Source organism: Emydura macquarii, unplaced genomic scaffold (genome assembly GCF_026122565.2).
Source record: "Emydura macquarii macquarii isolate MOO-44397 ecotype Brisbane River unplaced genomic scaffold, CSIRO-AGI_Emac_v2 contig_1226, whole genome shotgun sequence".
Lineage (NCBI taxonomy): Eukaryota > Metazoa > Chordata > Testudines > Chelidae > Emydura > Emydura macquarii.
Window position 1 is genome coordinate 105,246 of NW_027131363.1, and position 71,492 is coordinate 176,737.

Consider the following 71,492-nt stretch of genomic DNA (forward strand, 5'->3'; position numbering starts at 1 on the left):
CTGGGGTCCTACTGCTGACTGCTCATATATTGGCAGTGGTCAGGATAGGTTATTGCCATCTGTGCCTACAAATGTGTGTCACATTCTCCTCTGTAATATGGACTGGTGAATCTCTGTGTCACCCGAATAACCAATTCTTGAAGCCCCTCTTACCCTGCTTTGCTATGAGAACCCCCACCCCAGGGCAGCTCCACTCATTGCCACCAGCAAGCAAGTTGACCAACTCAGTGGATAAGTGACAATAGACAGCCACTCATGGGATTATGCACTGGTATGACCCCAGCTATTACCCTCTGTTCCACATGGACCCTAACAACTGCCGATTTACAATGTTCAGTGTTCCCATTGAACTCTGCAAGCTCATATGTTCGTCAATTTATCAAATAAATTGATATGCACCAGCCTTGTCACTTCAAATGGATTCTCTAACACACATGAATCCAAATACATGCCTTTAGATAAAACAAATAAACAAATGTATTAAGTACAGAGAGATTTTAATGATTATAAGTCAGAGGAAAAGATTTGATGAAGATAAACAAAAAACAAATGCATTCAAAACAAAGCTTAACACTTTCAGCAACCTTACATATTCAGATTATTCTCACCACGGGCTGGCTGGTCTGCCTATAGGCAGGCCCTCCTCCTGTGATCAGCACATCAGTTGCTTGGGAGTGTTTGCAGATGGAGGTGGAAGAGAGAGAGAACTGCAAAATGTCTCTCCTTTTTAACATATTTTTTCACCCCCTCAAGAACCTCACACACTCTTTCAGGATCAGGTGACAAACAGTGTCTGTGCATGGTTCCCTCCATGCCCTGAGTCACGGTGGTCCTTTGTGGAGTCGTTTGTTGACATCTGGGCCAAAGTGGGACCTTACTTCTTCTGTCCGACGGGGTACATGACTGTGATGCACATGGCTGGGATCTGCTTATTTACACCATTCGGGGACTTCCCCCCCAAAAAAACATGCACCCGCCAATTAGGCAGAGAAAACGCCACAACAGTGCTCCAGAATTAGTCCTGACTGCCAAGTTTCTTAGTGCAGTTCACAGTGCTGCTTTTAACTTGAAAAGTTGTACTTGTACTTGTACAAGGCCTTGTACTTGGTTCTCAGAGGGTACATCTACACTGGTCACGGAAATGAGACCCTGAACCCAGATCACCAGGCTCAGGCTCAGGGGTCAAATGCCACTGCACTAAAAAAAGCTATGTAGACGTTAAAGCTAGTGCTCTAAGGCCCACCTCTATTTCTAGGCTTAAGAACTTGAGACACAACATCCACATAGCCAAGTCTGTTGATCTGGGCTTGGAGAATTGCTGCCATGGGGCGATAGCTCAGTATGTAGAGCCACCCTGAGAACTGGCCACAGATTCAGGCACTAAGATACCCATGGCGATGGCAGCAAGGCAAGAACCTAGAAGACAGACAGGTCATTGGAGATGAATGAACTGGCCTCTCCTTTAAGACGGAGGTTGCTGCCGGCAGAGTCCACTCTGTGAGAGGCAGTCGCTTTGGTATACATTTCTCCCCCTTGATCCACCCAGCTTGCATTTGTTAACCTGCCAAGTGTGCGGCAAAGCCCATCTTTTAGCCTGGGTGACTGGGCGAGTGGTGGGGGCAGATGGAGCAAGTTTAACTTCAGGGTCACTGTCCTTATCGCTTGTCATGGGCCAGCTGGTGCAGCAGGGAATACAGACCTCTCAGCACATGACGGAGTGACTTTGTGGAAATGGTTTCAGTTTTATCTCATGAGGTACCTCGTATCCAAAAAGAGGAGCTATGAAAGTGACATAAATAAAGGAACTAACCCCATATGGAGACTGAGGTGGATGACAGGATGGATATGGGGGATATCACGGGAAGGCTGTGGTGAGCGAGCAGGGCATATTGCGGGTAGGTGACCTGGAGGGGAAAAAGACCCTTGCTGTTGGGGATTATCAAGGTCGGTGCTGACCTGTGCCTGATCTTTGTTTCAGCATTTGGCCATTTGCTCTGCCAACCAGGAATCATGGGAACAAGTGTAGAACCAGGAAAGCCAGGGCTCATAAAATGGCAATCGAATATGAATTCCCAGGCATGTTCAGAGACACAGAAGAGAGATGTGTGATATGCATTAAATTAGCCAGGAGCCTTTCAGAAAAGTGCCTCCAACCACTCATCTGGCCCGCAGAACAATTCAAAGCTGTGGTGTGTTGTTCTGACGTTACCAAGTGTCAATAAAAAACCCTCGTCAGTTTTGAAATCCCTTCCCTTGTATTCAAAAAAAGAAGACTCCATCTTGTACATAATTCACCTTTCCTCAGTCTTGCAACGCTAGACACTGCCCTCTAGAGTTAAGTTGGTGTCAGTGGTTAGTGAGCAAAAATGGGGTATTTTTAAGCTGATGAGTTACAAGGGGTTTTCTCAAAGTCACTAAAGTTCACAGTAAAGAGAACCAAAGCCGTGTAGGGTGGTATCTCTTGACAAATGTTTTGGTATAATTCAGGGATGTGACAACACCCACTATTTCTAGACATGTGTGGTTCTTCTTGCATGAGTACTTTTGCCACATTTGCCTTTTGACCAACTGCTTTATACATTTATCACCTACAATTTTTAATAATGAAATTTACAAATAGAGACATTTTTCAAATACTCTACATAAGACCGAAAACAAATGTTCATCAGGAGCCTCTGCTTCTGTCAGGGATGAATCTGTCTTAGACCTAAATTATGGCTATGTTTACACTGGCGGCGGCAAATTCGCCGCCGCCAGATCAATCTTACATGATCAATTGAGCGGTCAGTGAGACCCGCTCAATCGATGAGGGAGTTAACTGAATAAGTCCACCCCCTCAACTAGCATAGCGCTGAGCCAACGGGAACTCAGCGCAGTGTGAACAGTGTGCAGAACAAAAGCTGAGCAGTCGACGTCAGTTACGCAAACTACTCTGCGTAGTTTGCATAACTCCCATTGACTGCCGCCGAATTTCTGGGTAAGTGTGAAGAAGCCCTATGTCAGTCTGACTCAAACCCCATTAGAGGCTGTGGGAATAATTCCACTGACATCAGTAGGCTTTGGATTGGGGCCTTTATCTCCAAGCATTTCCTTGAAAGACTTGATAATGGTTACATGAGAGAGAGGGCAGGAAAAGAGATGGGGTTTTCAGCATTCTCTCAAGCTCAACACATTTTGGGCAAAGGACCCCCCCAGCAGAACCTGCTTGCCACTAACCTCCTTCTCCTCTAGCCCACAGCTCAAGAACCTCTGCTGATCTCAACGGTGCTGGTATCGTTAGTGTATTGCTGGAAGGTAATAAGCATGGAGCCTGCAACGTGTAAAGGTTCTGGCAGCAGGGAGACAATAGGGACAGTTCTGGCATGCCTTTACATGCCACAGTAAAAGTACCATAATACCGTCAGTATCAGGAGCAAAGAGGGGGAAGTGTATGTTGATTCTGGACACTGTTATCAATGTGGATACCCGTGAAACACGGTATGCCCTATTTGCAGATCAATAAGGTTTAACGTGCTAGGTTTTCTATAAATATAATGGTTAGATACAAAGCCTAAAATTAACCACAATATATCACACTCACTAAGCCTGGAGAGCTAAGCAGGCAATCAGAACACTGTATACAGGAACGGCTTTCTTCAGGAGCCTCTCCAGAGAGTCAGTGGGTTATCTAGTCCAACCGGCAGTACCTCCCGTGGACTCAGGTGTTGACAGAGCACCCCCTTTTGTCTAAGTGGTGACTTCTTCTACCCTTACATAAACAAGCTTCACCTCACTATCTCTCTGTCATTATCATATATGCTAATTACCTACATTGGTTTCCACCCTTAACTACATTCCATTCTCACCATGAAAATTGGGGAAAAGTTCCAGAGGGGTAGCCGTGTTAGTTTGTATTCAGCAAAAACAACGAGGGTTCTGTGGCACTTTAAAGCCCAACAAATTTAATTTCTGCATGCATAAGCTTTCGTGGGCTGTAACCCACTTCGTCAGATGGCATCATTGGGTTACAAACCACGAAAGCTTATGCCTTCAAAAATTAAATTTATTAGTCTTTAAAGTGCTACAGGACACTAGGGTTTTTTTTTTGTTTTGTTTTGTTTTTTTAATGATAATTGGGGTCGTAAAACAATGTGTGGTGATAGGAGGGGTGAAGTAAAAGTATGCCCCTTGGCAAAGAAACAGTGCACCCCCAGACAGTCAAGGATAACTCGTTGTTCCCATCACTATTATCTATGTGCAGCTGAAAGCATACAGTATCTGTATTTTGTCTTATTATGTGACGTGCTGTGCAGAAACTGAGACATCTATAAGGTTTCAGAGTAGTCCTATTCATCTCTGCCAACCGGAAGATGTCATGCTACACCAGTCAGAACAGCCAAGCAAGCTAGACCTGTAGGACCGTGGTCAAGCAACTCAAATTGTACTGAGCCTCCAACAGTGTATACCAAACTGACCACCTCTCACGGACGGGATTCTGCCGGCACCATCCGCCCTCTGAAAGGAGAGGCCAGTCCAAGAATCTCCAATGCTCTATCTGTCTTCCAGGATCTTGCTTTGCTGTCATCAGGATGCCTGAAACAGTGGCAGTATCAGGGTGTGTCTAGACAGTGAGCTATCGCCTCATGGCAGCAAGTCTCTGAGCTCGGGTCAACATCAGGATACAGACCCTAGACTTCAGAAAAGCAGACTTTGACTCCCTCAGGGAGCTGATGGGCAGGATCCCCTGGGAGGCTAAGATGAGGGGGAAAATGAGTCCAGGAGAGCTGGCTGTAATTTAAAGAAATCTCATTGAGGGTGCAGGAACAAATCATCCTGTTATGCAGAAAAAATAGCAAATATGGCAGGCAAACAGTTTGGCTTAACAGAGAAATCTTCAGTGAGCTTAAACACAAAAAGAAAGCTTACAAGAAGTGGAAGCTAGGACACATGATTAGGGAAGGGCATAAAATACTGCTCGAGCTTGAAGGAGTGAAATCTGGAAGGCCAAAGCACAACTGGAACTGCAGCTAGCAATGGATGTGAAGGGTAACAAGAAGGGTTTCTATAGGTATGTTATCAAGAAGAAGGTCAGAGAGAGTGTGGGTCCCTTCCAGAATGGGGGAGGCCACCTAGTGACCGATGATGTGGAAAAAGCAGAAGTATGCGATGCTTTTTTTGGCTCTGTCTTTACAGAGAAGGTCAACTCCCAGACCACTGCACTGGGCAGCACAGAATGGGGAGGAGGTGAGCAGCCCTCAATGGTGGAAGAAGAGGTTCAGGACTATTTAGAAAGGCTGGACATGCACAAGTCCATGGGGCCGGATGCAATGCATCCGAAGCTACTGAGGGAGTTGGCTGATGTGACTGCAGAGCTAGTGAAAACTCATGGTGATTTGGGGGGTTCCAGATGGTTGGGAAAAGGCTAATTTAGTGCCCATCTTCAAAAAGGGAAGAAGCATGATCCAGAGAGCTACAGACTAGTCAGTCTCAACTCAATCCCTCAAAAAGTCATGGAGCAGGTCCTCATGAAATTCATTTTGAACACTTGGAGGAGAGGAAGGTGATCAGGAACAGTCAGCATGCATTCACCAAGGTCAAATCATGCCTGGCCAACCTCAGGCAGATGCAGAATTTGCCCCCCCATGTGTGGCCCCATTGGTGTGGCTGGAGCTGTCCCCCAAATCTAGAAGTCAAATTATAACCATGGGGAGGGCCTCCATTCCTAACCATAAAATAAGTGGTAGCAGCTGCAATTGTGAAGTGTTGCTGCTTATGTTCCATCCTAGAGCTCACGGCATGGCTGCAGTGGCTGAACGGGTCTGTCTGGAATGAGGTTTGGAGGATTCTTCTGGATAAAAGAAGCCATATGTATGTAAGATGCAATTATAAATCTCTTTACCAAACCAACTTCTGTTCATATTCAAGCTCAAGCAAAGCCCTAAACACACAGGGTGACGTCGTGCACATTGTGCCTGCACTTTTACACCTGCTTAATTCAGGTATGTCAATCCCCTGGGGCAGATGTCTTTTGGGGAGGATTTGCACCCTTTTTAGTGGACATGTGCAACATGGCCCACAGTTGCATGCGCTCTGTTGAGGCTTTGGCCCACACTTTTTCATGTAGATGTAGAGATTAACACCCACACAGGAGGAAAGACAAGCGTTCATTTGCCTTAATCATTGTTGTGATTCCCTAGGCTCCAAAGCAAATGTACCACTATAATGACCCAAGTCTCTGAATTCCCATCAGGGGAGTAAAGTCACCGAGGTGTTACTAGAAGTTATAAATACTCTCCCCCAGCTGATCCTGGCCGAGTGGAGAGTCGTGCAGTTTGTGGATGACTGCAACATTTGCAGAGAGTGAGGAAGACACAGAGTTCAGGTGAGCTGGGGTAGTTTGTATTCAAATTAGTCAAAGATCTTTCTAAAATAGAAATTTTTCGAGCAAATGGAAAGTTTAGGGCCAAATCTGCTCTCAGATGTACTGGTGTAAAACCAGAATGATTCTGGATTTACACTCGTATAAGTTAGAGCAGAGTGAGGTTGGTCATTTAGAAGTGAACTATTTAATCCCATCAAAACAAAAAACAAATCTGTACCAAGAAACCGTTGAGTATTCAAAAAATCAGGGTTTTAGAGTTCTCTCCCCTTGTGCAAATGCATTGTGAGAGGCTCTTTGTGCTGTATCTGTATTATCGTGAGAGATTTTGGTGTAGGGGAATATATGTTGGGGGTGTCATATTGCCACTAGTGAATCTTTCTGTTGCTGGAGCTATTCTGTGCCTGGGGCTATTCAACAATCTCATCAGTGAGTGGGAAAGAAATCTAAAATCTGTGTTGACAATCTTTGGAGATGACCCAGAGATTGGCAGATTGGCAAATAAGGATTAGGACAGGGCAGTCCTATAGAATGATCTCAATCGTTTGTTCAACTGGGCTAACTTGAACAATGTGCAGTTGATTAAAACTCAATGCAAAGTCACACATCTAGGACTCTAGGATGTAGATTTCACTTACAGGATGGGGGACAATGTTTTAGAAAGCACTGACTCAGAAAAAAACTTGGGCGCATGATGTGTAATGAAGGGTACATAAGGTCCCGGTGTAGGTAAAGAAAGCAAATGCCTTCCTGCAATGTATAAGCAGGAGACTATTGAGCTGAAATAGAGAGGTGTCTGGCTGGGAGTGACCCTTACTGCACGCTGATTCTAGGTCCAGTGTCCACATTTCAGAACGGTTGTTGAGAAACTGAAAAGTGTTGGGAAAAGAGATTCAGAAATTATTTCAGACCTGGAAAAAGTGGCTGATAGCTAGAGACTAAAGAAGTCAACCTATTAAGTTTATCTAAGGGAAGGCGAAAGATGATTTGATCACAGTGTCTAAGTCCAAAGATGGAAAGTGATTTCTGACTTTAGAAAGTTTTTTAATGTGGCAGAGATAGGCAGAATGAGATCTAATGGCTGGGAGCTGAGACTGGACTAATTCAGATGAGGAACAAGGCACACATTCCTAAAACAAGGTGAACTAACTCTTGGAACAACTTGTCTAGGGATGTAGCTGGATCGGCATAACTTGAAGTCTTTAAAAGAAGACTAGATCCCTTGCTCAGGGATGGGTTGTAGCAGAAAGTTATGGGCTTAATGCAGTAATCACTTGGTGAAATTCTGTGGCCTGTGGTATTCAGAAGGCCTGATTAGATGATCATAATGTTCCCTTCTTCCATTAAAATCTATGGATCTGTAATTATTTGATCACAATTTTTTTTCATTTAATGATATAACTAAAACGTTTTCTACAACCTTGCATAAATATAGGTTGTATCATTCTTTATTATTTCCCCTCTTTGCTGCAGTAACTGAAGCTATGTCGACCTTTACAACGGACGGTGGCATGCAGACCATGCACACGCAGGCAACATGTGTCCTGCTGCCCCCCTGCTGCCAGAACCTTTCCCCACTGCAGTGACAGGCTTCCGCCTGAATACCTGCCAGCAATGAATTAACAATACCAACCATGCTGTGAGCCCAATAAGACCAAAATATTTTGAGCTTCAGGCAACACTGCAAACATCATTTCTTTTCCAGCCATCAGCAAGTCTTTTAAAGGAAAGGGTTGGAGAAAAAGACCCCAATCCAAACATTACTGGTGTCAGTGGAATTATTTTCACAGACTTTAATAGGCTTTGAATCAGACCGACATAATTTAGGTGTAAGACAGATTCATCCCTGACATAAGCAGAGGCTCCTGATGAACTCAACGGGAGGTGCATCCTCTTCTTCCAGAGCTGACTGTCCCTTTGTATGTATCTAATTTACAGGGTCTATTCATTCCATGTGTTCTGTTTTATTGAAAGGACAGACATTGCTGTAAGACTTGGAAAAGATGCCACAACAGGACAACCTGTCAGGTTACAACAGCACAGTCTCTGATCCGTCAGTGTTCTTCCTGAGCGGCATCCCAGGGTTGGAAGCCATGCACCTCTGGATCTCCATCCCCTTCTGCTCAATGTTCACTGTGGCCCTCTTTGGGAACTGCACTCTCCTGTATATTATCAAGACTGAACCCTCCCTCCACAAGCCCATGTACTATTTCCTCGCCATGCTGGCCACCATCAACCTGCTTTTACCCACAACCACCATGCCAAAAACACTGAGCATTTTCTGGTTTAATTCCAGGGAGATCAACTTTACTGCCTGCCTGGTGCAGATGTTTTTCCTTTACTTGTTCTCCAGCTTGGAGTCTGGTGTGGTGGCAGCCATGGCCTTTGACAGGTACATGGCCATTTGCAACCCCCTGAGGTACGTCACCATCCTGACCAATTCAGTGATAGCAAAGATTGGACTGGCGGCTTTGACCCGGTCTTTTCTCTTTGTGCTCCCTGTGCCCTTCCTCCTCAGAAGGCTGCCCTTCTGCCAGTCCCATGTCATTGCCCATTGCTTCTGTGAGCACATGGCAGTGGTGAAGCTGGCCTGTGCCAGCACAAGGATCAATAACCTCTATGGGATCTTGGTAACCCTCTTCATCGACGGTCTGGATATGACATTGATCTCCCTGTCATATGTAAAGATCATAAGGACTGTCCTAAGCCTGGCATCCAAGGAAGAGCAGCTGAAGGCTTTCGGCACTTGTGTTTCTCACTTTTGCGCCATCTTAATGGCTTACACTCCAATGGTTCTAACCACAATAATTCACAGGTTTGACAACCAAGTCGTCCCTTATGTACACATCCTGCTGGCCAATTTCTACTTCCTCTTTCCTCCCATGATGAACCCCATCGTGTACGGGGTGAAAACCAAAGAGATTCGCGACAAAGTGCTTCTCCTGTTCCGTGGGAAAAATGTCTAGGTTGAACACTGTGTGGAGTCTAGTACTGGGAAACCCATCAGCAATTCCCCACCTCCCTAAACACGTTAGGAGAGTTGGTGCAGACATATCTTTCTGCAGCATCTTGCATCCTGGACAATTTTAAAGCTCTTCACATATTATGCAGTGAAGGGTCTGGGAATGCTGGAGTGTGAACTCCCTCTCCTTTCCAAGGCATGCAGATTACAGTCCCCGAGCTCTCCCTGAGCTGTGCTGACCAACATGGAAGTTGTACTTGACTGTGGTTATGTCTCATTTGTCCATCACTAGCAAGAGGGCTAGACTTGCTCACTCCTAGCATATAGGGAGATGAAGTGATTTGCCTAATGTCACCCAGCAGCCCAGTGACTGAACTAGAAACTCATCCCAGGTCTCTGGCATCCCAGTCCAGAGCTCATCCCAGTCCAGAGCTCAAGCCATGCTGCCTCTCTGACAGTGACATTATTTCCGTTTTAATGAGATGATTTCATGGGTTGCAATGAGTTTGACATGGTGTTTCTCTAGTGCGCTGTAGTTTGTCTTTCAATCCAACAGAATTTCAGTATTTCTATATATGTATTTGGTATTATATGTTTTGATGGGGGGGAGCTAATTGCTTAGGGAGCCCGGTCTATAGGGCTAAAAGAATGTGAGATCTGAGATGTGTTTTATTTCCAGAAATAAAGAGTAAAATGTGAGCTTGTCAAATAATTTGTATTTTATATTAGAGAGAAAAAACAACACAAAAAAACAACCAAGAACAGTCTCCAAAAGGAAGGGGGAGAGAGAACACTCATCAAATACTCAAAAAAGCCATGTCACCGAACCTTCTAGTATCTCTGCGTATCTGAATGTTTGAAATCTACGTTCTATTCCTTCCAAGCTGTCTGCCTAGAATACATATAAATGCTACTGTCTGTCATCTCCAGAGTTATGCATCACGCGAGCACTTGTACTTCCTTGCTTTATGAAGTGAAGATTTAAGCTAGTTAAATAAACAGTTAAGGAAACCTCTGACTTCAATCAGTGACTCAGTGTCTCTCTAACGCATGTGGCTAAGAAGACACCTCTCTAACAATAAGACGTCTCCAGAACCTGGAATATAGTTTAACAACTTCCTCTTTGGTTCTAAACATTTATACTACTTTCTTCATATTATGTTGGAAAGACTGTTATAAATATTCATATATATTTGAAAGAAGTCTCTAATTGTAAATGTAATTGTTAAAAATTGTAGGTTACAAACGTACAAGCCAGTTGGTAAAAAGGCATATATGACAAAAGTATTCATGCAAGAATGACCACACATCACATCTCTGAATTCTCCTTAAACAGATATCAAGATTTACCACCCAGCCTGGCTTTGTGTCTCTTTACTGTGAACTTCATTTAGTTTTCAAATCTCTTGTAACTCAACAGCTTAAAAATACCCCTCTTTTGCCCACTAAACACTGACACCAACTTAACTCTAGAGGGAAGCGTCTAGTGGTGCCAGTTAGATGAAAGATTGATGAATGTACAATATGGTGTCTTCTCTTTTGAAAACACAAGGAGGGATTTCAGAACTGATGAGGTTTTTTTATACAAGTTGGTAATGTCAGAACAACACAAGACAGCTTTGAATTGTTTTGTGGGCCAGGCCAGGGGTGGAGACTTTTCTGAGATGCTCCTGGCTAATGTAGTGCACTCCACACACCCCTCTTCTCCGGATTTCTCAAATCAAAATCACATACTTCAGACAGAACCGTAACTAAATTACAAGGCCTCAAGCAAAGCATGCAGTCTCAGCTTTGTATTCCGCCATGGACAGGCAAACTTCCTGTGCCACTGAAAGTGCCTGGGAATTCATATTCGATCACCATTTCCATGAGCCCTGGGGTCCTGGCTCAACTGTTGTTCTCATGTTTCCTGGTTGGCAGAGCAAATCATCAGAAGTTGAAACAAAGAGCAGCTTCAGGTCAGTGCTGCTCTGGATGATGGCTTGATGGCAGAATTGGTTTAATTTTACTCCAGGTCACCTATCCGCAATATGCCATGGCATGCTCACCACAGCCTTCCCGTGATATCTCCAGTATCCACCCTGTCATCCACTTCAGTCTGCATATGGGTTTAGTTTCTGTATTTATTTCAGTTTTATAACTCCCCTTTTTGGATTCTAGGCAACTCAAGAGATAAAACTGAAATCATTTCCACAGATTAAGCCACTGCTTCATGTGCTGAGCTGCCTGTATTCCCCCACTGCACCAGCTGGCCCTTTACAAGAGATAACGATGGCAACCCTGAATTCAAACTTGCTTCATCTGCCCCCCTTACTCCCTCAGTCACTCAGGCTAAAAGATGGGCTTTGCTGCACACGTTAGGTTAACAAATGCAGGCTGGGTGGATCATGGGGGGATGTGTATACCAAAGTGACCGCCTCTCACAAAGGGAACTCTGCCGGCAGCAGCCTCCATCTTAAAGGAGAGGCCAGTTCAAGCATCTCCAACCATCTATCTGTCTTCTAGGTTCTTGCCTTCCTCGCATCACCCTGGTATCTCAGTGTCTGAAACTTTGGCAGCATCCTCTTTGAATCCCCCCTTCTAGTAATTGAAGGCTGCTATCAAATGCCCCCTCACTCTGCTCTTCTGCAGACTATAAAAGCCCAGTTTCCTTACCCTTCCCACGTACGTCATGTGCTCCAGCCCCCTAATCATTTTCTTTGCCCTCCACTGGACTCTCTCTAAGTTTTCCTGTAGATCCTCCCCGTAGTGCGAGGCCTAAAACTGGACACAATACTCCAAATGTGACCTCACCAGTGCCGAATAGAGGGAATAATCACTTTCCTTGATCTGATGGCAAGGCTCCTATGAAGGCAGACCAATATGCCGTTAGCCCTCTTGGACTTAAAGACGTAGACTTAGACTTACAGACTTTAAGTTCAGAAGGGACCAATATGTTCATCTAGTCTGACCTCCTGCACAACCAGGCCACAGAACCTCACTCATCCACTGATGCAATAGACCCCCAACCTAGGACTGAGCTACTGAAGTCCTGAAATCATGGTTTAAAAACTTGAAGGTATAGAGAATCCACCAGAGAATGCACCAGCAGGTGACCCCTGCAACCTGCTGCAGAGGAATGAGAAAAATCCCCAGGGCCTTTGTCAATCTGCCCTGGGGGAAAATTCCTTCCCAACCCCATATATGAGAATGAAGTAAACCATGAGTATGTGGGCAAGACTCACCAGCCAGACACCCAGAAAGAATTCTCTTTAGCAACTCAGAACCCACCCCATCTAACATCCCATCACAGGCCATTGGGCACATTTACTGCTAGTAGTCAAAGAACAGTTTATTGCCAAATTAGGCTGACCCATCATACCATCCCCTCCATAAACTTATCAAGCTCAATCTTGAAGCCAGCTAGATTTTTAGCCCCACTGCTCCCCTTGGAAGGTTGGTCCAGAACTTCACTCCTCTAATGGTTAGAAAAACAGGGTTACTTACCAGTAACTGTTGTTCTTCGAGATGTGTTGCTCATATCCATTCCATTATAGGTGTGTGTGTGCCCCTTGCACAAATTCCCGGAACTTTTTTCCCCTTATCAGGCCCGTAGGGTCAGCTCAGGCGCCCCCTGGAGTACCGCTCTCATGCTGTGGTACATAGGGCGCTGCCAACCTCACGGGCCCTCAGTCCCTTCTTTCTGCCGACTCCGACAGTGGGGATGGAGGGTGGGTGTGGAATGGATATGAGCAACACATCTTGAAGAACAACAATTACTGGTAAGTAACCCTGTTTTCTCTCTTTGTGTGATTGCTCATATCCATTCCATTATAGGTGATTAAATAGCCATACCTTGGAGGTGGGTAGGAGTTAGTGTTGCGCCGCCCCCGCCAGGTTGGCTCTGCTGAACCCAGCGTCCTCTCTCGCCTGCTGGACGATGGCATAGTGGGATGTAAAGGTGTGGACCGACAATCAGGTCGCTGCTCTGCAGATGTCCTGCAGGGGCACTCTTTCCAGGAAGGCCGCCAATGAGGCCTGGGCTCTTGTTGAGTGCGCTGTCACAGCTCCTGGAAGTGGCACCTTCGCCCGCTCGTATCAGGCCTTGATGCAGGCGGTGATCCAGGTGGAGATGCACTGGGTGGAGACAGGAGAGCCTTTCATCCGGTCCACCACTGCCACGAACAGCTGCGTTGATTTCCGGAACGGCTTGGTCCTCTCGATGTAGAAGGCCAAGGCTTGTCCGACATCCAGGGAGTGCCATCTCCACTCCTCCTCCGAACCGTGTGGTTTAGGAAAAAACACGGGGAGGAAGATATCCTGGTTATAATGAAACTGGGACACCACCTTAGGCAGGAAGGCCGGGTGGGGTCTCAGTCGCACCTTGTCCCTATAAAAGACCGTGTAGGGGGCTCCGAGGTTAAAGCTCTTATCTCAGAGACCCTCATAGCCTATGTAATGGCCACTAGGAAGGACACCTTCCAAGAGAAGAAGAGCAACGGGCATGTAGCCATGGGCTCAAAGGGGGGTCCTGTCAACATGGTGAGGACCAGGTTCAAGTCCCAGGGAGGCACAGAGTCGCGGACCTGGGGATATAGCCACTCCACCCCTTTAAGGAACCTAGATGACATGGGGTGTGAAAACAAGGATCTGCCCTCCATCGGCTGGTGTAAGGCCAAGATGGCCGCCAGGTGCACCTTGAGAGAGGCCAGGGCTAAGTCCTGCAGCTTCAAGTGAAGGAGGTACTCCAAAATCGCCTGTATTGGCGAGGAGCTCAGTAGGATGTCCCAGACTGAGCCCAACAGGTAAAACGATTCCACTTGGCTCGGTATCTGGGTGGAAGGTTTCCTGCTGTACTTGCATGGAGCAGGCTCTCTCTCCCTCCGTCAGCCACAGAGTCTCCAAACTGTCAGGTGGAGGGAGTCCAGGTCCGGGTGGAGCAAGCGACCTTGGTCCTGGGAGAGCAGGTCGTAATGCCTCAGGAATGGCAGGGGCGTGGTTATGGACAGGTCCAGCAATATGCTGAACCAGTACTGTCTCGGCCAAGCTGGGGCAATCAGTATGATATCCGCCTTGTCTCTCTTGATCTTCAAGAGGACTCTGGGTAGCGAGGGAATGGGGGGAAACGCATACATGAGGGTCCCCGTCCAGTCTATAAGGAACGCGTCGGAGATGGAGCCCAGCTTGCGACCTCAGAGCGAGCAGAACCTCGGGCATTTCCTGTTCCAGGGCGACGCAAACAGGTCCAGCTGGGGAACACCCCACTTGCGGAAGATGGAAGCTACCACCTCCGGGTGCAGTGACCAATCGTGTCGGGGAAGGAACGACCTGCTGAGGGCCGAGGAGTGCGCTCCCCCCCTGCCTGTTCATATAGAACATGGCTGCTGTATTGTCCGTTAGGATCTTTACCACTCTGCCCTTGAGGAACTGGAGGAAGACCTTGCATGCCAGGCGGACTGCCCTGAGTTCCCTGACATTGATGTGGAGGGGCATCTCGCTCGGTGACCAGCGCCCTTGGGTGCTCAGGTTGCCGCTAATGTGCGCTCCCCACCTCACATCTGAGGCATCCGTGATCAAAGTCACCGACGGTATTACCTCCCTGAAGGGAACTACCTTCAACACCTCCCTAGGGTCCTTCCACCACAGTAGGGAAGCCAATATTGGGGTGCGCAATGTGACCATCCTGTTCACAGGGTGTCTGACTGGGGCGTACACTGAGGCTAGCCACATCTGGAGAGGCCTGAGTTTGAGGCGAGCTAACCGCACCACATACTTGCAGGCTGCCATGTGTCCGAACAGCTGGAGGCACTGCCTGGCTGTTGTCGTGGGGTACCTGTGGAGGTCGTCTATTATGGCAGCCATCATCTCGAAGCGAGGCCTTGGGAGGAAGGCTCTGGCCTGGGTGGCATCTAGTGTGGCCCCAATGAACTCTATGCACTGCACCGGGGTGAGAATGGACTTCTGCTCGTTGATGAGCAGCCCCAGGTTGGTGCACGCTTCGCATGTGAGTTCCAGGCTGTTCATGCCGTGGGCACGGGACCTGCCCCGGATCAGCCAGTCGTCCAGATATGGAAATATCTGAACTCCCTTGCGGCGCAGATGGGCCGCTACTACCGCCATACATTTTGTAAATACTCTGGGGGCAGATGAAAGGCCAAAGGTCAGGGCTGCAAACTGGTAGTGGCCACCAGCTACCATAAAGCGTAGGAACCTTCTGTGCCCTGGGAGGATAGAAATGTGAAAGTATGCGTCCTTTAAGTCGAGGGCAGCATACCAGTCCCCTGGATCTAGGGTGGGAATGATGGAGGCTAGGGAGACCACCTGGAACTTGAGGCGTCTGATGAACTTGTTCAGATGGCAGAGATCTAGAATGGGCCTCAGGCTGGAGGAGGGAGCAGACTTCCTGAGTGAGGAGCCACTCGTGAGAGGATCCCCAAAGAGGGATTGGGTAGGAGGGGAGTCTGGAGGGAAGGCCGTCAGCTGTAGGGCATAGCCCCTGCGGACTATACCAAGGACCCATCGGTCTGAAGTAATGTTTTGCCATTGAGCATAATATGGCCTGAGTCTGTGGGCAAAGGGCCAGTTGAGATCCAGGAGGAAAGGAAGAATGCCACCCTCGTGTGCACCATCAAAAGGATTTTTTATTATTTTGGCCCTTATTAGGGCCTTGCTGGGCTCCCGCCAAAGACCCTGAACGGTCGCAGCGGTTGGGGCCTCGGAACCGCTCCTGACCCCTCCTGGGTTGAGCGGGTCTGGGGGGTTGCCTTGTAGGCGGCTGAGGCTGCCGCTGGGCCTGAGGCTGAGACTGACGCCTCGAGGCCTGTGGGATGTAGAACCCTAGGACAGCAGCGTAGCCCTAGAATCTTTCAGGGCATGCAGCTTGTCATCGGTTTTGTCCGAAAAGAGGCCAGCACCATCGAATGGGAGGTCTTGTATGGTGTGCTGGGCCTCTTGGGACAACCCCGACGATTGGAGCCACGAGGACCATCTCATGACTATGGCCGAGGCCATAGCCCTGCTAGCGGCATCTGCCGCATCGCTGGAGGAATGCAAGGCTGCTCCTGCCACCGCAGTGCCCTCCTCGATGACCGTCGAGAAGTCCGCAGCTTTATCCTGGGGTAGGACCTGCAGGAGGATCTTGGCGAGTCTCTGCAGCGAGGAGCAGAGGTTGAGGTTTTACCTCCCGAGGAGCGCCTGATGGTTTGCGATCCTCAGCTGCAGAGATGCCGTTGTGTAGACCTCGCGGCCAAACAGGTCTAGTTTTTTGGCCTCTTTGTTCTTGGGGGTGTTACCCTGAGCCTATGCCTCTGGTTCACCGCATCCACTACCAATAAGCATGGTGCAGGGTGATTATATAAGTACTCCACCCCTTCGGTGGGTACAAAGTACTTGTTCTCGGCTGCCTTGGCAGTAGGGGGAACTGAGGCAGGGGTTTGCCAGAGGGACTTTGCAACCTTGAGCACCCTCTCATGGATGGGGAGGGCTACTCTTGATGGGCCTACCATCCCAGAAACCCCGAATAGGGGGTCCTCCTCCTCTGAGAGCTCTTTCAGTTCTAAACCCAAGTTGCTAGCCACTCTTTTCACAGCAACCGTACACCATACAAAAAGAACACTAACCCAGGAACCTATCCCTGCAACAAACCCCGTTGCCAGCTCTGCCCACACATTGACTCTAGTGACACCATCACAGGTCCTAACCACATCAGCCACACCATAAGGAGTTCATTCACCTGCACAGCTACTAATGTAATATATGCCATCATGTGCCAGCAATGGCCCTCTGCCATGTACATTGGCCAAACTGGATTGTCACTACACAAAAGAATAAATGGACACAAATCAGACATAAAAACTAGTAACATCCATAAACCAGTAGGAGAGCACTTCAATCTCCCAGGACACTCTGCAGCTGACTTGAAAGTTGCCATACTTCTACAAAAAAACTTCAAAAACAGACTTCAAAGAGAAACTGCAGAACTGGAACTCATCTGCAAACTTGACACAATCAAACTGGGTCTAAATAGGGACTTGGAATGGTTTTCGCATTACAAGAAGTAATTGTCACTGTTCACACATTCTCACCTCTAATCAATGGTTATGAATAGGCCTCAAGTACTCTAACTGAATGGACTTTTCTTATACCTACCTTCCCCATTGTTGTTCCTTATCCTTGGATGTATATATATATATATACCTCCTATCTGATTTCATTCCTTACATCTGACAAAGTGGGTTGCAGCCCACGAACGCTTATGCCTGCACAAATTAAATGTGTTAGTCTTTAAAGTGCTACAGGACTCTCGCTGTTTTGCTGTATACAGACTAACACGGCTACCCCTCTGGAACTGTTCCATACTGTATGTCCAAGGCCTTTGCACTAGACAGGCTTATCTCTATATGATGATAGAGATCCGTTCCCCCCGAACTATAGTTCTATAGGCCCACAGAACTCCCTCCTTTCCTGGCCATAGTTCCGTGCACCAACAATACTTCCTCTTCCCTTCCTTCTCTTTGGTAGCCTTAACTATACCTGTAGGACCCCCTCCCCGGTACCACCCCTTCCAATACATGGCCATGTTCTGTTTTCGGGGGTTTGAGACTGATGGCTTTAGTACAAACTTTTTTGTACTTCATGGGAGGGGTAGGGATCAGGGTTAAATTTTGGTCATAGTCACTTTAAGGCACAATAGTAATTCTTTCTCACACCGCCCTTCACCTTTGCATATCCCAGCCAGTTGCTTCACCTTGCTCTGTTGTCTGGGTTGAAGAGGCCCCACTACAACCTCAAAATGTTTTAGCTACATCCCTTATCTTTCTTACGGTAACAAGGAAAACCCAACTGGTTGTGTGTACGCAAGAGGCACACACTATGTCTTTGTTCTTTGTTTACATGTGTATCTAAAAGACCTTAACTTTCAGGCAGGCAAGCAGGCCCAAAAGCAGGCCCAGAAGACTACACTAGTTTTCCAGACTCTGATCCGTCAGTGTTCTTCCTGAGCGGCATCCCAGGGCTGGAAGCCATGCATATCTGGATCTCCATCCCCTTCTGCTCGATGTTCACTGTGGCCCTTCTAGGGAACTGCACTCTTCTGTATGTTATCAAGACATAGCCCTCCCTCCACAAGCCAATGTTCTATTTCCTTGCCATGCTGGCTGTCATCAACCTGGTTTTACCTGCAACCACCATGCCAAAAACACTGAGCATCTTCTGGTTTAATTCAAGGGAGATCAGCTTTACTGCCTGCCTGGTGCAGATGTTTTTCCTTCCTTCATTCTTCTTCATGGAGTCTGGTGTGCTGGTGGCCATGGCCTTTGACAGGTATGTGGTCATCTGCAACCCCCTGAGGTATGCCACCATCCTGACCAATTCAGTGATAGCAAAGATTGGGCTGGCAGCTTTGACCTGGGCTGTTCTCATAATGGTACCTGTGCTCTTCCTCCTCAGGAGGCTGCCCTTCTGCCTGTCCCACGTCATCGCCCATTGCTACTGCGAGCACATGGGCAGTGGTGAAGCTGGCCTGTGCCAACATCAGTTTAAATAACATCTATGGGATCTTCAGAACGCTCATCACTGTGGGGCTAGATCTGATGTTCATCACCCTGTCATATGTCAAGATCCTAAGGACTGTGTTATGCGTGGCATCCAAGAAAGAGCAGCTGAAGGCTTTCAGCACTTGTGTTTCCAACATTTGCGCCATCTTAATGGTTTACACTCCAGTGGTTTCGTCACCAAGTCTCCCCTCACATACACATCCTGATGGCCACTTTCTACTTCCTCCTTCCTCCCATGATGAACCACATCGTGTATGGGGTGAAAACGAAACAGATTGGTGATAGGGTGCATCTCTTGTTCTGAGGGAAAAAAATCTAGGCTGAAAATTGTGTGGAGTCCAGTACATGGAAACGCATTAGCAAGTTCTCTATCACCCTAAACACATCAGGAGAGTTAGCGCAGATGCACCTTTCTGCAGCATCTTGGACAATTTGAAAGCTTTTCACATAATATGGAGTGAAGGGTCTGGGCATGCTGAAGTGGGAACTCCCTCTCCTATGTATTGGGTGCAGCATACAGTCCCTGGGCTCTCCTTGACCTGTGCTGGCCAACATCGAAGTTGTACTTAGCTGCTGTCCTGCCTCATTTGTCCATTACTAGCAGTAGAGCTAGACTTGCGTAACATCGCCCAGCAGCTCAGTGACTGAACTAGAAACTCATCCCAGGTCTCTGGCATCCCAATCCAGTGTTCTGTCCATTAAACCCTGCTGCCTCCATGACAATGAGATTATTTCCATTTGAATGAGATTGATTCATGGCTTGCAATGCATATGACATGGTGTTTCTGTAGTAGCCAGTTCCCTAACCAATTCTCTTTCAATCCCACTGAACTTCACTACCATTCAGCATTTAATTTTTGGCTGAAATAGGGCCCAGCCCAATTGTTATGACAACAGTGACCTGAAGAAGAACTCTGTCTAGCTCAACAGCTCGTGTCTTTCCCCAAAAGAAACTGGGCCAATAAAAGATGTTGCCTCCAACAGCTTTCCTCTCTAGGTCAGTGGGAGTCCATTCTTTGACTGCAATGGGATCATGTCAGTGATGAGTATGAATTAGGAACATGTTTTACCACCTTTCACCTAAAAGGGTCAAAAAGCTGGGTAAGAGCGGTGGGGCTAGTCCTCAGAAGAGACCAACTCCCACAATTTTTATTGGCCGCAGTGGGAGGTCATTGGTTCCCATTTGTCAGGATTTTAGAGTGGGCTTTAGAAAGGCTTTCCCAGCATAGGTATCCTAGGAGAACCTTCGAAAGGAAATGCAGCTTATAGCAGCATAAGGAGATCTTTTGTTGGTATAGGTCAACCTACTCCCCAAACTATACAAGGTATATTGTAAAAAGGACTCTTTTGCTAATATAGTTCTGTCTACACAGGCATTTTTCCTAGCATATCTATGTGAGTCAGAAGTGTGTTTTTCACACTCCTAACTGGAATAGCTGTGCCAATAAAACTTTGTAGTGTAGAATCAGTTCATTTCACGTCTGATAACATCAGAACAACACAACACTGCTTGGAAATTTTGTGTGAGCTAGGCCAGTGGGTTAGAGACAGTCTTCTGAGAGGCCCAGGACTAATTTAGTGCATTCAACACAGTCCTCTTCACTGGATTTTTGAAATCCAAATCATAGACTTCAGGCAGAACTGTCATTAAATTACTGGGCCTCCGCCAAGGTGTAGAGATGAAAATGAAATTGTTTTAATAAGAAATTGAAAATGAAATTATTTTTATAAATGAGTTTTTAATAAACAATGAGTTGTTATGAATGAGAGATGATATTGATTGAGAATTTATTAATGAGATTTATGAATGAGAAAATTTGGGAATGAAATTTTATAAAAGAAATCTCTTTGTACCTTATATAAATGAAATTGTCTTTATATCTTATGATTGTTTGCTTTGACTCCATCTTTGTGATTGAACTCTGTGTTAGCCTGATCTTGCTTTGACTCCATCTTTGTAATTAAAATCCATGTTACCTTATCTGCCCTGAGTTCTCACTGCGCTGAGTTCTCAGCCTGTTGAGTGAATGTGGCATGAGTGGTATAAGAATAGGTAATAGAATCAGATACCAGCGTCAGATTATCCTAATAATGATTGGAAGGAGTACGGATGCCAGCCTCACCCCCGTACAAATGGCTGAAGAATATAGAGTGTATCAAAAGCACAGCAGAATCCACACTAAAAACAAGAAGGAAACACAAAGGAAATAAAGAAATCTGCAGTTGACTGGTGACTGATGAATCTGCACAGAACCTGGAGGCAGCATGACACAGCAGGATTCACAGAACTGTCTACTATAAGAGATGGGCGAGAATGGAGATGCTTTGGGAACGTCTTGCAGCAATGAGATCAGCAGAGAATCAGAACACGTCCAACAAATGCCCCGCTCCAATACACCCTCGCGCTCAGCTAAGCTGGCCATTAAGCTGACGAGGCCCCGATTACATCTTGTAACTATAGCAACTGTAGCTACAGGACACTGTGTGTATGTGTGTGAGTGGGATAATTGCTAGTATCGTTGTACTTTGATAAATGCTAATTTCTTTGTGCTTTTAATAAATGTGGCATATTGCCTTGTCCCCTGAAAAACATTCTGCATATTTTTTAAGCATAACAATTTCATGCAATTATATTGTGGGGCCTCAATCAAGGCATGCAATCTGTGGTTTGTATTCAGCCATGGCCAGGCAAACGTCTTGTGTCTTCGAATGTGCCTGGGAATTCATGCTCGGTAGCCATTGTCATGACCCCGGGTTTCCTGGTTCTACTTTTGTTCCCATGTTTCCTGGTTGGCAGAGCAAATCACCAGAAGCTGAAACAAAGAGCAGGCATGGGTCACCACAGACCTTGATGATCCATGGCAGAAATGGCTTTTTTTTCCTCCAGGTCACCTACCCACAATATGCCCATTTACTCAGACAAAGCCGCTGCTTCATGTGCTGAGCTGCCTGTATTCTGCTACTGCACCAGCTGGCCGGTTACAAGCGATGCTGACAGTGACCCTCAAGTCAAACTTGCTTCGTCAGCCCCCATCACTCCCTCAGTCACCCAGGTTAAAAGACGGGCTTTGCCACATACTTGGCAGGTTAATACATCTAAGTTGGGTGGATCAAGAGGGTGAAGTGTATGTTGATTCTGGACACTTTGTGATCAGTGTGGATACCCGTGAGACACGGTACACCCGATTTGAAGATCAATACGGTTTAATATGCTAGGTTTTCTATAATATACTGATTAGATATACTGGTTAGATACAAAGCCTAAAATTAACCACAATATATCACACTCACTAAGCCTGGAGAGCTAAGCAGGCAATCAGAATGCTGTATACAGGATCGGCTTTCTTCAAGGGCCCTGCCAGGGAGTCAGTGGATCCTCTGGTCCAACCGGCAACACCTACGGCGGAGTCAGGTGTTAATGGAGCACCCCCATTTGTCTAAGTGGTGACTTCTTACACCTTTTCATAAACAACATTCAACTAATTATATCTCTGTCATTATTATATATGCTAATTACCTACATTGGGTTTCTACCCTCGACTACATTCCATTCTCACCATGATAATTGGAGTTGTCAAAGCAACGTGTGGTGACAGGAGGGGCGGAGTAAAAGTATGCCCCTTGGCAATGAAACAGTGTACCCCCAGCCGTTCAAGGATAGTTCGTTGTTCCCATCACCATTATCTATGGGCAGCTGAAAGCATTCAGTATCTGTATTTTGCCTTATTATGTGCTATGGTATGATGAAACTGAGACATCTATAAGGTTACAGAGTAGTCCTATTAATCTCTGCCAACTGGAAGATGTCATGCTTCAGGGGTCAGAATAGCCAAGCAAGCAACTGAAGCTACGCTAGGCCTGTAGGACCGTGGTCAAGCATCTCAGATTGTGCTGAGCCTCCAACAGTGTATACCAAACTGACTACCTCTGATGGAGGGGATTCTGCCGGCACCAACCTCCCTCTGAAAGGAGAGGCCAGTTCAAGAATCTCCAATGCTCTATCTGTCTTCTAGGTTCTTGCTTTGCTGCCATCAGCATGCCTGGAACAGTGGCAGTATCAGGGTTTGTCTACACATTGAGCAATAACCCGATGGCAGCAAGTCTCCGAGCCCAGGTCAACACCAGGATATACACCCTAGACTTCAGAAAAGCAGACTTTGACTCCCTCAGGGAGCTGATGGGCAGGATCCCCTGGGAGGCTAAGATGAGGGGGAAAATGAGTCCAGGAGAGCTGGCTGTAATTTAAAGAAATCTCATTGAGGGTGCAGGAACAAATCATCCTGTTATACAGAAAAAATAGCAAATATGGCAGGCAAACAGTTTGGCTTAACAGAGAAATCTTCAGTGAGCTTAAACACAAAAAGAAAGCTTACAAGAAGTGGAAGCTAGGACACATGATTAGGGAAGGGCATAAAATACTGCTCGAGCTTGAAGGAGTGAAATCTGGAAGGCCAAAGCACAACTGGAACTGCAGCTAGCAATGGATGTGAAGGGTAACAAGAAGGGTTTCTATAGGTATGTTATCAAGAAGAAGAAGGTCAGAGAGAGTGTGGGCCCCTTCCAGAATGGGGGAGGCCACCTAGTGACCAATGATGTGGAAAAAGCAGAAGTATGCCATGCTTTTTTTGGCTCTGTCTTTACAGAGAAGGTCAACTCCCAGACCACTGCACTGGACAGCACAGAATGGGGAGGAGGTGAGCAGCCCTCAGTGGTGGAAGAAGAGGTTGAGGACTATTTAGAAAAGCTGGACATGCACAAGTCCATGGGGCCGGATGCAATGCATCCGAAGCTACTGAGGGAGTTGGCTGATGTGACTGCAGAGCCATTGAAAACTCAAGGTGATTTGGGGGGTTCCAGATGGTTGGAAAAAGGCTAATTTAGTGCCCATCTTCAAAAAGGGAAGAAGCATGATCCAGGGAGCTACAGACTAGTCAGTCTCAACTAACTCAATCCCTCAAAAAGTCATGGAGCAGGTCCTCATGAAATTCATTTTGAACACTTGGAGGAGAGGAAGGTGATCAGGAACAGTCAGCATGCATTCACCAAGGTCAAGTCATGCCTGGCCAACCTCAGGCAGATGCAGAATTTGCCCCCCAATGCGTGGCCCCACTGGTGTAGCTGGAGCTGTCCCCCAAATCTAGAAGTTAAACTATGACCGTGGGGAGGGCCTCCATTCCTAACCACAAAATAAGTGGTAGCAGCTGCAAATGTGCAGTGTTGCTGCTTACGTTCCATCCTAGAGCTGACGGCATGGCTGCAAAGGGTGAGCGGGTCTGTCTGGAATGAGGTTTGGGGGATTCTTCTGGATAAAAGAAGCCATATGTATGTAAGAGGTAATTATAAATCTCTTTACCAAACCAACTTCTGTTCATATTCAAGCTCAAGCAAAGCCCTAAACACACAGGGTGACGTCGTGCATATTGTGCCTGCACTTCTACACCTGCTTAATTCAGGTATGTCAATCCCCTGGTGCAGATGTCTTTTGGGGAGGATTTGCACCCTTTTTAGTGGACATATGCAACATGGCCCACAGTTGCATGCGTTCTGTTGAGGCTTTGGCCCACACTTTTTCATGTAGATGTAGAGTTTAACACCTACACAGGAGGAAAGACAAGCGTTCATTTGCCTTAATCATTGTTGTGATTCCCTAGGCTCCAAAACAAATGTACCACTATAATGACCCAAGTCTCTGAATTCCCATCAGGGGAGTAAAGTCACCGAGGTGTTACTAGAAGGTATAAATACTCTCCCCCAGCTGATCCTGGCCAGTGGAGAGTCGTGCAGTTTGTGGATGACTGCAACATTTGCAGAGAGTGAGGAAGACACAGAGTTCAGGTGAGCTGGGGTAGTTTGTATTCAAATTAGTCAAAGATCTTTCTAAAATAGAAATTTTTCAGGCAAATGGAAAGTTTAGGGCCAAATCTGCTCTCAGATGTACTGGTGTAAAACCAGAATGATTCTGGATTTACACTCGTATAAGTTAGAGTAGAGTGAGGTTGGTCATTTAGAAGTGAACTATTTAATCCCATCAAAACAAAAAACAAATCTGTACCAAGAAATCATTGAGTATTCAAAAAATCTGGGTTTTAGAGTTACATACCCAGCCTTAGTTCTCTCCCATTGTGCAAATGCATTGTGAGAGGCTCTTTGTGCTGTAGCTGTATTATCATGAGAGATTTTCATCTGGGGGAATATATGTTGGCGGTTTCATACTGCCACTAGTGAATCTTTCTGTTGCTGGGGCTATTCTGTGCCTGGGGCTATTCAACAATCTCGTCAGTGAGTGGGAAAGAAATCTAAAATCTGTGTTGACAGTCTTTGGAGATGACCCAGAGATTGGCAGATTGGCAAATAAGGATTAGGACAGGGCAGCCCTATAGAACAATCTCAATCGTTTGTTCAACTGGGCTAACTTGAACAATGTGCAGCTGATTAAAACTCAATGCAAAGTCACATATCTAGGACTCCAGGATGTAGATTTCACTTACAGGATGGGGGACAATGTTTACAAAGCACTGACTCAAAAAAGAACTTGGGCTCATGATGTGTAATGAAATGTACATGAGGTCTCGGTGGAGGTGAAGAGAGCAAACACCTTCCTGCAATGTATAAGCAGAAGACTATTGAGCTGAAATAGAGAGGTGTCTGGCTGGGAGAGACCCTTACTGCACGCTGATTCTAGGTCCAGTGTCCGCATTTCAGAAAGGTTGTTGAGAAACTGAAAGGTGTTGGGAAAAGAGATTCTGGAATTATTTCAGACCTGGAAAAAGTGGCTGATAGCTAGAGACTAAAGAAGTCAATCTATTTAGTTTATTCAAGGGAAGGTGAAAGGTGATTTGATCACAGTGTCTAAGTCCAAAGATGGAAAGTGATTTCTGACTTTAGAAAGTTCTTTAATGTGGCAGAGATAAGCAGAATGAGATCTAATGGCTGGGAGCTGAGACTGGACTAATTCAGACGAGAAACAAGGCGCACGTTACTAGAACAAGGAGAAATAACTCTTGGAACAACTTGTCTAGAGATGTGGCTGGATCGGCATAACTTGAAGTCTTTAAATGAAGACTAGATGCCTTGCTCAGGGATGGGTTGTAGCAGAAAGTTATGGGCTTAATGCAGTAATCACTTGGTGAAATTCTGTAGTCTGTGGTATTCAGAAGGCGTGATTAGATGATCATAATTGTTCCTTCTTCCATTAAAATCTATGGATCTGTAATTATTTGATCACAATTTTTTTTCATTTAATGATATAACTAAAGCTTTTTCTACAACCTTAGATAAACATAGGTCGTATCATTCTTTATTATTTCCCCTCTTTGCTGCATTAATTGAAGCTATGTCGACCTTTACAACGGATGGTGGCGTGCAGACCATGCACACCCAGGTGACATGTGTCCCGCTGCCCCCCTGCTGCCAGAACCTTTCCCCACTGCAGTGACAGGCTTCAGCCTGAATACCTGCCAGCAATGAATTAACGATACCAACCATGCTGTGGGCCCAATAAGACCAAAATATTTTGAGCTTCAGGCAACACTGCAAACATCATTTCTTTTCCAGCCATCAGCAAGTCTTTTAAAGGAAAGGATTGGAGAAAAAGACCCCAATCCAAACATTACTGGTGTCAGTGGAATTATTTTCACAGACTTTAATAGGCTTTGAATCAGACCGACATAAATTTAGGTGTAAGACAGATTCATCCCTGACATAAGCAGAGGCTCCTGATGAACTCAACGGGAGGTGCATCCGCTTCTTCCAGAGCTGACTGGCCCCTTGTATGTATCTAATTTATAGGGTCTGTTCATTCCATGTGTTCTGTTTTATTGGAAGGACAGACACTGCTGTAAGACTTGGAAAAGATGCCACAACAGGACAACCTGTCAGGTTACAACAGCACAGTCTCTGATCCGTCAGTGTTCTTCCTGAGCGGCATCCCAGGGTTGGAAGCCATGCACCTCTGGATCTCCATCCCCTTCTGCTCAGTGTTCACTGTGGCCCTTCTAGGGAACTGCACCCTCCTGTATGTTATCAAGACCGAACCCGCCCTCCACAAGCCCATGTACTATTTCCTCGCCATGCTGGCCACCATCAACCTGCTTTTACCCACAACCACCATGCCAAAAACACTGAGCATCTTCTGGTTTAATTCAAGGGAGATCAGCTTTACTGCCTGCCTGGTGCAGATGTTTTTCCTTTACTTTTTCTCCAGCATGGAGTCTGGTGTGCTGGTCGCCATGGCCTTTGACAGGTACATGGCGATTTGCAACCCCCTGAGGTACGTCACCATCCTGACCAATTCAGTGATAGCAAAGATTGGACTGGCGGCTTTGACCCGGTCTTTTCTCTTTGTGCTCCCTGTGCCCTTCCTCCTCGGGAGGCTACCCTTCTGCCAGTCTCATGTCATCGCCCATTGCTTCTGTGAGCACATGGCAGTGGTGACGCTGGCCTGTGCCAGCACAAGGATCAATAATCTCTATGGCATCTTGGTAACCCTCCTCAACGACGGTCTGGATATGACATTGATCTTCCTATCGTATGTAAAGATCATAAGAACTGTCTTCAGCCTGGCATCCAAGGAAGAGCAGCTGAAGGCTTTCGGCACTTGTGTTTCTCACTTTTGCGCCATCTTAATGGCTTACACTCCAATGGTTCTAACCACAATAATTCACAGGTTTGACCACCAAGTCGCCCCTTATGTACACATCCTGCTGGCCAATTTCTACTTCCTCTTTCCTCCCATGATGAACCCCATCGTGTACGGGGTGAAAACCAAAGAGATTCGCGACAAAGTGCTTCTCCTGTTCCGTGGGAAAAATGTCTAGGTTGAACATTGTGTGGAGTCTAGTACTGGGAAACCCATCAGCAATTCCCCACCCCTCTAAACACGTTAGGAGAGTTGGTGCAGACATATCTTTCTGCAGCATCTTGCATCCTGGACAATTTTAAAGCTCTTCACATATTATGCAGTGAAGGGTCTGGGAATGCTGGAGTGCGAACTCCCTCTCCTTTCCAAGGCATGCAGATTACAGTCCCCGGGGTCTCCCTGAGCTGTGCTGACCAATATGGAAGTTGTACTTGGCTGTGGTCATGCCTCATTTGTCCATCACTAGCAAGAGGGCTAGACTTGCTCACTCTTTGCATGTAGGGAGCTGAAGTGATTTGCCTAATGTCACCCAGCAGCCCAGTGACTGAACTAGAAACTCATCCCAGGTCTCTGGCATCCCAGTCCAGAGCTCATCCCAGTCCAGAGCTCAAGCCCTGCTGCCTCTATGACAGTGACATTATTTCCGTTTTAATGAGACGATTTCACGGGTTGCAATGAGTTTGACATGGTGTTTCTCTAGTGGGCTCTAATTTCTCTTTCAATCCAACAGAATTTCAGTATTTCTATATATGTATTTGTTCTTATATGTTTTGATGGGGGGGGAACTAATTGCTTAGGGAGCCCAGTGTATAGGGCTAAAAGAATGTGAGATCTGAGATGAGTTTTATTTCCAGAAATAAAGAGTAAAATGTGAGCTCGTCAAATAATTTGTATTTTATATTAGAGGGAAAAAACAACACGAAAAAAAACCAAGAACAGTCTCCAAAAGGAAGGGGGAGAGAGAACACTCATCAAATACTTAAACAAGCCATGTCACCGAACCTTCTAGTATCTCTGAGTATCTGAATGTTTGAAATCTAAGTACTATTCCTTCCAAGCTCTCTGCCTAGCATACATATAAATGCTACTGTCTGTCATCTCCAGGGTTATGCGTCACGTGAGCACTTGTACTTCCTTTCTTTATGAAGTGAAGATTTAAGCTAGTTAAATAAACTCTTTAGGAAACCTCTGACTTCAAACTGTGATTGAGTGTCTCTCTAACGCATGTGGCTAAGAAGACACCTCTCTAACAATAAGACGTCTATGATCTCCCTGTCTGTTTACACAGAACCTAGAATATAGTTTAACAACTTCCATTTTGCTTCTAAACATTTATACTACTTTCTTTCTATTATATTGGAAAGACTGTTATAAATATTCATATATATTTGAAAAAAGTCTCTAATTGTAAATGTAATTGTTAAAAATTGTAGGTTACAAATGTACAATCCAGTTGGTAAAAAGGCATATATGACAAAAGTATTCATGCAGGAATGACCACACATCAATCTCTGAATTCTCCTGAAACAGTTATCAAGATTTACCACCCAACCAGGCTTTGTGTCTCTTTACTGTGAACTCCATTCACTTTGATCAAATCTCTTGTAACTCAACAGCTTAAAAATACCCCTCTTTTGCCCACTAAACACTGACACCAACTTAACTCTAGAGGGAAGCGTCTAGTGGTGCAAGATAGATGAAAGATTGATGAATGTACAATATGGCATCTTTTCTTTTGAAAACACAAGAAGGGATTTCAGAACTGATGAGGGTTTTTTATAAAACTTGGTCATGTCAGAACAACACAACACTGCTTTGAATTGTTTTATGGGCAAGGCTGGTGTGTTTGACACTTTTCTAAGAGGTTCCTGGCTAATTTAGTGCACTCCACACACCCCTCTTCTCTGGATTTCTGAAATCAAAATCACATCCTTCAGACAGAACCATAACGAAATTACAGGGCTTCAATCAAAGCATTCAATCTCAGCTTTGTATTCCGCCATGGCCAGGCAAACTTCCTGTGTCACTGAAAGTGCCTGGGAATTCATATTCTATTGCCATTTTCACGAGCCCTGGGGTCCTGGTTCTACTGTTGTTCTCATGTTCCCTGGCTGGCAGAGCGAATCATCAGAAGCTCATATAAAGAGAAGCCACAGGTCAGCACCACCCTGGATGATGGATTAACGGCAGTAATGGCTTAATTTTACTCCAGGTCACCTACCCACAATATGCCACGGCATGCTCACCACAGCCTTTCCATGATAGCCCCTGTATCCACCCTGTCATCTACCTGCAGTCTGCGTATGGGGTTACTTTCTGTATTTATTTCAGTTTTATAGCTCCCTTTTTTGGATTCTAGGCAGCTCATGAGATAAAACGGAAACCGTTTCCACAGACTAAGCCACTGCCTCATGTCCTGAGCTGCCTGTATTCCCCCACTGCACCAGCTGACAGGTTACAAAGGATAAGGCCGGTAACCCGAAAGCCAAACTTTCTCCTTCTACCCCATTCGCTCACCCAGGCACCCAGGCTAAAAAATGGGCTTTGTTGCACACTTGGCAGGTTAACAAATGCAAGCTGGATGAATCAAGGGGGGAAAGTGTGTACCAAAGTGACCGCCTCTCACAGAGGGGACTCTGCCGGCAGCAGCCTCCATCTTAAAGGAGAGGCCAGTTCAAGCATCTCCAATGATCTATCTGTCTTCTAGGTTCTTTCCTCGCTGCCACCACCCTGGTATCTTAGTGCCTGAAACTGTGGCAGCATCTTGCAGGGAAAGAAGTCACCTCTCAGGGTTGGTCTTCACACCAAGCAGTAGCCCAGTGGCAGCAAGTCTCTGAGCCCAGGTCAACAGACTGCGTCTCACAGTACTGTACTCAGAAGAGCTATGTGGATGTCGTGGTTTGGGCTCTGAAGCCAAGGGACAGGGTGGGCCCTAGAGCCCGAGCCTGAATGTCTACACAGCTACTATTAGTGCTGTAACCTGTGTCCCCTGAGCCTGAGTCTGTCAACCCAGGCGGGAGGTCTCGTTGCCATGAGCTGTGCAGTAAGGGCCCTGGATATTCACCCAGCACGAGGAGCAGATGCTCGACCAGTGCAGATTTTGTGCCATATATAGAGTCATAGATCCCTAGAAGATGAGGATTGGAAGGGAGCTCAGGAAGTATCTAGTCCAACCCCTGCTCAAAGCAGAACCAACACCAACTAAATCATCCCAGCCAGGGCTTTGTCAAGCTGGGCCTTAAAAACCTCTAAGGATGGAAATTCCACCACCTTCCTAGGTAACCCATTCCAGTGCTTTACCACCCTCCTGGGGAACGAGATTTTCCTAATATCCAACCTAGACCCCCCACTGCAACTTGAGACCATTGCTCCTAATTCTGTCATCTGCCACCACTGAAAACAGCCTAGCTCCATCCTCCCTGGAATGCCCCCCATTCAGGTAGTTGAAGGCTGCTATCAAATCCCCCCTCACTCTTCTCTTCTGTAGATTGAATAAGTTCCCTCATCGTCTCCTTGTAAGTCACATGCTCCAGCCCCTTAATCATTTTCTTTGCCCTCCACTGGACTCTCTCCAATTTTTCCTGTAGATCCTTCCTGTAGTGTGGGCCCAAAACTGGACACAATACTCCAAATGTGACCTCACCAGTGCCGAATAGAGGGGAATAATCATTTCCCTTGATCTGATGCCAAGGCTCCTATTAAGGCAGCCCAATATGCCGTTAGCCTTCTTGGCAGGAAAGGCACACTGTTGAGTCATAGACTTATAGACTTTAAGGTCAGAAGAGACCAATATATTCATCTAGTCTGACCTTTTGCACAACCAGGCCACAGAACCTCGCTCACCCACTGATGCAATAGACCCCCAACCTATGATTGAGCTATTGAAGTCCTGAAATCATGGTTTAAAGACTTCAAGGTATAGAGAAACCACCAGAGAATGCACCAGCAGGTGACCCGTGCCCCATGCTGCAGAGGAACACGAAAAATCCTCAGGGCCTATGCCAATCTGCACTGGGGGAAAATGCCTTCCCAACCCCAAATATGAGAATGAAGAAAACCGTGAGTATGTGGGCAACTCACCAGCCAGACACCCAGAAAGATTTCTCTGTAGCAATTCACAACCCACCCCATCTAACATCCCATCACAGCCCACTGGGCACATTTACTGCTAGTAGACAAAGATCAGTTTATTGCCAAATTAAGCTGTCCCATCATACCATCCCCTCCATAAATTTATCAAGCTCAATCTTGAAGCCAGCTAGGTTTTTGCCCCCACTGCTCCCCTTGGAAGGCTGGTCCAGAACTTCACTCCTCTAATGGTTAGAAACCTTGGTCTAATTTCTAGTCAAAACTTCCTGATGGACACTTCATGTCCATTAGTTCTTGTGTCCACATTGGTGCTGAACTTAAATAACTCCTCTCCCTCCCTTGTATTTATCCCTCCGATTATTTATAGAGAGCAATCATAGCTCCCCGCAGCCTTCCTTTGGTTAGGGTAAACAAGCCAAGCTCTTTGAGTCTCCTCTCGAAAGGCAGGTTTTCCCTTCCTCAGATCATCCTAGTAGCCCTTTTCTGCACCTATTTCGGTTTGAATTCATCTTTCATAAATATGGGAGACTAAAATTCAAGCAGTAGTCCAGATGAGTTCTCACCAGTGCCTCATACAATGGTACTAACACCTCCCTATCTCTAGTGACAATACCTCATCTGATGCATCCCAGGATCACATTAGATTCTTTCATGGCCATATCACATTGGTGGCTCATAGTCATCCTGTGATCAACCAGTATGACCAGGTCCTTCTCCTCCTGTGTCATTTCCAACTGATGTGTCTCCAGTTTATAGCAATGTTTTTTGTTATTAATCCCTAAATGCATGACCTTTACTTTCCACTATTAAATTTTATCCTATTTCTATTACTCTAGTTTACAAGGTCATCCAGATCTTCTTCTATGATACCCTGGTCCTTCTCTGTATTAGCAATACCTCCCAACTCATATCCAGCTTCTTGTCCACTGTAACTCCCAGGTCCCTTTCTGCAGAACTGTTGTCTAGCCAGTGAGTCCCCAGTCTGTATCAGTGAATGGGGTTCCTCCATCCTAAGTGCAGGACTCTGCACTTGTCCTGGTTGAATCTCATCAGATTTCTTTTGGCCCAATCTTCCAATTTGCTGAATTCTCCATAGGCGTGAAACCTGATTTAAAAGGATGAAGGAAAACAGAAGAATGAGAAAAACAGGGTTACTTACCAGTAACTGTTGTTCTTCGAGATGTGTTGCTCAAATCCATTCCAATATAGGTGTGTGCGCGCCCTGTGCACTGGTTTCTGGAACTTTTTTCCCCTTAGCAAGCCCCGTAGGGGCGGTTTAGGCACCCCCTGGAGTACCATGCTCATGCTGCGGTACATAGGGTGCCGCTGACCCTGCGGGCCCTCAGTTCATTCTTTCTGCCGACTCCGACAGTGGGTACGGAGGGTGGGTGTGGAATGTATATGAGCAACACATCTCGAAGAACAGTTACTGGTAATTAACCCTGTTTTCTATCTTCGAGTGATTGCTCATATCCATTCCAATATAGGTGATTAAATAGCCATACCTTGGAGGTGGGTAGGAGTCAGCGTGGAGCTGCTCTCATGAGTACGGTCCTGCCGAAGCCTGCGTCCTCTCTCGCCTGCTGCACGATGGCGTAGTGGGATGTGAAGGTGTGTACCGAGGACCAGGTTGCTGCTCTGCAGATGTCCTGCAGGTGCACTCTCTCCAGGAAGGCTGCCGACGAGGCCTGGGCTCTGGTTGAGTGCACTGTCACAGCTCCTGGAAGCGGCACCTTCACCCGCTCATAGCGGGTCCTGATGCAGGCGGTGATCCAGGTGGAGATCCCGGACGTTGATGTGCAGGCACCTCTCGTCTGACGACCAGAGCCCCTGGGTGCTCAGGTCGTTTCTGATGTGGGCCCCCCATCCCACGTCTGAGGCGTCCGTAATCAAAGTTATGGAGGGTGTCAAGTTTCTGTAGGGAACACCCCTCAGTTCCTCCCCCGGGTCCCTCCACCAATCCAGAGAAGTCTGTACCTGCGTGGGGACTGTGACTACTCTGTTCAACGAGTGCCTGGCTAGCGCATATACGGAGGCCAACCATGCCTGAAGAGGCCTGAGTTTGAGGCGAGCCAGCCCCACCACATATATACAGGCTGCCATGTGTCCCAACAGCTGAAGGAAATGCCTGGCTGTCATCGTGGGGGACCTGTGGAAGTTGTCGATTATGGCAGCCATCACCTCAAAGTGAGGCTGTGGGAGGAAGGCTCTGGCCTGGATGGCATCCAGGGTGGCTCCAATGAACTCTATGCGCTGCACTGGGGTAAGAGTGGACTTCTGCTCGTTGATGAGCAGCCCCAGTCTGGTGCATGTTGCGCAACTGAGTTCCAGGATGCTCCTCACATGGTCCCTGGACTTGCCCCAGATCAGCCAGTCGTCCAGGTAGGGAAAGATCTGGACCCCTCTGCGATACAGGTGGGCCATCACCAGTGCCATACACTTTGTGAAGACCCTGGGAGCGGATGAGAGGACAAAGGGGAGGGCCTAGAACTGGTAGTGGCGGCCAGCTATCAGAAACCGGAGGAACCTTCTGTGACTGGGGAGGATAGAAATATGAAAATAAACGTCCTTTAAGTCGAGGGCAGCATTCCAGTCCCCTGGATCTGGGTGGAAATGATGGAGGCTAGGGAAACCATACGGAACCTGAGGCGTCTGATAAATTTGTTCAGACGGCGGAGATCTAGTATGGGCCTCAAGCCCCCCTTGGTCTTGGGAATGAAAAAATAGCATGAATAGAACCCCTTTCCCCTTTCCTGTGGAGGAACCTGTTCCACCGCCCTGAGCAGGAGGGAGTTGACCTCCTCTATAAGGAGTTGCTCGTGAGAGGGGTCCCTGAAGAGGGACGGGGTAATGGGAGAGTCCGGGGGGGAAGGCCGTAAGTTGGAGGGCATAGCCCCTGAGGACTACACCAAGGACCCAGCGGTCAGAAGTGATGTTTTGCCATTTGGTGTAGTACGGCCGGAGTCTGTGGGCAAAGGGCCGGGTGAGATCCAGGGGAACAGAAGAAGTGTCACCTCGTGCACACCGTTTTGCCCTTTGGCTGGGCCGTATTGCAGGCCCACCTATAACCCTGAGCGGTCGTGGCAATTAGGCGCCCTGTACCTATCCCGGCCCCTCCTAGGTTGAGCAGGTCTGGGAGGCAGCCTCGGGGGAGGCTGAGGCTGTTGCTTGGCTTGTGGCTGAGACTGACGCCTCGAGGCCTGAGGGATATAGAGCCCTAGGGATCTCAGTGTAGCCCTCGAATCCTTGAGGGCGTGCAGCTTGTCGTCGGTCCTATCCGAAAAGAGTCCAGCACCATCAAACGGGAGATCCTGGATGGCCTGCTGGACCTCTTGGGACAGACCCGACGACTGTAGCCAGGAGCATCGCCTCATCACAATGGCCGAAGCCATGGCCCTGCTGGCATTGTCCGCTGCGTCGCTGGCCGTTTATAAGGCCACAGTAGCGCCCTCCTGGATCACTATGGCAAAGTCCGCTGCCTGGTCCCGAGGCAATGCCTGTGCAAACCTCTGCAGTGAGGACCAGAGATTAAGGTTATATCGGCTGAGGAGCGCCTGGTGATTTGCGATCCTCAGCTGCAGGGCCGCAGTTGAATAGACCTTGCGGCCAAAAAGGTCTAGTTTTTTTACAGTCCTTGTTCTTCAGGGTATTGCCCTGGGCCCCCTGCCTATCTTGCTGGTTGGCGGCCTCAACCACGTTCCTGGGGCAGGGTGGTTGTACAAATATTCGAACCCCTCTGCGGGAACATAGTATTTTTTCTCGGCGCCCTTGAAGGTAGGGGCAACCAAGGCAGGGGTTTGCCAGAGGGCCTTGGCCAACTTCAAGCACCTATGGTGCACCAGCAGGGCAACCCTTGATGGCCCTGCCGCCCCCGACACACCAAAGAGGGGATCCTTCTCCTCCGACAGCTCTTTGAGCTGTAGATTTAAATTGCTCGCCACCCTCTTGAGCAGTTCTTGGTGAGCTCGAAAATCGGGCAGTGGTGCCCTATGGTCCCTGGCGGCCGCATCATCCGGGGACACAGAGGAGGATTGTGGGAGGGGCCCCGTGGAAGGACCCTCCTCAGGGTTCAACTCCTCCTTGAAGGGAGGGCCCTTTTCCGGCTGGCTCGGAGGGGGTGGTGCTGGTTGGGCCACGGACGAGTGTACAGACACCGTGCCCTGTCCCATCTGGGCCCTCCAAGGACCCCAGTACGGCCACTATCATAGGCCCTGTGGCCACGCTGGTGCCGGCACCAGTGCCAACAGGGATGCTTCTTGATGGTGGGCTCGGGACCCAGAGCCGCTGGATCTTCGCTTACAGTCCTTGGCTGGTGAGTGGCCCCAAGAGGACGACAGTGAGGATCGTCGGTGCCGATGCCTACGGTGCCGGCGGGGTTACGAGCTGCTGTGGGAGTTGGATGACAACTGCCTCCTCCGCCTCGACCATTTGCGGCAGTGCTTCCCACCTTAGGACTGGGAGTGGTGCCAATGGTGCCGCCACGCAAGAGCGCAACCTGCTGCGTGGTGCCGTAGCTGACGGTGCCGAGGACTGCAGTGCTGGGATCCTCGTCAGACTGCAGATCGGGGATCAGGACCGGTGCCTTCTTGTGATCTCTGGTGCCGGAATCTCCGCCGGGCTGCATGCCGGTGATCTGGACCGGTGACAAGGGCGATGGGCATCCTCGGGCGCTGGGCTGGGCGTCAGGCCGTGCACCAGGGATCTCAATCGATGCTATGAGGGACTCACTACTGGAGCTGGAGCTACAACCCGTGCGCGAGGTGGGACTGTAACGGCATCGCCTGGCACGTGGTCCTCTCGACCACCCTCGGTGCCACGGTGTCAAGGAGCTCGAAGACTCGATGTCGGAGCTGGGAGGGGAGCTTGCACTATTGACCCTCCGCGACCGTCTGGGGGGAGACCTGGACTCCTGTCTTCACCACCCATCGGGGCTACCCAGTGCGGGTTTACCCTGAGATGCCGGTCGCTGCACCCTCGGCCGAGGGGGGGACGGAGGCATGGGCATGCCCATAAGGGCGCATGCCACAGCAAATGCCTCCGGCGTTGACAGCCCTTGCAGGGGCACTCCCCCACCCCCAGGAGTCGGGGGAGGCTCCCTGCGAGGAGATGCCAGTGCCGGAGTAATCTCCACAGCATGTGGCTGGGGCATCTCCTGACTCCTCGTTGGCTGTCCTTCCCCTTCTTGCGTTTCGGCACTGGTCCCTGATGGGTCGACATCGGTGCCGGTGGAGCACTCCACACCGAGGAGACGCTCGGTGCCGCAGGGGAACGTGCCGGTTCCAAGTCTGGCCGAAGCGCGGACTCCATAAGAATGGCCTTCAAGCACGCATCTCTTTCTTTTTGGGTGCGGGCCTGGAAGGCCTTACAGATCTTACACCTGTCCATTCGGTGCTGCTCTCCGAGACAGCGGAGGCAGCGATCGTGAGGGTCACTCATGGGGAAAGCCTTTCTGTACACAGTGTAGGCTTTGAATCCGGTTGAGCCAGGCATGGCCCAACCTCAAGCCCCTGAGGGCTATCTATCTAACTAATCTCTAACTCTTAACTACTTAACAACTATACTTAACACTATACTAAACAACAATCAACAGTTCGAACAAAAGGGATGCTACTTGCTGAGGTAAGAGGCAGACGTTCCAGTAACCATCACAGGCGGAAAGAAGGAACTGAGGGCCCACAGGGTCGGCGGCGCCCTATGTACTGCAGCATGAGCGCGGTATTCCAAGGGGCGTCTAAGCCGCCCCTACGGGGCTTACTAAGGGGGAAAAAGTTCCAGAAACCAGTGCACAGGGCGCTCACTCACCTATATTGGAATGGACATGAGCAATCATTCGAAGATAGAACCACCAGTGCTGCTGCCCCATTACAACCTTCCAATGACACTTCCCAAGGACACAAGCGTAGGTGCAGGTTATTAGCGGGACTGCCAGCTTCTTGTGGTGGCCTCCTGCTGCACAGACCTCACAATAGCTTCCTTAAGAGTCACTGAAATGCTACCTCCCTACCTCAGTCTCAACTCGCTGGGACCAGCTGTCTGGAGCGGCTCACGACTAAGAGTGCCAACCTCAGGGCAGACTGCCAGAAAAAAGTGCAGACAGCCCAAACTTCTGGTGTGTCCTATAATTAGATTTCACCAACCCAGAAACAAATGTGAACTCCTTGATCACTGTAACGGTCTTACATGCAGTCACAGACAATCCCCGTGGGCTCTCCAGTCTAGCTTTCCACACAGGCAAGCTGGACTTTGTGATTGCTTGCACCCAATATCAAAAAATATTCAGGTTGCTTCCAGTCCCAAGAGACCAGCCATTTACCCCAGATCAATTGGTACCTCAGATCTCACAACAAAAACAACACTAGTAGCCAATCCTATAGTAAACTAATTAAGCTCTTGTAGGAGTCCAAACAAGAGAGGGGAAAACTCTTCATGTCAACTATTTTGATTTCCCGATTCCAGCATTCCAACCAATGGGGTGAGGCCTTCTGTATGTACTTCTTCATGGATGGGTGAGGCAATTAACAAAGATTTTGTCCTATGATGGCCCCCTTAATTTTTGATCGTCCTCCTGGAGGGCGGGGGGAAAACAAGGTTACTTAACAGTAACTGTTGTTCTTCGAGATGTGTTGCTCATATCCATTCTAATATAGGTGTGTGCGTGCCCTGTGCACAGATTCCGGAACTTTTTCCCTAGCAAGCCCCTCAGGGCCAGCTCAGGCGCCCCCTGGAGTGCCGTGCTCATATCGCGGTATAAAGGGAGTTGCTGGCCCCGCGGGTCCCCAGTCCCTTCTTTCTGCCGACTCCGACAGCGGGGACGGGGGGTGGGTTTGGAATGGATATGAGCAACACATCTCGAAGAACAACAGTTACTGGTAAGTAACCTTGTTTTCTCTCTTCGAGTGATTGCTCATATGCATTCCAATTTAGGTGATTGAGTAGCCATACCCTTGGAGGCTGGTAGGAGTCACTGACGAGCAGCTCTACTCAGCACGGCTCTGCCAACTGCTGCGTCGTCTCTTGCCTGTTGAACAATGGCGTAGTGGGTCGTGAAAGTGTGAACTGACGACCAGGTGGCTGCCCTGCAGATATCCTGCAGTGGCACTTTCTCTAGGAAGGCCGCCAATGAGGCCTGAGCCCTGGTCGAATGTGCCGTTACCGTTCCTGGCAGTGGCACTTTCGCTTGCTCGTAACATGCCTTAATACATGACATGATCCAGGAGGAGATTCGCTGGGTGGAGACGGGATAGCCCTTCATCCGGTCTGCCACTGCTACAAACAGTTGTGTTGATTTACGGAAGGGTCTGGTTCTTTCCAAGTAGTGTGCCAGGGCCCGCCTGACATCCAGTGAATGCTATTTCTGTTCCTCCTCCGAACCATGCGGTTTTGGGAAAAACACAGGGAGGAAAATATCTTGGTTACAGTGGAATTGGGACACTACCTTGGGAAGGAAGGCTGGGTAGGGCCTCATCCTGACCTTATCCTTGTAAAAAACAGTATAGGGGGGCTCCGAAGTTAGCGCTCTTAACTCAGAGACCCTCCTGGCCGAAGTAATGGCCACCAGGAATGCTACCTTCCAAGAGAGGAGGAGCAGGGAGCATGAAGCCATAGGCTAAAAGGGGGGTACTGTCAACATGGTGAGGACCAGGTTTAAATCCCAGGGGTGGATAGGGTCTCGAACCTGTGTGGGAACACCCTCTCCACCCCTTTCAGGAATCTGACCTACATGGGGTGGGAAAACAGCGACCACCCTTCCATCGGCTGGTGAAAAGCCGAGATAGCTGCCAGGTGTACCTTCAGGTAGGCCAAAGCCAGGCCTTGGAGTTTAAGATATACAAGGTATTCCAGGATCACCTTTATAAGAGAGCAGATAGGTGTGATACCCCTGGCCTCCGCCCAACCCGTAAAGCACCTCCACTTAGCCCAGTATGTAACCTGCATGGAGGGTTTTCTGCTACCAAGCAGAATCTGTTGGACCTATAAGGAACAGGCCCTTTCACCCTCTGTCAGCCAGAGAGTCTCCAAGCTGTCAGAGAGAGGGAGTCCAGGTCCGGGTGCAACAGGCGCCCCTGGTCCTGGGAGAGCAAGTCGTACTGGTTGGGAAGTGGGATCGGCGTGGCAATGGATAGGTCGAGCAGCGTACTGCACCACGCCTCGGCCACGCTGGGGCGATCAGGATGACATTCGCCCTGTCCCTCTTGATCTTGAGAAGGATTTGAGGGAGGAGTGGGATGGGGGGAAAAGCGTACATCAGGGACCCCGACCATTCTATTAAGAACGCGTCGGACAGGGAGCCCGGCTCGTGACCTCTGAGCGAGCAGTATCTCGGGCACTTCCTGTTGCATGAGGACACAAAGAAGACTGAAGTCGCTACCTCTTGGTGAAGCAACCACTCGTGCCGGGGAGAGAACGACCTGCTGAAGCAGTCTGCCTCATCGTTCCTGATACCCGGGAGGTGAGAGGCAAATACATGAAAATCGTGTCTCCCTGCGAATTCCCACAGACGCGTAGCCTCCTGGCACAGGGTTGAGGAGCGCGCTTCCCCCTGCCTGTTCATGTAGAACATGGCTGCTGTATTGTCCGTAAGGACCCTGTAAGCGTTTCGGGTTCCGTGGGAGGCCACAGTGGCTTCCTACAGGGGAATAGCTCGCTCTTGGCGAGAGATCAGTCTAGGCAATTCGCCCTCCGGCAGGGCGAGTGAGCAAGGAGTCTATCGCTCCAACCCCTAGGCAGGGTGAGCAGGCGGATCGCTCAGGCCCTCAGGCAGGGCGAGCGAGCAAGGGGTCTATCGCTCCAACCCCTAGGCGGGGTGAGCAGAGGCGGATCGCTCAGGCCCTCAGGCAGGGCGGGCGAACAAGGAGTCTATCGCTCCAACCCCTAGGCAGGGCGAGCAGGCGGATCGCTCAGGCCCTCAGCCAGGGCGAGCGAGCAAGGAGTCTATTGCTCCACCCCCTAGGCAGGGTGAGCAGGCAGATCGCTCAGGCCCTCAGGCAGGGCGAGCGAGCAAGGAGTCTATCGCTCCAACCCCTGGGCAGGGTGAGCAGGCAGATCGCTCAGGCCCTCAGGCAGGGCGAGCGAGCAAAGTGTCTATTGCTCCAACCCCTAGGCAGGGTGAGCAGGCCCTCAGGCAGGGCGAGCGAGCAAGGAGTCTATTACTCCAACCCCTAGGCAGGGCGAGCAGAGGAGGCAACAGCTTCCGGCGGGGTCAGGAGAGCAATTCTCCTGGGGTGGCTAGGGCAAAGGGGAAGGGGAGGGGGACGCAGGCCCACCTGTCTCCACTGCGTCCCAGCCCAGGGCCCTAGCAGTGGCAGAAGCGGCTGCCACTGTGCTGGCGGGGCTCCCGCCGCAACACACCGGCAATACGGCGGACTCAGCCACAGGCCGTGGCTGTCCCTGGGCTACTTCCTCCCCACTGACCCTAGTACCTGTTGCGTCCGTGTCCCAAGGATAGTCCACCTGGGGTAGCGTTGTTAGTCCTTCCTCATCGACCGGGGGTAAGGCAGGAAACTCCTCTTCAGGGGGCAGCTCCTCCAGGTCGTTGTAGGAGGGGAGCGGGTCGGCCTCGGGCAGCTCCTCCAAGTCCTGCCCTGCTGCAGGGAGGGGCTCGGCGGCCGGCAGTTCCTCCAAATCTGGCCCGGCCTCCGGGGGTGTCCGCCACTCGGGCTGCTCTGGGGTCTTGGCCCAGTCTGGTGGTCCCAGAGCACGGCCCCGGGCTCGCGGTCGGGGTAACTCGGCCCAGTCATCCTGGCCGGGTTGCCTTGTCCAGCTCCTCGAGGGCCCTATCCAATCCCCGGGCCCAGGTGGGGCCGGGGTTCGTCGGCGGCGGCTAGGCTCCGGCCTAGGCCTCTGTTGGCGGGGCAGCACGTCTGCCTCTGCCGGCAGTCTGGGCCCTACTGAGCTCAGGGGCCAGGCTTTTGTATTTCCCCTTCCTGTTGGGGCTCCGCCCCGGGGCTGCCAATTGGCCTGGCCGGGTGGCCCTATCATGGCCCGGGTCCCCTGTTGCCGGGCAGACTCTGGGGCAGGGTGTGAGTGGAGCCAATCAGAGCTCTCGGGCCCTTCCCCAGGCTCTGGCTCCGTGGGAGGCCACAGTGGCTTCCTACACACCCGAACCCCCTTGCTCCTCAGGAATTTGAGGAAGGTCTTGCAGGCCAACTGGACCGCTCTGAGCTCTTGAACGTTGATATGTAGAGCTCTCTCCGCCGGTGACCATAACCCTTAGGTGCTCAGGTCTCCGCTGATGTGGGCTCCCCATCCCACATCCGAGGCATCTGTGATAAGGGTCACGGATGGAGCCAGGTCTCTGAACGAAACTCCCTTGAGCACCTCTCTCGGGTCCCTCCACCAATTGAGGGAGGACAGCACCTGTGGGGAAACCGTGACCACCTTAGTCAGTGAGTGTCTGGAGGGTGCGTAGACTGAAGCTAGCCATGCCTGTAGGGGCCTTAGCTTGAGACGGGCCAGCCTTACCACATATGTGGAGGCTGCCATATGCCCCAACAGCTGCAGACAGCGTCTGGCTGTCATCATGGGGGACGTCTGTAAGTCTACGATAATGGATCCCATTGCCTCGAAACGCGGCAGTGGTAGGAAGGCTCTGGCCTGTATGGCATCCAGGGTGGCCCCTATAAAGTCTATGCGCTGCACCGGGGTGAGTGTGGACTTCTGCTCATAGATGAGCAGCCCCAGTCTGGTGCATGTGGCACAAACCAGCTCCAAGCTGTTCTGCACATGATCCCGTGATCTACCTTTGATGAGCCAGTCATCCAGATAGGGAAAGATTTGTACCCCTTTACGGTGCAGGTGGGCAGCCACTACCGCCATACACTTAGTGAAAACTCTCGGGGCTGAGGACAGGCCAAATGGGAGTGCCGCAAATTGGTAGTGGCCTCCCTGTATCCTGAATCTCAGGAACCTCCTATGTCGGGATAAAATGGAGATATGGAAATAGGCATCCTTTAAATCGAGGGCAGCGTATTAGTCCCTTGGGTCTACGGCAGGAATTATGGAAGCAAGGGAAACCATACGGAACCTAGCACGTCTGATATGTCTATTCAGACGACGGAGATCCAGGATCGGCCTCAGCCCCCCTTCGGCCTTGGGGATCAGGAAGTATCTAGAGTAAAAGCCCCTTCCCCTTTCCGCTTGAGGAACCTCCTCAATCGCCCCAAGCCCCAGGAGTGAGTGGACCTCCTGTAGCAGGAGCTGCTCATGCACTGGGTCACCCATATGGGACGGGGTGGGAGGTGTCTCTGGAGGAAAAGTCGTAAGCTGTAGGGCGTAGCCCTTGAGGACGACTCCCAGGACCCAACGATCCATAGTGATTGCTTCCCAAGCATGATAGAATGGCCGAAGCCTGTTCGCGAAGGGTTGGTTAGGGCCCAGGGGGAAGGAAAAAGCGCCACCCTCATAATCGCTGTCAAAAGCGTTTATTACCATTTGCGCTGCCAGCTTTTCCATCATACTGCGCCCGCGCTGAGGAGCCCTGCCGTTCACGGCGATTAGGCCCTCGAAAGCGGTCCCGCCCCCTCCTTTGCTGAGCGGGTCTAGGGGCTGGTCTTGGCAGGGGAGGTGGCTGCCGTTGTGGTTAGGGGCGAGACTGGCGTCTTGCTGCCTGAGGGGTGTACAACCCTAAGGACCTCAGGGTGGACCTCGAATCTTTAAGGGCATGCAGCTTCTCATCCGTCCTCTCCGAAAAGAGGCCAGACCCCTCAAAGGGGAGGTCCTGAATAGCCTGCTGGACCTCTACTGATAGCCCAGACGCCTGTAGCCAAGAACAGCGGCACATGACAGTGGCTAAAGCCATCGCCCTGCTGGCGGTATCGGCCGCATCACTGGCCGCCTGCAACGCTGCCTGGGCCACGGCCTCTCCCTCCTGCGCCACTGTGGCCAGGTCTGCCACCTGATCAGGGGGAAGAGTGGCGATCAAACGCTGCAGCGAGGCCCATAAATTTTGGTTATATTTACCCAAGAGGCCCTGATGGTTAGTCACCCTCAATTGTAATGCCTCCGTAGAGTAGACTTTGCGGCCAAACAAATCTAACTTCCTCCCCTCCTTATCTTTAGGGGTACTCCCCTGGCCACCTTGGCGATCCCTCTGATTCGACGCATCGACAACTAGGGTTCCTGGAGCAGGGTGACTATAGAGGAACTCGAAGTTTTCCTTGGGTACATAATATTTCCTCTCTGTTCCCTTGGATGTTGGGGGAACAGAGGAAGGAGTTTGCCAAAGGGCCTTGGCAATACTCATGACCCTGTCATGGACAAGGAGGGCCACCCGTAAAGGGCCTGAAGACCCTGAAGGGCCAAACAGGGGATCGTCCTCCTCGGACATCTTAAGTGGTAGCCCTAAATTGTTAGCTACACGCTTAAGGAGTTCTTGGTGCACCCTAAAATCGAAAAGGGGCGTCTTATGGTCCCTGGAGGTCCCTTCATCAGGGGATGAAGAGGAGGACAGGGGAAGGGGCCCTGTGGAGTGACCTTCCGCCGGGTCTGATTCCCTATCAGAGGGAATGTGCGGTGGCAGCTGTGAAGGGGGAGGTGGAGGCTGCACCACCCCAGAGTGGAGCGAATCTGCTCCCTGTCCCGGATGAGCTGCCCAAGGACCCCAGTGCGGCCAATGCCATGGCCCCTGCTGCCATCCTGCAACTGGTAACTGCAAGGCGTCCCCCTGGCAACCTTGGTGGCCTGAACCCATAGACCGTCTCTTACGACGTCTCTGCGGGGAGCGGCTCCGGGAAGAGGAGGCTGAGTGGCGTCAATGCCTGCGATGCCTCCTGGAGGAAGACTGACTAGAAGAACTAGTGGACCTCCTACATCTGCGGCCCGACCGCTTGTATCGGCGTTTCCCGCCACGTGAGCGGGAGCAGCGGCTTCTGCGGCTACGCATCGAAGACACCGACAGTGGACGTTGCACTGCTCCCAGCGCGAAGCTCAGTGCCGAAGCCGTCGGGGCAAGTGGTGCGTGCATCGTTGCCGGTGACGCAGTCATCGGTGCCGATAGACTCGGTGCCGAGTACAACAGTGCCGACAAGATCGGTACTGTCGGTGCCGATGCCGGTGCCGGCAGGGTTGGTGCCGGAAACCCTGGAGCCGTCGACATCTGGGTTGCCAGTGATCGGGACACCAGAGGAGCCGGAGGCATGGATGGCGTTGACCACATCAGGGAAGCCTGCTGCACCGTCGTGGGATCCGGCAGTGTTGACAGCCCCGGTGCCGGTGCCCTGCGGTACCCGCAACGGTCAGTGCCATTGTAGTCGGTGCAGTCGCGGGGGGGTCTCCCGAACATCACTACGGCGTTGCGACATTCCGTGCACAGGAGAGCTCGAGCCCGACCCCCGGGTGGTGCTGGAGTCAGCGCTAACACTCCTGCACCGGCTCTTCGGGCCTCTCGACCGCCCCCGGTGCCGTGGTGCCGAGGCGCTTGACGACCTAAAGTCGGAGTTCGGAGGGGATGCACTCTCCACCCTCCGTGACTGTCTGGGTGAGGGTTGAGAGCGTTGATCCCTCCACCCACCGGGGCTACCCAGCATGGGTTTGCCCCGAGACGCAAGTCCTGCACCCCTCAGCCAAGGGGGGGACGGAAGCGTGGGCAAGGCCATGAGGGCCCTTGCCGCTGCGAACGCCTCCGGCATCGACGGCCCTTGTAGGGGCGCTCCCCCAGCCTTCAGAGTTGGGGGAGGCTCCCTACGAGGAGACACCGGTGCTGGAGGGACCTCCACGGCACGTGGCTGGGGTGTCTCCTGCTCCTCTCCATGCTTCGGTGGTCGGGAGGAGTCCCCGGAGGTGGCACCGGATGTCTTTACTTTCTTTGGCACCGAAGTCTTCGGTGCTGGCGGTGCGCTCTGCACCGAGCGTACACTCGGTGCCGGTGATCGCGACGGCTCGGATGCCGGTCGGAGCGCAGCCTCCATGAGGAGCGCCTTCAGCCTCGCGTCCCATTCTTTCTGGGTGAGGGGCTTGAAGGACTTGCAGATTCTGCATTTCTCCTTTCGATGCTGCTCTCTGAGGCAACGGAGGCAGCGATCATGTGGGTCACTAACTGGAAACTGCTTAGAGCAGAGGGAACAGCTCTTGAAGCCCACGGAGCCTGGCATGGCTCCCTTAAAAGCCCCTAAGGGCCCTTGAACACAAAGTCAACAGCTTCAACTAACTGTCCTTTCTTGAATAACAATACTTCAACAACTGATCTCTAATCTGGATCTCTACTAGATGAAAAGGCTAGGGACTGCTGCTTGCAACGGCAAGTGGCAGAAGTTCCAGCAACTGTCAGAGGGGGAAAGAAGGAACTGGGGACCCGTGGGGCCAGCAGCACCCTTTATACCGCGACATGAGCGTGGCACTCCAGGGGACACCTGAGCTGGCCCTGTGGGGCTTGCTAGGGAAAAAGTTCTGGGAATTTGTGCACGGGGCGCGCACACACCTAAATTGGAATGCATATGAGCAATCACTCGAAGAGAGAACCACTCTTCCCAGCTGAGTTCCCAAGATCAGAGCAGGCATTTTTACCATTATAAAGCAACATATTTTACCTTGTAGTGTGGAATACAGACATTAGAAGTGAGATTCATGTAGGCAGCAATTTAAAGCCATTTCATAGAGTCTAAACCCAGACTTATAAGACAAATACCTGCCTTGAACAAAATCAACATTCAGGTGATCTAGTTTCGTTTCCAGCTATCGGTTTGTCAGTTCTCAGCTAATGACTATGGCCTAGGCAAGAGCTGGGCCCTGGCTTACCAGCCTCAGAACTAGTAGTGCCCTTGGGCTGGTTGCAGGTGACAGATCACAGAGCCATAGAAATGCAGGACTGAAAGGGTCCTCAAGAGGTCATCTTGTCCAGTCCCCCTGTGGACCTAGCCAGGACCAGATATACCTAGGCCAGCCCTGACAGGTGTTTGTCTTAAAAAGCTTATTCTTAAAAAGCTCCAGTGAAGGGGATTCCACAACCTCCATTGGAAGCCTATTTGAGAACTTACCTATCCTCAGAGTTAGAAAGTTTTCCCCAGTATCTAACCTAAATCTCTCTCTTGCTGCAGATTAAGCCAATTACTTTTTGTCCTACTTTCAGTGACCGTGAAGAACAGCTGATCACTGTCTTCTTGTGATGAAGTTGGAGTATTTTGTAATATTTTTTCAGTCCTGCATGTGTCTCAGTTTCCCCTGTATGCTGCATTGCACCCAGTAGGGGTGTAAAGGCACTGTTTGCAGGTTGAGGACAGGTCCTTCAATTTCCAGCTCCTGGAACCTGTTATGCCATTGTCTGCCAGACAAAGGAGCCTTCCAATAGCTGATATTTTCTCACTTTGCACTTACACCTCCGGATCCGGATATTCATGAATTTTCTTTATGATAAGCTAACTGGGTTGAGCTCCTCATTATTTACCACACAATCAACTTTTCTGTCAGCTCCAGACTTTAGCATCAATTTCCAGTGGGAGCTGCAACCCGTGAGCCAGAGCTGAGTGTGGCATCTCACATGTGTATAATTTATACTTGTGTCTAGTCACCCCATCTTACATTTTATTGGCAGGAGAGATGTTTCTGTGAAACTTGCAAAAAATGCCCCTGCAGGACAACGGTCAGATTACAAAAGCACAGGCTCTGATCCGTCACTGTACTTCCTCATTGGCATCCTGGGGCTGCTGAGAATTTGGGGAGTTTCAAAATATTCAAAGTTCATTTTCTGATAGTGTCAATAAATAGATGAAAGAGAGGCTTGTCCCTATCTCTCTGTGTACATGTGTGTCATTAAAATATTTGGGGAAAAGTCTTGCTCTGCTTTGCTATCACCTTTTTTCCTGTTGACTAGTATATATGCTGGCTAGCATATAAATATATATTTCATATTCATAATATGTATTATCTGCACCATATATATAATAATATGCATTAAGTATCAGTAACATTAACCACAACTATTGTAACAGTGATATCCTGTCACATAATACCATTCATATATGCTAAGTATCCCATATCACTTTGCATTTGCTTAACGGAGCATTTGGCACAAGGAGATAGGAAACATGACAAAATCAAGATACATTTGTTTCTATGTCTTAGCACAAGCTAGGGAAGTACTGAAGTACCTCTCAGACCAGTGCCTGGAATGCTAGTGTCCAAAACAAAGATAGGGAAGGAATGGCACAAGTTAGGGATCTGGAAAAAAAATACAGAGGGTTGGATTTAAGTGACATGTGAAGAAATGTGTAACTTCTAAAGGCATATAAATAATACCAGCTGTAATGTGTAGGTGTGGGAGTACACCTTCTGTGTAATGTGAATGTAACATCACTGCATGGAACAGCTCTTTGGAGACTTTTTCCTGTACCATATCAATAAACCTGACGCACAGTGGCTGTTTGGTCTCTTGAGTATATTTCATAACAAAATAATGAACCAAAGTGTGGTCAAACCATTGACTGTACAATTAAACAACAATTCAAAAGAGTTTGAACAACCACACACAGATATCACTGCAGCGCTGTTATGTCCCCCATCTTCCCGGGAAAGCTTTTGATTTCTGGGACCCTCTGGGGTAGCATAACAACAAACTGTCCTTCAGACTCCACAACCTAGCTCCATCATGGCTACCCAATATACCGGTGAAGGGAGGCCCTGATTCCTACCTAAAGGGAAAGTGGTAGCAGCTGCAATTGTGTCGTGTTGCTGCTTATTTTCCACCCCAGAGCGGATGGCATGGCTGCAATGGGTGAGTGGGGCTGTCTAGAATGAGGTTTGGGTGGTTCTTCTCGATAAAGGAGGCTATATATATGGAAGATGTAATTATCCATCGCTTTCCCAACCAGTCTCCACTTGACTTCATATTTAAGCTCAAGCAGAACCCTAAACATACAGGGTGACGTCCTGCACAGTGTGCGTACAATTTTGCATCAGATCAACTGAGGTGTGTAAATCCCTTGGTGCACACATCATTTACAGGGGGATTTGCATCCTTTTTAGTGGACATCTGCGCTCTGTTGAGGGTTTGGACACACAGGAGGAAAGACGTGGCTTAATCTACACTCATCACTTGCTGTGACTCCCTAGGCTCCAAAGTAAATGTACAGCTCTAATGACCCAAGTCTCTGAACTCCCATCAGGGGAGTAAACTCACCAAGGTGTCAATAGAAGGTATAAATACTTTCCCCCAGTCGATCCCAGCCGATTGGAGAGCCATGCAGTCTGTGGATGACAGCAGCATTTTCTGAGGGTGAAGAAGACACAGAGTAGAGATGAGCTGGGGTAGTTTGTATTCAGATTAATCAAGGATCTTTTTGAATATCAGATTTTTCAAACAAATGGAAAGCTTAGGGCCGTATCAGCTGTCGGCCACAGTGGTGTAGAACTGGAACGATTCTGGATTTACACCTGTATAAGTGAGAGCAGAGTGAAGCTGATCATTTAGAAGTGAAATACTTAATTCCATGAAATAATAAAAATCAATCCATGTCAAGAAACAATCGAGTATTAAAAAAATCAGGGGTGTTAGAACTACACGCCCAACTTTAGTTCTCTCGTCTTGTATAAATGCATTGAGAGAGGCTCTTTGTTTTGTAACTGTGTTATCATGAGAGATTTTCGTTTGGGGGAATAAATGTTTCGGGTCTCATACTGCTACTAGTAAATCTTTCTGTTGCTGATACGAGGCCTGGGTTATTCAACATTCTGTCAGTGATTTGCAAGTAAATCTGAAATGTGTGCTGATAATATTTAGTCATGACACAGAGTTCGGCAGAGTGGCAAATAATGATCAGGACAGAGCAGTCCTATAGAACCATCTCAATCACTTGCTAAACTGTGCTCACTTGAACAATGTTCAAGTTTTAGGAGTATTTAGAGAGGCTGGACATGCAAAAGTCTATGGGGTATCCACACTTCAAAAAGCTAGATGACAAAGTAAAAGGGGTTGGGAAAAGAGATTCAAGACTTATTTCACATCTGGTAAATGTGGCTGATAGACAGAGACTAAAGAAGCTAAATCTATTTTTTTTTATCCAGAAGAAGGTGAAAGGTGACTTGATCATGGTCTTTAAGTCCACATATGGGAAGAGATTTCTGACTGTAGAAAGTTATTTCATGTCACAGAACAGGCAGAATGAGGTGCAGTGACTGGAGCTGACTAGACAAATTCAGACTACAAACAAGGTGCCCATTCCTAGAACAAGGCAAACTAACACTTGGAACAAAATATCTAGGGATGTGACTGGATTGCCATCACATGAAGACTAGATGCCTTTCTCAGTGATAAGGTCTAGTTAGAAAAGATATGGGCTTGATGCAGAAATCACTTAGTAGAATTCCGTGGCTTGTGGTGTTCGAAAGGCCAGATCAGATGATCATTAGGGTTCTTTCTTACCTTAAAATCTATGAGTCTATAATTATTTGGTCACAATATTTTCCCAGATGATGGAATAACTAAAATATTTTCTACAGTCCTAAATAAATCTGTGTTGTAGCATTGCATAATATGTGGGATTAGTAGATGTACTTGAGCTATGGACTAAAGGAATAGGAGGCTGGTGGCAAGCTGACTCTGGAGGGGGATTTGCCTTTGAAACTTAAAGCCCCAAAATATGTTAACATTCAGGGAATGCTGAAACACCATCTCTTTTCCTGCCCTCTCTCTAGTTTAACTATTAACATGATTTTTAAAGGAAAAGCTAGTAGAAAAAGGTCCCAATCCAAAGCCTACGGATCTCAATGGAATTATTTCCACAGACTTTCATGGGCTTTGAATGAGATAGACATAATTTAGGTCTCAGACAGATTTATCCCTGAGATAAGAAGAGACTCGTGATAAACTCAACAGGAGGTGCATCCCCCTCTTCCAGAGCTGACTGGCCCCTAACATGAATCTTATTTACCCAGTCTGTTCATTATATCTGTTGTATTTTATTGAAAGGACAGACATTGCTGTAAGACTTGGAAAAGATGACACAACAAGACAACCTGTCAGGTTACAACAGCACAGGCTCTGATCCGTCAGTGTTCTTCCTGAGCGGCATCCTGGGGTTGGAAGCCATGCACCTCTGGATCTCCGTCCCCTTCTGCTCAGTGTTCACTGTGGCCCTTCTAGGGAACTGCATCCTTTTGTATGTTATCAAGACAGAGCCCTCCCTCCAGCAGCCCATGTTCTATTTCCTCGCAATGCTGGCCGTGATCGATTTGGTTTTATCCACAACCACCATGCCAAAAACACTGAGTATCTTCTGGTTTAATTCCAGGGAGATCAGCTTTACTGCCTGCTTGGTGCAGATGTTTTTCCTTCACTCGTTCTCCATCATGGAATCTGCTGTTCTGCTGGCCATGGCCTTTGACAGGTATGTGGTCATCTGCAATCCCCTGAGGTTCACCAGCATCCTGACCAATTCAGTGATAGCAAAGATTGGGCTGGTAGGTTTGGCCCGTGCCATTCTTCTAATGGTCCCTCTGCCCTTCCTCCTCAGGAGGCTGCCCTTCTGCCGGTCCCATGTCATCATCCATTGCTACTGCGAACACATGGCAGTGGTGAACCTGGCCTGTGCCAACACCAGGTTCAATAATATCTATGGGATCATTGTAACTCTCTTCATAGTGGGGCTGGATCTCATATTCATCGCCCTGTCATATGTCAAGATCCTAAGGACTGTGTTAAGCCTGGCATCCAAGGAAGAGCAGCTGAAGGCTTTCTGCACTTGCATTTCCCACCTTTGTGTTATCATAGTGGTTTATACCCCAGTGGTTCTCTCCTCAATAATTCACAGGTTCGGCCACGTCGCCACTTGCATACACATCCTGCTGGCCAATTTCTACCTCCTCTTTCCTCCCATGATAAACCCCATCGTGTATGGGGTCAAAACCAAACAGATTCGTGATCGGGTGCGTCTCCTGTTCCACAGGAAATGCTTCTAGGATGAACAAGAGGGGGCTGCTGAGACATCAGGAAGCAAAGGATCCACGAGAGGTTTTGTCATCGACTTAGACTGCAATCTTTTGGGTGCTTTGTGTATCATAGAATCATAGAAGATTAGAGTTTGAAGGGACCTCAGGAGGTATCTAGTCCAACCCCCTGCTCAAAGCAGGACTAACCTCAGCTAAATCTTCCCAGCCAGCGCTTTATCAAGCCTCAGAGTAAAAACCTCTAAAGATGGATATTCCACCACCTCCCCAGGTAACCCATTCCAGTGCTTCACCACCCTACAAGTGAAAAACGTTTTCCTAATGTCCAACCTACACTTCCCTCACTACAACTTGAGACCACTGCCCCTGGTTCTCTCATCTACTACCATTGAGAACAGCCTAGCCCCATCCTCCTTGGAACCCCCTTTCAGGTAGTTAAAGGCTGCTATCAAATCCCCACACATTCTTCTCTTCTGCAGACTAAACAAGCCCACCTCCCTCAGCCTCTCCTCGTAAGTCTTGTGCTCCAGCCCCCTCATCATTTCTGTTGCTCTCCGCTTGAATCTCTCCAATTTGTCTACATCCTTTTTGTAGTGGGGGGCCCAAAACTGGACACAATACTCTAAATGCGGCCTCACCAATGCCGAATAGAGGGGAATAATCACTTCCCGCTTCCTACTGCCAATGCCCCTCCTAATGCAACCCAATATGCTATTAGCCTTTTTGAAAACCAGGGTACACTGCTGACTCATATCCAGCTTTTTATCCATGGTTACCCCCAGGTCCTTTTCTGCAGCACTGCTGTGTAGCTCATCGGTCCCTAGTCTATAGCTGTGCATGGGATTCTTCCTTCCTAAGTGAGCACTCTGCACTTTTCTTTATTGAACCTCATTAGATTTCTTTTGGCCCAATCCTCCAGTTTCTTTAGGTCCTTCTGTATCCTATCCATACCTTTCAGGGTATCTACCACTCCCCCCAGCTTAGTGTCATCTGCAAACTTGCTGAGGGTGCAATCTACCCCATCCTCCAGATCATTAATGAAGATGTTGAACAAAACTGGCCCCAGGACCAAGCCCTGGGGAACTCTGCTTGTGACCGGCTGCCAGCTAGACATGGAGCCATTGATCACTACTCGTTGAACCCTATGCTCTAGCCAGTTCTCTATCCATTTTATAGTCCATTCATCCAACCCATACTTCTTTAACTTGCTGATAAGAATACTGTGAGAGACAGTATCAAAAGCTTTGCTAAAATCAAGGTATATCACATCCACCGCCTTCTCTAAATCCACAGAACCAGTCTCCTCATCATAGAAAGCAATCAGGTTGGTCAGGCATGACTTTCCCTTGGTGAATCCGTGTTGACTGTTCCTGATCACCTTCCTCTCTTCCAAGTGCCTTAAAATGGATTCCTTGAGGACCTGCTCCATGATTTTTCCAGGGGTTGAGGTGAGGCTGACCAGTCTGTAATTCCCTGGATCCTCTTTCCTCCCTTTTTTGAAGATGGGCACTATATTTGCTTTTTTCCAGTCCTCAGAGACCTCCCCCTGTTGCCACGAGCTTTCAAAGATAATAGCCCATGGCTCTGAAATCACCTCAGCCAATTCCCTCAGTACCCTTGGGTGCATTGCATCCGGCCCCATGGACTTGTGTATGTCCAATCCTTCTAAATAGTCTTGGACCTGTTCCTTCAGCACTGCGGGATGTTCACCTCCTTCCCATTCTGTGCCACCCAGTACAGTAGTCTGGGCGGTGACATTATCTGTGAAGACAGAGGCAAAAAAGGCATTGAGTTCCTCAGCTTTCTCCACATCCTCTGTCACTAGGTTGCCTCCCTCATTCTCTAAGGGGCCCACACTTTCCCTAATCTTCCTCTTGTTGGCAACATGCCTGTAGAAACCCTTCTTGTTCCCCTTCACGTCCTTTGCTAGCTGCAACTCCAGTTGTGCTTTGGCCTTCCTGATTTCATTCCTGCATGTTCAAGCAGCATTTTTATAATCCTCCCTTGTCATCTGACCAAGCTTCCTCTTGTTGTAAGCTTCTTTTTTGTGTTTAAGTTCACCAAAGACTTCTATGTTAAGCCAAGTTGGACACCTACCATATTTGCTATTCTTTCTGCACATCAGGATGGTTTGTTCCTGTGCCCTCAATAAGGTTTCTCTAAAATACAGCCAGCTCTCTTGGATTCCTTTCCCCCTCATATTATCCTCCCAGGGGATCCTGCCCATCAGTTCCGTGAGGGAGTCAAAGTCAGCTTTTCTGAAGTCCATGGTCTGTATCCTGCTGTTCTCCTTTCTTCCTTTTGTCAGGATCCTGAACTCGACCATCTCATGGTCACTGCTGCCTGGGTTGCCATCCACTTCTGCTTCCCCTACCAAATCTTCCCTGTTTGTGAGCAGCAGGTCAAGAGAAGCACGGCCCCTAGTTGGTTGTTCCAGCACTTGCACCAGGAAATTGTCTGCGACACTATCTAAAAACTTCCTGGATTGTTTGTGCTCTGCTGTATTGCTCTTCCAGCAGATGTCAGGGTGATTGAAGTCCCCCATAAGAATCAGGTCTTGTGAACTGGAAACTTTCCCTAGTTGAGTAAAGAAAGTCTCATCTATCTCATCCTCCTGGTCTCGTGGACTATAACAGACACCCACCACAACATCACCTTTATTGTTCTTGCTTCTAAGTTTAACCCAGAGAAACTCAACTGACTTATCTCCAATTTTATACTGGAGCTCAGAGCAATCATAGTGCTCTCTTACATACAGTGCAACTCCTCCACCCCTTCGTCCCTGCCTGTCGTTCCTGAACAGTTTATACCCATCCATGACAGTGCTTCAGTCGTGTGAGTTACTCCACCAAAACTCAGTTATTCCAATCATGTCATAGTTTCTTGACTGTGCCAGGACTTCCAGTTCTTCCTGCTTGTTTCCAAGGCTTCTTGCATTTATGTACAGGCACTTGAGATAGGTAGCCGATTGGCCTACTTTCACAGTATGAATCGGGAGGCCTCCCCTGCTGCACCCTCCTCCTTCTGCTTCCTTGTGGTGTCCCTCTTCCCCACTCACTTTCGGGCTTAGGTCTCCATCCCCGTCGAACCTAGTTTAAACCCCTCTTTACTAGGTTAGCCAGCCTGTCTGCGAAGATACTTTTCCCTGTCTTCGTTAGGTGAATCCCGACTCTTCCTAGTAATCCTTCTTCCTGGAACAACATTCCATGATCGAAGAATCCAAAGCCTTCTCTTCGACACCACCTGCGTAACCATATGGCCCTGGTTTATTCCTCCTCCTCCCCGAGTCTCTATGCAAGACCTGAAAAAACACCAGGAGAGATGCTCGGTCTAATGGTCCAGCAGTGAAGCAGTGGCAGGCCGAGCCCTGCAAGCCTGGGGCAAATGTGGAATTTGCTCCCCACGCGTGGCCCTGTTGGTGTGACAAACTGTGCTTCAAATATTGAGATGAAAGTATGCCTGTGTGACGTTTCCCTCTGCATTCTCAGCTGGTTTATAGCTGTGTCACCCTAGTTCCTCACTTCTGGAGCCCGTCCTGCACTTGCTTCACTTTGTGAACCCCACTCCTGGGATAGCCCACGCATAGCCTCCTGCAAGCAAGGGGCCCGTAATTTAGTGAGTGAGTGCTTCCAGCCAGCCACTCATGGGATTATACAATAGAATAACCCCAGGAATCACCCCAGTCCCAGATGTAACCCTAGTAACCTCCGTCTTGCAATGTTCAGTGCTGTCCACTGAACAATGCATGCTCATGATTAATTCATCAATTGATTTAAAAAGTTTATATGCACCAGCTCTGTCACTTTAAATGAAGTCTGTAATACACACTAAACCACATTCACTGCTTTTAATAAAACAAATAAACAAATTTATTAAGTACGGAAAGATTTTAAGTGATTGTAAATCAGAGGAATATAAATCAGATATGCTCAGAGTGAAAAAAAGGAAACCACATTGTAAACTAAGCTTAATACTTTCAGTAACCCTACAAAGTCAGATAATGCTCACCACAGGCTGGCTGACTCCTTTAGTCAGGCCCTCCTCCTGTGGACTGTCAATCAGTTGCTTGATGTTGTTTTGTAGAAGGAAGTGGGAGAGCTCCAGACTGCAAAACATCTCATCTTTTAACAAAACAACAAGAGTTCTCTGGCACCTTAAAGACTAACACATTTATCTGAGCATAAGCTTTTGTGGGCAGAAACCCACTTCGTCAGATGCATGAAGTGGAAACTTCAGTGAGGTAGGTATATATACACATGCAAGGATAGGTGAGTTATATCACAGTGAGGAGGGCAAGTATTAACGAGGTAATTCAATCAGGGTGAATGAGTCCCGTTCACAACAGTTGATGAGAAGCTGTGAATGCCAAAAGAGGGAACATTATCTTTTGTAGAGGGCTAGCCACTCCCAGTCTCTCTTCAGACCTAGTCTGATAGAGTCAAGTTTTCATATGAGTTCCAGCTCTGCCGTTTCACGCTGGAGTTTGTTTCTGAAGTTTTTTTGTTGAAGTATGGCAACTTTCAAGTCTGTTACTGAGTGTCCAGGGAGATTGAAGTGCTGTTTTTTAATGTTACCATTCTTGATGTCTGATTTGTGTCCATTTATTCATTTGCTTAGAGACAGTCCGAATTGGCCAATGTACATGGCAGAGGGGCATTGCTGGCACATGATGGCATATATCACATTAGTAGATGTGCAGGAGAACAAGCTCCTGATGGTTTGGTTGATGTAGTTAGGACCTATGATGGTGTCACTTGAGTAGATATGCGGGCAGAGTTGGCAACGGGGTTTGTTGCAAGGATACATTCCTGGGTTAGTGTTTCTGTTGTATGATGTGCAGCTGCTGGTGAGTATTTGCTTCAGGTTGGGGGAGCTGTCTGTAAGTGAGGTCTGCTCTGCCTCCCAAGGTTTGTGAGAGTGAGGAATAGTCTTTCAGGATAGGTTGTAGATCCTTGATGATGTGTTGGAGAAGTTTTAGCTGGGGGCTGTAGGTGATAGCTAGTGGCATTCTATTGTTTTCCTTCTTGGGTCTGTTCTGTAGTAGGTGACTTCTGGGAATGTGTCTGGCTCTGTCAATCTGTTTCTTCATTTCCCTAGGTGGGTATTGTAGTTTTAAGAATGCTTGATAGAGATCCTGTAAGAGTTTGTCTCTGTCTAAGGGATTGGAGCAAATGCAGTGATATCTTAGGTCATTAGATAATGGACTGTGTGATGTGTCCTGGGTGGAAGCTCGAGGCATGTAGGTATGTATAGCGGTCGGTGGGTTTTAGGTATAAGGTGGTGTTTATGTGGCCATCATTATTTGCACTGTAGTGTCCAGGAAGTGGATTTCATATGTGGACTGGTCCAGGCAAAGGTTAAAAATTGTTGAAATCTCAGTAGAATTCTTTGAGGGACTCTTTTCCATGGGTCCAGATGATGAAAATGTCATCAATGTAGCATAGGTAGAGGAGGGGCACTTTGGGACGAGAGTTGAGGAAGCGTTGTTCTAAGTCAGCCATGAAAAAGTTGGCATACTGCGGGACCATGCAGGTACCCATAGCTGTGCCGCTGACTTGAAGGTATAAATCATCTCCAAATTTGAAATGGTTGTGAGTGAGGACGAAGTCACAAAGATCAGCTATCAGGTGTGCTGTGGCATTATTGGGGATACAGTTCCTGATGGCTAGTAGTCCATCTTTGTGTGGAATATTGGTGTAGAGAGCTTCTACATCCATAGCGGCGAGGATGGTGTGTTCTGGAAGATCACCAATGGATTGTAGTTTCTCAGGAAGTCGATGGTATCCTGAAAAAAGCTAGGATTACTGGTAGCGTAGGGTCTGAGGAGAGAGCCCACATAGCCTGCTAACCCTGCTGTAAGAGTGCCAATGCCCGAGGTGATGGGGCGTCCAGGATTCCCAGTTTTGTGGATTTTGGGAGGCAGATAAAATATGCCTCATCGGGGCTCTAGGGGTGTAACTCTGTAGATTTGTTCCTGTGCATCTTCAGGGAGTTTCATGAGCAGATGGTGTAGTTTCTTTTGGCATTCCTCAATGGGATCAGAGGACAGTGGTCTGTAGAATGTGATGTTGGAGAGTTGTCTAGTGGCTTTCTGTTCGTAATCCGAACTATTCATGAAGACTATCGCACTTCCTTTGTCAGCATCTTTGATTATAATGTCAGAGTTGTTTTTGAGGCTCTTGATGGCATTGTGTTCTGCACAGCTGAGGTTATAGGGCAATTGATGCTGTTTGTCTACAATTTCAGCTTGTGCATGTCACTGGAAGCATCCTATGTAAAAGTCTAGTCTGTGGTTTTGATCGTCAGGAGGAGTCCATGCAGAGTTCTTCTTCTAGCGCTGATAGAAAGGTATCTGAGGGTTAATGTGCTGTTCAGTGGTGTGGTGGAAATATTTCTTGAGTCAGAGATGGCAAAAGTAGGCTTCCAGGTCACCGCAGAATTGTATCATGTGCCTGGGGGTGGTGGGGCAGAGAGTCCCCAAGATAGAACAGATTCTTCTGTCGGGTTAAGTGTGTAGCTGGATAGATTTACAATATTGTTGGGTGAGTAAAGGGTATCACTGTTGTGGTCCTTTGTGACATGTAGGAGTTTAGATAGGTTAGTGTCCGTTTTCCTCTGTAGAGAAGAAAAGTGCATGTTGTAAATGGCCTGTCTTGTCTTGGTAAAGATCAGCCATGTGGAAGTTTGTGTGGAGGTTTGGTTTTTTATGAGAGTCTCCAGTACTGAGAGCGCTTTCTTGATCTTCTTCTGTTTGCTGTACAGGATGCTGATCAGGTGGTTCCGTAGTTTTTTTTGAGAGTGTGTGACATAATATCTCACTATAATCTGTGTAGTATGTCGATCATAATGGATTTTTCACCTGCAGTCCGTTTGGTATGATGTCCATTTGTTTGCGCCTGGAAAGGAAGACGATGTCTGTTTGTACCTGTGCAAGTTTTTTCTTGAAGCTGCTAGATTTCCATTTCATTTGGCTAAATTCAGTGCCTTGCATGTTGACCAGTTCCAGAGGGGTAGCTGTGTTAGTCTGTTTTCAGCAAAACGTTTTTTTTTTCTTCTTTTAACTTGACCCTTTGCCCCTCTCTGGAGTCTGGTGATAGACAATGCCCAGGATGGCTTCCTCCACTTGAGTCAAGGAGCATCCCCTTTCCTTTGCTTAGACTAGTTCATTGTTCTTGGAAGAGCTGGTTTATTTCATACATGTCTTAGTGAGGCATGAACCACCTCACACCTTTTGATGTTTGTCTAGATCTGCCTCCAGTCATGAGACACATATTTGGGTATATTTTTAGCAGTGCTTTGTAACCATACATAAGACATTGCAAGAAACAGACTACTAGAACAATGATCTGTGTGATGAGCATTCCAAAAACATCTTACATGAGATGTTTTGCATTAAAAATAGACAATTATACTATAAGGGTGAATATGAATGATACACAATCACACCATATGGGTGTACATGGGGTGTATTGTGTCTTGGCCTGTGAAAGGGGGCCTTTATTCCTACCCAAAGAGTATGTGGTAGCAACTGCAATTGTATTGTGTTGCTGCTTATGTTCCACACCAGAATTGACAGCATGGCTGCAATGGGTGAGTGTTAGTGTCTAGAATGAGGTTTGGGAGTTTCTCCTGGATAAAAAAGGCTGTATATCTGACAGATGTAATTATCCATCACTTTCCTAAACCAATATCCAGTTGTCTTCATATTCAAGCTCAAGCAGAGCACTAAACACACAGGGTCACATTTAGCTCATTTAGCACACGTCTTTTCGAGGGGGGGGGGAAATTTATACCCTTTTTATGGACAGGTGTAACATGACCCACACTTTGTTGAAGGTTTGACCCACACCTTTTCATGTAGCTTTAGAGATTAACACCCACACAGGAGGAAAGACATGGGTTAATCTACATTCATCACTTGCTGTTACTCCCTGGGCTCCAAAGCATATTTACCACTATAATGACCCATCAGGGGAGTAGAGTCAATAAGTTGTTATTAGAAGGTATAAATACTCTCCCCCAGTCGATCCCATCTGATTGGAGAGTCATGCAGTTTGTGGATGACTGCAGCATTTGCTGAGGGTGAAGAAGACACAAAATTAAGGTGAGCCAGGGTAGTTTGTAGTCAAATGAATCAAGGATCCTTGCAAACTGGAGATTTTTTCAAGCAAATGGAAAGCTTAGGGCGAAATCTACTGTCAGCATAGTGGTGTAATACTGGAATGATTCTGGATTTACACCCCTATAAGTGAGAGCTGAGTGAGGTTGGTCATTTAGAAGTGAACTATTTAATTCCAACATAAAACAAAAACAAATCTGTGCCAAGTAATCATCGAGTAGTCAAAAAATCAGGATTGTTAGAGTTACACACCCAGACTTAGTTCTCTCCCCTTCTACAAATGCATCAGGAGAGCCTCTTTGTTGTGTATCTGTGTTATCATGGGAGATTTCGGTCTGGGGCAATATATGTTGAGTGTGTCATAGTGCCACTAGTGAAAGATAATTTTACAGATACAAGGCCTGGGCCTATTCAACAATATCATCATTGATTTGGAAGTAAATCTGAAATCTGTACTGATAATCTTTGGTGATCACAAAAAGTTCATCAGAGTGGCAAATAATGATTAGTAAAGGCCAGTCCTATACAACAATCTCAATCGCTTGCTAAACTGGGCTATCTTGAATAACACGCAGCTGAATACAGCTAAAAGCAAGACTGTACATCTAGGACCCTAGAAACCAACTCTACGTGAAGTCCTAGAGATGGTAAAGGGAGCAAATGCCAACCTTGTATATATAAGCAGGGGACTGTCGAGCTGAAATGGAGAGGTGTCCGTCTGGGAGAGATCATTATTGGATACTGTTTCTAGTGTTTATTCTTTTCCCCTCTTTCCTGCAGTAACTGAAGGTATAGCTACCTTTACGATGGATGATGGCGTGCAGACCATGCACACCCAGGATACATGGGTGAAACAGCAGTGCAGAAAATGAGACACTGGTTAGGCGAGTAGAGTACAGACATGTCAGAACTTTCAGGTATACACCCCACATAGATCTCTGCAAAAAAGCAAATCCCTTTTCTACTATTTAGCGTCCCGCTGCCTCCCTGCTGCCAGAACCTTTCCCAAGTGAAGTGAAAGACTACAGCCTGAATACCTGCCAGCAATGCATTAATGATACCAACCGTGCTGTGGGCCCAGTAAGACCAAAATATTTTGAGTTTCAGGGAACACTGCAAACATCATCTCTTTTCCAGCCATTAGCAAGTCTTTTAAAGGAAAGGGTTGAAGAAAAAGACCCCAATGTAAACATTACTGGTGTCAGTGGAATTATTTTCACAGACTTTAATAGACTTTGAATCAGACCGACATAATTTAGGTGTAAGATAGATTTATCCCTGACATAAGCAGAGGCTCCTGATGAACTCAACGGGAGGTGCACTCCCATCTTCCAGAGCTGACTGGCCCTTGTATGTATCTAATTTACAGGGTCTGTACATTCCATGTGTTCTGTTTTATTGGAAGGACAGACACTGCTGTGAGACTTGGAAAAGATGCCAAAACAGGACAACCTATCAGGTTACAACAACACAGGCTCTGATACGTCAGTGTTCTTCCTGAGCGGAATCCCAGGGTTGGAAGCCATGCACCTCTGGATCTCCATCCCCTTCTCCTCAGTGTTCACTGTGGCCCTTCTAGGAAACTGCACCCTCCTGTATGTCATCAAGACCGAACCCGCCCTCCACAAGCCCATGTACTATTTCCTCACCATGCTGGCCGTCATCAACCTGGTTTTATCCGCAACCACAGTGCCGAAATCACTGAGCATCTTCTGGTTTAATTTCAGGGAGATCAGCTTCACTGCCTGCCTGGTGCAGATGTTTTTCCTTCACACGTTCTCCAGCATGGAGTCTTGTGTGCTGGTGGCCATGGCCTTTGACAGGTATGTGGCCATTTGCAACCCCCTGAGGTACGTCACCATTCTGACCAATTCAGTGATAGCAAAGATTGGACTGGCGGCTTTGGCCCGTGCTGTTCTCTTAACAGCCCCTGTGCTCTTCCTCCTCAGGAGGCTGCCCTTCTGCCAGTCACACGTCATCGCCCATTGCTACTGTGAGCACATGGCAGTGGTGAAGCTGGCCTGTGCCAGCACCAGTTTAAATAACATCTATGGGATCTTCATAACTCTCTTCATCGGGGGTCTGGATCTGACGTTGATTTCCCTGTCGTATGTGAGGATACTAAGGACTGTCTTCAGCCTGGCATCGAAGGAAGAGCAGCTGAAGGCTTTCAGCACTTGTTTTTCTCACTTTTGCGCCATCTTAATGACTTACACTCCAATGGTTCTAACCACAATAATTCACAGATTTGGACACCAAGTCGCCCCTCACGTACACATCCTGATGGCTAATTTCTACTTCCTCCTTCCTCCCATGATGAACCCCATCGTATACGGGGTGAAAACCAAAGAGATTCGTGACAGAGTGCTTCTCCTGTCCCATGGGAAAAACTTCTAGACTGAACACTGTGGAATCTAGTACAGAAAAACCCATCAGCAATCTCCCCACCCCTCTAAACACGTTAGTAGAGTTGATGCAGACATATCTTTCTGTAGCATCTTTCATCCTGGACAATTTTAAAGCTCTTCACATACTATGCAGTGAAGGGTCTGGGAATGCTGGAGCACTCTGTAGTGCAAACTCCATCTCCTTTGCAAGGCATGCAGCATACAGTTGCCAGGTTCTCCCTGAGCTGTGCTGGCCAACATGGAAGTTGTACTTGGCTCTGGTCCTGCCTCATTTTTCCATCACTAGCAAGAGGGCTTGACTTACTCACTCCTTGCATGTAGAGAGGTGAAGTGATATGCCTAACGTCACCCAGCAGCCCAGGGACTGAACTAGAAACTCATTCCATGTCTCTGGCATCCTAGGCCAGAGCGTTATCCACTACGCTCTGCTGCTTCTATGACAGTGACATTATTTCCGGTTTAATGAGATGATTTCATGGGTTGCATGGGTGTTTCTCTAGTGGGCTCTAGTTTCTCTTTCAATCCAACAGAATTTCAGTATTTCTATATATGTATTTGTACTTTTATGTTCTTTGATGGGGGGGGCCTAATTGCTTGGGGAGCCCGGTCTATAGGGCTAAAAGAATGTCAGATCTGAGCTGTGTTTTATTTCCAGAAATAAAGAGTAAAACGTGAGCTTGTCAAATAATTTGTATTTTATATTAGAGGGAAAAACCAACTCGAAAAAAAAAACCAAGAACAGTCTCCAAAAGGAAGGGGGAGAGAGAACACTCATCAAATACTCAAACAAGCCATGTCACCGAACCTCCTAGTATCTCTGCGTATCTGAATGTTTGAAATCTACGTACTATTTCTTCCAGGATCTCTGCCTAGCATACATATAAATGCTACTGTCTGTCATCTCCAGGGTTATGCTTCACGTAAGCACTTGTACTTCCTTGCTTTATGAAGTGAAGATTTAAGCTAGTTATATAAACTGTTAAGGAAACCTCTGACTTCAACCAGTCACTGAGTGTCTCTTTAATGCACGTGGCTAAGATGACACCTCTCTAGCAATAAGACGTCTATGATCTCCCTTTCTGTTTACACAGAACCTGGAATGTAGTTTAACAACTTCTACTTTGCTTCTAAACATTTATACTACTTTCTTTCTATTATGTTGGCACGACTGTTATAAATATTCATATATATTAGAAAGAAGTCTCTAATTGTAAATGTAATTATTAAAAATTGTAGGTTAAAAATGTATAATCCAGTTGGTCAAAAGGTATATATGACAAAAGTATTCATGAAAGAATGACCACACATCCCATCTCTGAATTGCCCTGAAACAGATATCAAGATTTACCACCCAGCCAGGCTTTGTGTCTCTTTACTGTGCACTTCACTGACTTTGATCAAATCTCCTGTAACTCAACAGCTTAAAAATATCCCCTTTTTCCCCACTAAACACTGACACCAACTTGACTCTAGAGGGAAGCATCTAGTGGTGCAAGATAGATGAAAGTTTGACAAATGTACAAGGTTGCGTCTTCTCTTTTGAAAACACAAGAAGGGATTTCAGAACTGACGAGGGTTTTTTATGAAACTTGGTCATGTTAGAACAACACAAGACAGCTTTGAATTGTTTTGTGGTCCAGGCTAGTGGGTTGGAGACTCTTCTGAGATGCTCCTGGCTAATGTAGAGCACTCCACACACTCTTCTTCTCTGGATTTCTCAAATCAAAATCACATACTTCCGACAGAATCATAACTAAATTACAGGGCCTCAATCAAAGCACTCAATCTCAGCTTTGTATTCCTCCATGGCCAGGCAAACTTCCTGCTCCTCATGCTGAGTGAAGATCCAGGGCCCCTACTGCACAGCTCATGGCAACGAGACCTCCCACCCAGGTTCACAGACTCAGGCTCAGGGGACACAGGTTACAGCACTAAAAGTAGCTGTATAGACATTCCGGCTTGGGTTCTTGGGCCCATCCCTGTCCCGTGGCTTCAGAGCCTAAAACACGACATCCACACAGCTTTTCTCAGTGCAATACTGTGAACCCCAGTCTGCTGACCTGGGCTCGGAGACTTGCTGCCATGGGACTATTGCTCGGTGTGAAGACCAACCCTGAGAGGTGGCCTCTTTTACTGCAAGATGCTGAAACATGTTCAGGCACTAAGATACCACACAAATGGCAGCAAGACAAGAAACTAAAAGACAGATAGATCATGGGAGATGCTTGAACTGGCCTCTCCTTTAATACAGAGGTTACCGCCAGCAGAGTCCCCTCTGTGAGAGGCGGTCACTTTGGTACACACTTCCCCCCTTGATCCATCCAGCCTGCATTCGTTAACCTGCAAGTGTGCGGCAAAGCCCATCTTTTAGCCTGGGCACCTGCAGGAGTGATGGGGGCAGATGGAGCATATCTGGCTTGCGGGTCACTGCCCTTATCGCTTGTAACCTGTCAGCTGGTGCAGTTGGGGAATACAGGCAGCTCAGCACATGAAGCAGTGTCTTAGTCTCTGGAAATGGTTTCAGTTTTATCTCTTCTGCTGCCTAGAATCCAAAAAGAGGAGCTATTATCCTGAAATAAAGACAGAAACTAACCCCATATGGAGACTGTATGTGGATGACAGAATGGATACGGGGGATATCACGGGAAGGCTGTGGTGACCATGCCATGGCATATTGAAGATAGGTGACCTGGAGGAAAAAAAGGCCATTTCTGCTGGGGATCATCAAGGTCCATGCTGACCTGTGCCTGCTCTTTGTTTCAGCTTCTGGTGATTTGCTCTGCCAACCAGGAAACATGGGAACAACAGTAGAACCAGGAAAGCCAGGGCTCATGGAAATGGCAATTGAATACAAATGCCCTGGCATCTTCAGAGAGACAGAAAGATTGCCTGGCCATGGTGGAATAAAAAACTCAGGAACGCCTTGGTTGTGGCCCAGTAATTTAATTACGGTTCTGTTTGAAGCATATGATTTGGATTTCAGGAATCCAGAGAAGAGGGGTGTGTGGAATGCATTAAATTAGCCAGGAGCCTCTCAGAAGTCTGTCTCCAACCCACTGGACTGGCCCGCAAAACAATTCAAAGCAATGTTGAGTTGTTCTGACATTACCAAGTTTCATAAAAAATCCTCCTCAATTCTGAAATTCTTTCTTGTGTTTTCAAAGGAGAAGAGAGTTTCTTGTACATAATTCACCTTTCCTCTGCCTTGCACCACTAGGCACTGTCCTCTAGCATTAAGATGGTGTTAGTGGCTAGTGGACAAAGAAGGCATTTTTTAAGCTATTGAGATGCAAGTGATTTTCTCAAAGTCAATAAAGTTAGCAGTAAAGAGAAGCAAAGGCAAGTAGGGTGGTAACTCTTGCTAACTGCTTCAGTGCAATTCAAAGATCTGCCTCCATCCACTATTTGTAGTCACATGATTCTTCTTGCATGAATAGTTTTGTCGCATTTGCCTTTTGATCAACTGGGTCAAAAGAGATCAGAGACTTTTATTTCTAAACAAGTGTCATCCTAGCCAAACACATTAGAGAGACACTCAGTCACTGATTGAAGTCAGAGGTTCCCTAAAAAGTTTATTTAACTAGCTTAAATCATTATTTGATAAAGCAAGCAAGTACAAGTGCTCACATGAGGCAAAACCCTGGAGATCAAAGACAGTAGCTTTTATATGAATCCTAGGCAGAGAGCCTGGAAGCAAGCATACTTAGATTTCAAACATTCTGATATATGGCAATACTAGAATGGTTCGGTAATCTGTCTTGTTTAAATGTTTGATGAGTGTTCTCTCTCTCACTTTCTTCTGGAGACTTTTCTTGTGATTGTTTCCTGTTGGATCTTTTTCCTCAAGTGTAAGATATAAAATTACTTTATGAGATCACAGCCGGGATCTCACATTATTTAACACTATACACTGGGCTCCCTGAGCACTTAGGGCCCCCCCTTCAAAACATATAAGCACAAATACAGATATTTGAAATAGAAGAATAGACACTCTCCATCTCTCCTCTCCCCACATTCCTAATAAGCAAACAGACTTGAAAGGAACACATTCTCCAGACCCCGATGGCATACGCCAGATCTACGCTACAAAGTTTCATGGCCACAGTTATTCCAGTCAGGAGTCTGAAAAATATGCACTCTTGACAGAAGTAGTTAATCTAATCTGAGGACAAGCCCCACAATCCTTACTAGCTTTGTGATCCTTCTGGGAAAAAGGAGGTAAAACGTGGTCCTAATTCATACTCATCACCGACATGAGCCCATTGCAGTCAAAAGATGAATTCCCACAGATCTACACATACAAGATGTGGGAGGCAATATCTTTTATTGGCTCTATTTCTTTTGGTGAAAGACACGAGCTGTCAAGATAAACAGAGTTCTTCTTCAGGTCACTGATGTCGTAAGAATTGGCTTGGGCCATATTTCTATCAAAATTAGGTGTTGAATGGTATTGAAGTTCAGCTGGATTGAAAGAGAATGGGGAACTGACTGCTCGAGAAACACAATGTCATATGCAGTGCAAGCCATGAAATCATCTCATTAAAATGGAAATAATCTCATTGTTATGAAGACAGCAGAGTTTAGTGAACAGAGCACTGGACTGGGATGCCTGGGATCAGTTCCTAGTTTAGGCACTGGGTTGTTGGGTGATGTTAGGCAAATCATTTCCCCTTCCTACATGGAAGGAGCAAGCAAGTCTACCATCTTGCTAGTTAAGGACAAATGAGGCAGGACCACAGATAAGTACAACTTCCATGTTTGCCAGCACAGCTCAGGGAAAGCCCAGGGACTGTTTGCTACACCTTCCTGTAAATGTGAAGGAGTTCCAACTTCAGCATGCCCAGACTTTCACACCATATTGTTGATGGGTTTATAGACTCCACAAAATGTTCCATCTAGAAGTTTTTCCCTCAGAACAGGAGACGCACTTTGTCGCAAATCTGTTTGGTTTTCACAGCATACATGATGGGGTTCATCATGGGAGGAAAGAGGAGGTAGAAATTGACCATCAATATTTGTATGTGAGCAGCGACTAAGTGGCCAACCCTGTGAGTTATTGAGGTTCAAACCACTGGGGTGTAAACCACTAAGATGGCACTACGGTGGGAAACACAAATGCTGAAAGACTTCCGCTGCTCTTCTTTGGCTGCCAGCCTTAGGACAGTCCATAGGATATTCACATACGACAGGCGATGGACATCGGATCCAGCCCCACAGTGAAGAGAGTTACGAAGATCCCACAGATATTATTGAACCTAGTGTTGCCACAGGCCAGCTTCACCACTGCCATGTGCTCGCAGTAGCAATGGGAGATGATGTGCGACTGGAAGAAGGGCAGCCTCCTGAGGAGGAAGAGCACAGGTACCATTATGAGAACAGCCCGGGTCAAAACTGCCAGCCCAATCTTTGCTATCACTGAATTGGTCAGGATGATGGCGTACCTCACGGGATTGCAGATGACCACGTACCTGTCAAAGCCATGGTAACCAGCACACCAGACTCCATGCTTAACAACTAATAAAGGAAAAACATCTGCACGAGGCAGGCAGTAAAGCTGATCTCCCTGGAATTAAACCAGAAGATGCTCAATGTTTTTGGCATGGTGATTGTGGGTAAAACCAGGTTGATGACTTCCAGTTTGGTGAGGAAATAGTACATGGGCTTGTGGAGGGAGGGCTCTGTCCTGATAACTTAAAAGAGGGTGCTGTTTCCTAGATGGTCCACAGTGAACATTGAGCAGAAGAAGATGGAGATCCAGAGGTGCGTGGCTTCCAGCCCCGGGATGCCCCTCAAGAAGAACAATGACAGATCAGAGCCTACGCTGTAGACATCTTAGATTGTCTTGTTGTGGCATCTTTTGCAAGTCTCACAGCTACGTCTTTCTTTCCAATAAAACACAACACCTGGAATGAATAGACCCTGTAAATTAGATACATACTAGATGCCAGTCAGTTCTGGAAGAAGGGGATGCACCTCCTGTTGAGTTCATCAGGAGCCTCTGCATATTTCAGGGATGAATCTGTCTTAGACCTACATTAGGCCAGTCATATTCAAAGCTTGCTAAAGGCTGTGGAAATAGTTCCTTTTACATCAGTAGGATTTGGATTGGAGTATTTTTCTCCAAGCCTTTCCTTTAGAAGACGTGCTAATTCTTAAACTAATGAGAGGGCAGGGTTTGCAGCATTCCCTGAAGCTCAGCAGATTCAGGCAATTTTGGGCCTATGGGGCTGTGAGTTCCGAAAGGCAAGGACCCCCACCATAATCAGCTTGCCACCAGCCACGTTCCCCGCTAACCCATAGGTCAAGTATCTCTGCTGATCTCAGCGTTGTTGGTATTCAGTCTGAAGTCTTTCACTGCACTGGGGGAGCTGCACAATAAATGGTAGACATGGGATCTGCTTGGGTGTGCAGAGAGCTATGTAGGGTGTATACCTTAAACCTCTGGCATGACTGTACTCTACTCAGCTAAGCAGCACCTCAACGTCTGCACTGCTACTTATACGTGTGCTAGCTGAGCATACAGGGTCTGCACTCCACCTGCCACCGTAAAGGTAGACATACCTTCATTTCTGGGAGCAAAGAGGGAAAAATATGACAAGATGCTATAAGCTATATTTATCTATGATTGTAAAAAAAAAATTGTTATTTCATTAACTGAAAAAAGTTACCGTCCAATAATTATCAATTCCTAGACTTTAAGGCAAGAAATCATGATGATCATCTAATCTGGCCCTGTGAATACCACAGGCCACAGAATTACAAGTGATTTCTGCATCAAGCCTATAACTTCTCTTTGAGGTGGACCCTATCCCTGAGAAAAGAATCTAGTCTTCATTTAAAGATTTCAAGTGATGATGATCCATCCACATCTCTACCTATGTTGTTCTAAGTGTTAGTTCACTTTGTTCTAGGAACGTGAGAGTTGTTTCTACTCTGAATTTGTCTAGTCTCAGCTCTCAGATATTGGATCTCATTCTGCTTTTGTCTGTGACGTTAAAGAATTTTCAAAAGTCAGAAACCTCTTTCCATGTATGAAATGAAAGAATGATACCAAGTCACCTTTAACCTTCTCTTGGATAAGTAAACAGATTTAGTTTCCTTAGTCTATGCCTATAAGCCAGATCTGAAATAATTCTTGTATCTCTTTTCCCAAACCCTTTCAACTTGTCAACAAGCTTTTGGAAGTGTGGACACTGGCCTAGACACAGTAACCAATACTGCTCTCTCCCAGCTTGATATTCCAGCTTGATATTCTCCCGCTTATACATTACTGGAAGGAATTTGCTTCCTTCACCACCACTGGGCCCTCATCTAGAGTTGGCGACACATCATGAACCCAAGTTCTTTTTTGAGTCAGTGCTTTCTAGAACATTGTCCACCATCCTCTAAGTGGGATCTATATCCTACAGTCCCAGACTTGTGACTTTGCATTGAGTTTTAATCAGCTGCACATTGTACAAGTCAGCCCAGTTGAGCAAGCAATTGAGATTGTTCTATCAGACTGCCCTCTCCCAATCATTATTTGCCACTCTGACCAACTCTGTGTCATCACCAAAGATTATCAGCAAAAATTTAAGATTTATTTCCAAATCACTGGTGAGATTGTTGAATAGCCCCAGGCCTCGCATCAGCAACAGAAAGTTTCATTAATGGCAGTATGAGACCCCCAACATATATTCCCCCAGACTAAAATCTCCCACGATAACACAAATACACCACAAAGAGCCTCTCTCGATCCATTTATACAAGGAGAGAGAACTAAGGCTGGATGTGTTACTCTAACACTCCTGATTTTTTTAATACTCAGTGGTTTCTTGACACAGATTTTTTTTGTTTTCTGATGGAATTAAATAGTTCACTTCTAAATGACCAATCTCACCCAGCTCTCGCTTATACAGGTATAAATCCAGAATCATTCCAGTTTTACACCAGTGTGGCAGACAGCTGATTTGGCCCTAAGCTTTCCATTTGCTTGAAACATCTCCTATTTAAATGAGTGTGAATACAAACTACCCCAGCTCATCTGAACTATGTGTCTTCTTCACCCTCAGCAAATGCTGCAGTCATCCACAAACTGCATGACTCTCTGCTCGGCTGGGATCATCTGGGTCAGAGTATTTATACCTTCTAAGAACACCTTGCTGACTTTATTGCTCTGATGGGAGTTAAGAGACTTATGTCATTATAGCGGTACATTAGCTTTGGAGCCTAGGGAGTCACAGCAAGTGATAAATGCAGATTAATCCATGTCCCTCCTCATGTGTCTGTTAATCTCTACACCTACATCAAAAAAACTAGGCTAAACCATCAATAGGGTACATATAAGTGTGAGCCATTTTGCGCATGTCTACGAAAAAGGTGCAAATTCACCTCCCCCCCCCCCATGACGTGTACACCAGGGGATTTATACACCTAAATTGAGCAGGTGCAAAAGTTCACGCACACTGTTCAGGATGTGTGTGCCCTGGGCGTTTAGGGCTCTGCTTTAGCTTGAATATGAAGACTACTGGATATTGGTTTGGGAAATCGATGGATAATTACATCTTACATATATATGGCCTCCTTTATCTAGAAGAATGCCCCCAAACCTAACTCTAGACAGCACCACTAATCCATTGCAACCATGCCATCAGCTCTGGAGTGGAATATAAGCAACAACATTACACAATTGCTGCTGCTATCACTTCCTCTTTGGGTACGAATCAGGGCCCCCCTTCACAGACGTAGTTTAACTTCTATGTTTGGAGAGCAGCTCGAGCCACACCAGCCATGCATGGAAGGGCAAAATCTGCATCTGACTGAGGCTTCCACGGCTGGGGTCACTTTTGGGTGACTGGGCACCTGCCCCGCTGTTTGGTCGAGTCTTCCACAGGAACCGCTTGGGGGAAGGGGTGATTTAACCATGGTCACAAGGTAGTTCATGCACAGGGGTCCACAGCCAGGGGGGGCCTTTCAAACCACGGCTGAAAATTGCCCAGCTTACAGGAGCTCGGGGCGGGGCCACCCCATTCCTCTGTGGGGTTTCCTGTTGATTCAGTGCCTCTCTGCACTCCATCACATGGTGTTCCGGACCCATCCATGCACGGCAACTAGCCAAAGCTCAGCCAGTCCAGTGACCTCAGGGGCCAGGCGAGCTGCAAACTGCACCCCATGGGGAGAGGCAGGAGTGACATCGGGGCGGGAAAAAGGAGGAGACGATGCTTTCCAGAAGGCAACATTGAGGTAAGGGGAGCGGCCTGCCCAGGGGAGTGCCTGACTCGAGCTGTTTGGGTGCGCCCATACCTTCAAATTGTGCCCCACCACTATCAATGTACCATTTGCGGGACAATGGCCTCATGGCCACCCAAATTCCACCCACGACCCACTTGCACTATAGGGAAAGGGCCTCAGCAGGGGTTCGGAGCATCGGCTGAACTAATTAAAGGTTTTCCATGCAAAATGGGACATAGGAGCTCTCCCGTGATATCTGCATGTGGTTATTCAAACTCTCTGGAATTGTCAATAAATTATACA

General features: G+C 47.7%; 4 protein-coding genes and 2 pseudogenes across 4 annotated transcripts; 5 read left to right on the forward strand and 1 right to left on the reverse strand.

Moving 5' to 3' along the window:
* The first annotated feature begins 8,361 nt into the window (after positions 1 to 8,361).
* LOC137152440 (olfactory receptor 52K1-like) lies at positions 8,362 to 9,324 on the forward strand. Its single transcript, XM_067547023.1, has one exon. It carries the CDS (start codon positions 8,362 to 8,364, stop codon positions 9,322 to 9,324), a length of 963 nt encoding a protein of 320 aa, XP_067403124.1.
* A 6,848-nt stretch (positions 9,325 to 16,172) lies between these two features.
* LOC137152430 (olfactory receptor 52K1-like) lies at positions 16,173 to 19,157 on the forward strand (annotated as a pseudogene).
* Positions 19,158 to 26,706: 7,549 nt separating this feature from the next.
* Positions 26,707 to 27,669, forward strand: LOC137152441 (olfactory receptor 52K1-like). Its single transcript, XM_067547024.1, has one exon. It carries the CDS (start codon positions 26,707 to 26,709, stop codon positions 27,667 to 27,669), a length of 963 nt encoding a protein of 320 aa, XP_067403125.1.
* A 22,835-nt stretch (positions 27,670 to 50,504) lies between these two features.
* On the forward strand, positions 50,505 to 51,464 carry LOC137152442 (olfactory receptor 52K1-like). Its single transcript, XM_067547026.1, has one exon. The coding sequence runs from the start codon at positions 50,505 to 50,507 to the stop codon at positions 51,462 to 51,464; it is 960 nt and encodes a 319-aa protein (XP_067403127.1).
* A 9,541-nt stretch (positions 51,465 to 61,005) lies between these two features.
* On the forward strand, positions 61,006 to 61,968 carry LOC137152443 (olfactory receptor 52K1-like). The gene has a single exon (XM_067547027.1). The coding sequence runs from the start codon at positions 61,006 to 61,008 to the stop codon at positions 61,966 to 61,968; it is 963 nt and encodes a 320-aa protein (XP_067403128.1).
* Positions 61,969 to 66,889: 4,921 nt separating this feature from the next.
* LOC137152431 (olfactory receptor 52K1-like) overlaps positions 66,890 to 71,492 on the reverse strand; it is a 4,932-nt pseudogene continuing 329 nt past the window's right edge.

Coding starts and splice junctions, on each gene's coding strand:
- LOC137152440 (XM_067547023.1), top strand. CDS start 8,362: ATGCCACAACAGGACAACCTGTCAGGTTACAACAGCACAGTCTCTGAT.
- LOC137152441 (XM_067547024.1), top strand. CDS start 26,707: ATGCCACAACAGGACAACCTGTCAGGTTACAACAGCACAGTCTCTGAT.
- LOC137152442 (XM_067547026.1), top strand. CDS start 50,505: ATGACACAACAAGACAACCTGTCAGGTTACAACAGCACAGGCTCTGAT.
- LOC137152443 (XM_067547027.1), top strand. CDS start 61,006: ATGCCAAAACAGGACAACCTATCAGGTTACAACAACACAGGCTCTGAT.